This window comes from Microcaecilia unicolor, chromosome 9 (assembly GCF_901765095.1).
Source record: "Microcaecilia unicolor chromosome 9, aMicUni1.1, whole genome shotgun sequence".
In the NCBI taxonomy this organism is placed as follows: Eukaryota; Metazoa; Chordata; class Amphibia; order Gymnophiona; family Siphonopidae; genus Microcaecilia; species Microcaecilia unicolor.
Window position 1 is genome coordinate 179,982,481 of NC_044039.1, and position 72,089 is coordinate 180,054,569.

Below are 72,089 nucleotides of genomic sequence, written 5' to 3' on the forward strand. Positions count from 1 at the left end.
CACCAAAACCCTACTATACCCACATATAGGTGCCCCTTCACCCATAAGGGCTATTGTAGTGGTATACAGTGGGGGGACAGTATGTTTTGGATGGGTTTTGGAGGGCTCAGGGGACAAGATAAGGGAGCACAGGTGACATATACATATAGGTGCCCCTTCACCCATAAGGGCTATTGTAGTGGTATACAGTGGGGGACAGTATGTTTTGGATGGGTTTTGGAGGGCTCAGGGGACAAGATAAGGGAGCACAGGTGACGTGCACCTGGGAGCATTTTCATGAAGTGCACAGAAGTGCCCTCTAGAGTGCCCCATTGCTCTCCTGGGATGTCTGAGGGGCCAGTCGATGAAAATTCTGGCTCCTCCTACATCTCAATTGAACGAATCTCTATATTTTGCACTTATTTTGGGTTTTCCCCATGAAAATGGACCAAAAACCAAAATGTCAAAAGCACAAAACCTTGTTCGAAACAGTATTAAAAAAAAAAAAAAAGATAAGAATTTTCTTTTCTCAAAAATGACCTTCTTTCCTATTTGGGTTTTGGATGTTTTTTGCAAAACGTCCAAAGTTGGACTTAGACATCATTTTGAAAATGCTCCTCTACATATAACTGCTTATGTTAGCAAAGTAAAGCAAAGAGGCTTGTAAATTCTCAAATCAGAGAAACAGAAAGAAACAGGAAAGGGGACTGATGTACAAGTTGAGGGTAAGAATACGCTACTAAAGAAAATCATGCAGGGCCCCTTTTACCACTGCTTTGCCATGAGTCATTTCGGCATTACCGCCCCCACTGCGCACCATTTCTGGTGTGATGAAAATTTTTTAATGTGCCAGCACCGTGTGCTGCCCAGTTACCACTACGTTAGCGCAGGAGCCCTTACTGCCTCTTATATAGGTGATGGTAAGTGATTTCCCCGGAAATGGCCATGTGGCAAGTGTGCACTTACTGCTAAGCCATTTCCGCTTTTGTTTTTGCCTTTTACCCGCTGCACTAAAAGGGGTCTCGGTGCATGGCAAATCCACATACTGACACTACCGCAGGCCCCTTTATTTGCAGCTTGGTAAAAGGGCCCCATAATGAGCAGAGAGTGCATGCTGAAGAGTGGAAAGTAATTAAGATACTTTATTTATTTATTTATTTGTCATTTGTTATGCCATCATTCACTAACTGGCACCATAGTGGTTTACAATAATTAGAACAGAGCAATCAGATGAATAAAATAGAATAGCAAATTAAAAAAATTAGGGGATAGAAGAGGAGAGGGAATGCATGTGACAACAAAAAAATTTCAACAGACAGATTCAAGCAGAACATACAAGGGAGGAAGACAGGAAAGCTTCCCTGATGATCATGACCACTGTGTTGAAGGGCGGGTGAAATCAAGGACAAGAGTGTCTAGCTGCAGTTAGAATAGCACTTCAGTGAAACAAAGTGGGTGGAATGCACCTGATTTGTTCCTTTCTGAAGAACAATTCGGGAAAAATATAAGTATAAATATTTATATGCAAACTTATTTGTATATAAACTACTTTTTATAGGTCTAGTATTACACATAAATACAGGTGCATTCACACCCATCCCTCTTTGAAGGCTCTATTTCTCTCTCTTTTTAAAAAAATGCCTTACCATTAGTTTAGAACGCATTATATAGCTCAAAATAAGTGACTTATTGGCAAGCTAGGGATCCATATTTAAACCAATATAATAACTTGCCCATCACAACCATCTTACAGAAAATGGCAGTTTAAAAAAATACGTAAGGGGTAGCAAACTATCAAATATCCCAAAAAGAGTATGGAACATGTAGTTTGCTAATAAGGTGGCTAACCCAGACTGTGGGGAGCTATGGAAAGTCTCACAATTTAAACAAACAAGGCTTTTAAGCTCTGGTTCCACCTCCTGAAGTAGCAGGTTCGTAAAACAAGTGGCTGTTGTTGGGCAGCTGAAACTTGTTCATGTTCTGCAGCACGAAGAGAGTTCCTTTATGCACTGAAATAGTAGCAATTTGAGGAGCTGATATTGTAAAAAGGAAACCTCTTCAGACAAGGTAAGTACTTGTGGGATTTTATTTTGATATGTCATGAACTACCAGTGGTGTTAGAGTTTTGGGAATGTGATGTGGATATTTTTGTGTTTGGATGACTAAAACAGACTGTATCGGAATGTAACTCACCTTGAACTACTACTGAAAAAAGTGTGAGCAAAATCCAAAACAAAAAAAAACAAACAAAAAAACATACACACACATGTGGGTTTTGGCTATTTTTCTCTGTTTTTTTAGTTAGCAACTTTTTTCTCTGTTTTTGGATGTTTTTTGTTGCTCTCTTTTTTTTTCCGGAGATAGATAATTTAGTGGGGCCAATGATAATATCTGGGAACCCCTTTGAGGATAGACTGACACGTTTGGTCAGACCATTGTTCTTTGAGTTTTGAGGCCTCGTTTGTTTAAATTGTGAGATTTTTCGTAACTCCCCACAATCTGGGTTTGCTATCTTGTTATCAAACTGCATGTTTCATGCTGTTTTGGTGATAGTTTAACACCCCCCCCCCCCCAGACATATTTTCCCAGTAGTTGGTATGATGCAATGTATCTTGTTGGGCAGATTGGGTGGACTGTGCGGGTCTTTATCAGCAGTCATCTACTATGTTACCATGAAATAAATATTATTCTTAGAAACTATCAACAGACCATTGCAAAATGACAACCTATCAGAGTCTATGCAGAACGCCAGGTCAGATAAAAGTATCCTGTGTAGCCAAGAGTAAAAGCTGCAGCATTACTCCACCTCTGGCACATGGCAAAACAGCCACAGACAGAACTGCTGCTAAATTAAAAAAAAATAAACAAACCCTCATGTGGAAACAATGCAACATGCGCTATAAATAGATTCTTGTTTTGCTGCAAACATCAGCAGCTCTGCACCCTCACTGACAAGTCAAAACAAATGCTGGGGGTGTGCTGCTGCTGGGAAGTTACACAAGGAGCAAGAAGCTCTCCATATACAAGCATGAAAGCCAAGCAGGGGCTGAGAGGGATATTTTGTGGCTCAGACTTACAGGCTTCTGAGTCTGTGCCTTTCTGCTCTTTCTCTCTATCTGCTCACTAGCTCTGGGAGGGCAGGAGAGAGGCAGAGGAAAAAGAGAGGTGGTAGGGGAGTAGGGGGTGAGAGGACGAAGGAAAGAGCTATATAAGTAGAGACTGAAGGTCAGGATGAGATTTTACTCAGTATAAACTTGTGAAGCCTGAAGTTACCCCTTAATTGCATTGGATTAAAAGCTGTGATGCCCAACATTGCATTGTTCAGGTACCAACTTATTTTGTAAACCCTTTCTACAATGGGATCCTATTTATTAGCCCTAGATTGTAGCTCTCCTTGAGCGTGGGTGTTGTAAAGATAATTTAAGTTAAAATCTAATCCAATGTAATTAAGAAATAGATTCCCAGTGATCTGAAGAAAATCTTTATACAATATTAAGAAGATCTCCATACTAATCAGTGGCTGTCTTTCAAGCCTCCACATATACATGGAGGGGCATAATAGAAGGAAAACGTCTATCTCCATGGGCGTTTATCTCCGAGAACGGGTCCGTGAAGGGGCGGACCGAACCGTATTTTCGAAAAACATGGACGTTTATCTTGTTTTGAGCTGGGCGTTTTTGTTTTTCAGCGATAATGGAAACCAAAAGCGCCCAGCTCAAAAACGAATAAATCCAAGGCATTTGTTCGTGGGAGGGGCCAGGATTCGTAGTGCACTAGTCCCCCTCACATGCCAGGACACCAACCGGGCACCCTAGGGGGCACTTTTACAAAAAAAAAAAAACAAGGTAAAACAGCTCCCAGGTGCATAGCACCCTTCCCTTGGGTGTTGAGCCCCCCAAATCCCCCTCAAAACCCACTGCCCACAAGTCTACACCATTACTATAGCCAGTGGTGTGCTGGAGCAGGCTCTCACAGGCTCTCGAGAGCCGTTTGTTAAGTTTTTAAGAATTTTGGGAGCCGGTTCTCCATGGCTACTTTAACAAATGGATCCCAAAATGTGGGTTTGGGCCCCTCCTGAATTCTCTTTTACTTTGCTGGTGAGAGTGAGCCCCCTGTTAACAATTTACCAGCACACCCCTGACTATAGCCCTAAGGGGTGAAGGGGGGCACCTACATGTGGGTACAGTGGGTTTGGGGGGCGGTTTGGAGGGCTCCCATTTACCAGCACAAGTGTAACAGGTGGGGGGGGGGATGGGCCTGGGTCCACCTGCCTGAAGTCCACTGTACCCCCTAATAACTGCTCCAGTGACCTGCATACTGCTGCCAGGGAGGTGGGTATGACATTTGAGGGTGAAAATAAAAAGTTGTGAAACAGCATATTTTGTGGTGGGAGGGGGTTTGTGACCACTGGGGGAGTCAGGGGAGGTCATCCCCGATTCCCTCCAGTGGTCATCTGGTCATTTAGGGCACTTTTTGGGGCCTTATTCGTGGAAAAACAGGGTCCAGGAAAAGTGCCCTAAATTCTCGCTAAAAACGCATATTTTTTTTTCCATTATCGGCGAAAGTCGCCCATCTCTGATTGCCTGATAACCATGCCCCAGTTCCGCCTTCACCATGCCTTCGACACGCCCCGATCAACTTTGTCCGCATCCGCGACGGAGTGCAGTAGAAAACGTCCAAATTCAGCTTTCGATTAAACCGCTTTATTCATTTTTGTGAGCTAAACGTCTATCTCCCGATTTGGGTCACAATATAGGCGTTTTTCTATTTCGATTATAAGCAGGATAGTGAACTCATTGAGCTTTTTTCTTTTTATATAAAAAATAGGTGTCCAAGTGCAAATAGTGGCTCCATATCCCTTTTAGCCAAAAATAGCTAATAGCCCATTCAGCATTTGTGATATTTCAGTGAATGCCATTCTACAGATAAATTTTGCTCAAGGTACTACTCTTAAATGCTTATAAATGCCTAATTATGGGATATATGTTGTAACCAGGTACCTCTTAGTGCAGCCAAGGATAGAACAATCTCCTCCAGCCACAGGCTCCCGATACAATCAAGAAATAAATGTCTACCAGCAACTTCAATCTTAAGGACTTTATTCCATGCAGGTTTCTAGTAGACCTGATACACAGTTCCAACGGCAGCACTCACTTTCAATTTTAAGCACATATAAGCCACTTGAAAGTGTGTGGCCCTAAGTCCCCTTTAAGCAGTAGGCTATCAGCACAGGCTCACAGTCAACTCCAGTCTGGGCTCTTTATCCAGTGCACAATAAACAGTAGTTCAATTCTAAATAGAAGCAGTTCTTTCAGTTCATCATCACAGTTCAGTCACAAAGCACCAGTTTCTACCTTCTACTCTCTTTACCTTCAGGAGAGTTCAATACTTTATGGACTCCTCATACCCAAGGGATTTCACCCTGCATCAGCTTCACTGGTAAATTCAATACTTTAGGGACCTCTCTTACCCAAGGATTTTCAGCCTGCAAATACGTTTGGGACTTCCTCACACCCAAGGGATTTCAGCCTACTTCAGTACTTTAGGGACCTCTCTTACCCAAGGGCTTTCAGCCTGCAACTGCTTCTCTTCCCTGGCACTCCTTCCCACCTGCCTAATCAATCCCTGGCTTCTGCTCTCACAACCAATCATTCTCCTTCCATTAGCTTCTCCCACACCCATACCAGCTGAGTTAAGCATTAGACTAATGATGAGCTCCTGCACACAGGGTTTCCTATCTCTCTTTCTCCCTAGTGGCAGCCAATCTACAAGCCAACCCTTACGCCCATGTCTTCCCCTATTGCAGCAAGGAGTCCAGTCCGGGTTCTTTATCTCACCCCCTGGCTCCTTGCCTGCAATGCCTTCCGGGACTTGTATTTCAGACTGAAACTGCCTTAACCCAACTATCCTGGATGCGACTTTATCACAATGTATCAAATTTTATTATGCTTGTTACTAATTAGAAATACATCCGAATCAACATGATCTTATCTAAATCTGCACTACCCAAGCTGCAAAGGACTTAAATACAAAACAGCTTACGCATCTAGTTTTTCCTACATAAGCACACAACTGTGGAACGCATTACCAAAAGCCTTGAAAATGACGTACGACCACCTAAACATCCAGAAATCACTAAAAAACAACCTGTTTAAAAAGGCATACCCTACCGATCCAACTTAAATGCCTAATCTCTGCAACACAACCAAACTAAAGCACATAATGGACATAACACAACTCTTCCGTGTGCCACATGAACTTGATCTTACCATAACATCACACTGTATTTGTTCACACCGGAGCCTGCAAAGGCCTCTCTGGTACTATGTAAGCCACATTGAGCCTACAAATAGGTGGGAAAATGTGGGATACAAATGTAACAAATAAATAAATAAATAAATAAAATTAGTACATAAGCACGACTTCAAAAATTGGTAGGTGTGGTTAATAGTGCTTGACAGCACACAGTCTGATTTTGATCAATACACCTACCCCTGGATTCTATATATGGTACCCAAATCTGTATGCCCAAGTTGTGGCATGAATCTTTCTAATGAGAAACCTCTAATCATAAAATACAGCCAAGTATGTCCCATGCTTAAAATGTGAATGGATGGCGGTTTGACTCCTGAGAAAGCAAGTTGTGAAATGGAGGCGCTCTGTTGAGCAAACTGATTCGAATCATATCAAAACTAAGATAAGTGTCTTTGAATCTTAATGTTCCTGACATGGAAGATATCAGTAACATTACTTTGTAAAGAAAAGGAAGAAAGAGAAATATAAGAAAATATAATTAATAAATAAAATCTACTGAACGGAGGTTTTTATGACTGATGAGGAAGTTCGCACGGCAGTTATAGTGAAAATTCACAATAACAATAAGCCGAGCATCTGAAGTCTTTTCCTCCATTCAAAGTGAGAAGTGAGTTAAATGAGATTTGATATATACTTGCTGTATTTTACGATTAAACGCTATTCTATAAGGATTTGTGTGCAAATCTTTTAGCATGCAACTCAAAAGGGGGCGTGGCCATGGGAACGGCATAGGCAGGTCAGAGGTGTTCATTATAGATGTCGCAGTATTATAGAATTCAGGGGATCTGCGCCAGGATTTACACCAGGTTTCAGTTGGTGTAAATCCTTCTGCCCAGAGTTTAATGCGGAAATTAGCTCTAAGCGCTATCTATAAATGGCACGCAACTCAGAGTGCCATTTATAGAATAACGCTCCACATGTATTTTTATTGACAAATTTGGGAGCCATTTACTATCTAGTCCCTGATGTTTCACTTCTCATAATGGGATGGTAAATGGGAGAGAGATAAAACACTAACCCCCCTGTTTACTAAACATTAGCGCATGACAGCCACTAGGGCAGCTTAGTAAACAGAGGGGTTAGTGTTTACAGCCAAAAAAAAAATCTTAATGTACATTTTAAAATAAAATGTGAAGAAAATTTATACATAAGAACATTTTGATTACAAGTGATAGGGTTGGCTTCTATACTGAGTAACACAGATGACAGTGTAACCGGTTTCACTGTGCTGTCTTTCCTGGAAAAAGATTCACCCTTGCATGTGCAACAGGACCTTTCTTTACCTTTAAGCTTGCTCCTTTGGTTAATATACAGCCTGGATACCAATTCTGTTTGAAATGATTTTATTTAATGTCTTCTGAAATAAATACAGGGAATAACAACGTCCTACTGGCTAGATCTGTTTCTCTCAGCATGCAGCAGTCCCCAGAATGAAAGTCTGTGTAGATGGATTTAAGAACCAACTTAGATCATAAGTCTGTCTATGTGCAGAGCACCATAGCAACATTAGGTGTCCTTTTACTAAGCTGTGCTAGTAAATGAGCTTAGTGTGTCCTAATGCAGGACTTTTACATGCACTAAGCCCATTTCTAGCACAGTTTCAAAATTGACTACTCCCCAGAAAAATTCAATTTTTGGACAGCATGGTTTCAATCAGAAATGGCTATATACAAACATCCATATACAAGAAACCCACAGACAAATGCAGCTACCTCCACAACTTCAGCTTCCACCCTTCACATCCATTATTCACAGCCAAGCCACAAGATACCACCGTATCTGCTCTCTCCCAGTGGACAGAGATAGGCATCTCAAAATCCTGACTGCATCCTTCAAACAGAAAGACTATAACCCCAAAATAATCTCCAAGAATATTGCCTCCTCCCTCAAAACACCCAGGGAAAATCTGCTACAGTACAAGGAAAAGAAAGCCACCGACAGAATCTCCCTTGTAGTGACATACAGTACAACCCAGAGCTGGAAAAACTGAGGAAAATCATAAGAGAACTGCAGCCGGTACTGAATTACTGAAAGAGATATTCCCATCTCCACCAGTTCTGGCCTTCCAACAGCCACCAAATTTAAAACACAAGCTAGTAAGAAGCAAGCTCTCAACAGAGATCCAAAAAAGAAGAGAATGGCACACGTCCTTGCAAATATCCAGCTGCAAACTATGCCAAACCATTTCACAGGACCCCACAGGCATTCACAAAGGTAAAATATTCAACATAAAAGAATCCTTCACATACTCATCTTCCAGTGTAGGTTATGTCATCCAGTGTAAAAAATGTGGCGAAGGGTGCTATATTGGAGAAACAAGCCAGATGCTGAAGAAGAGATTTAATTTACATTGACATCATATGAAAAATGCCAGTGCCAACCAGGATGTTACCTCTGTGGGACAGCACTTTACAAAACCGTAACACTGTTCCAATGATTTTATGGTAAGAATACTAAAAGGAAACTTTAAAACAATACAGGAATATAAGACCTTTGAAGTCAAAATGATTAAATATTTTGAGACTCACCAGACAGGACTTAACAAAGACGTGTTTTTTTAAAGCCCATTAGAAACCATGAAATTCCACTGCTTTGTCACCCTCTGATCACCATGCATATCTCCCTGTCCCTCATCCACTCAGCCCTCTCTGTCTCTTACCTAACCCACTCCTCCCTCATCCTTTCAGACTGTCACTGAAATACTTTGATGTTTCACTTATATATGCTGTTACTTATCAAAATTTGCTTATTTCTGATCTGATGAAGAAGGGCTACCTTCGAAAGCTAGTCATAAAATGTATTAAATTAGTTCAATAAAAAAGTATCATCTTATTTTATTTTCTAAGTTTTATTTTATTCTATTTCTATTGATTACCTAGCACAGCTTTAAATTCAGCCTTTTTTTTAATTATCTTTTTCTGGCTGTGCGCTAATGTGGGCAGAGTGTAGACATGAAAAAAATTAAGTGGGAACATTTACTGCCTCCTGTTTAGGAGGTGCTAAGGACTCCCGTGTTAAGTCAGCATTATTCAGTTAGGACCAAATTATATGAATGGCGCCGAAAAATCAACACCATAAAACCCCTTGTTCTAAGTGCTATTCTGTAAACGGTGCTGAAAGTTAGGCGTTGCACATGTAAATCCGGTTGTAGTCTGGATTTGTGTGTGCAACTTAATTACTTAAGCCAATCAGTGCTAATAATTGCCAATTAAGCATTTATTTATTTATTTGTTAATGAAAATTTTTAATTACAATCAAGTATAATACTTGTACAGAAAAGTAAAAAAAAAAAACTGGCACGACATTCTTTTACAAAATCATAAAGAAACCAAACTTTCCGCCAGATTTACTCAAGTCCACAATTTTGGCATTCAAGATGTTAAACAGTGGAAATATAAATTTACAGATTACTTAAAGGAATTTACTAAGCCTGATTACCCAAATGGTACTTACAAAATTAACTTATCAAGAGAACAGATATTAAAGCCCCCCACTATTTCTTCTAGCTGTTAAGAAAGCTGTAAGTTGGAAAGGTTCGAAAAAGACATACTTTATCGACTGATATTTAAGAATGCCAATTAAGCAATTATTGACACTAATTGGCATTAATTAGAATTTACACAAACAACTAAGCGTATTCTATAATGTGATGCGTGTAAATTTTAAGTTGCATAGCTGAAAAGGGAGCATGGCCATGGGCTTAAAATTGATGGGTCGTAGGCGTTACATAAATCTGTGTGTGTTGTTATAGAATACACCTGGTCTGTGCCTACTTTAGGCATCTGCATTTACACCACACCAGGTTTTACTTGGCGTAACTGCCCATGACTAAATTTAGTTGCACATATGGGAGTTGCAGTGGGAATTGAAACCAGGTCACTAGGCTCAAAGCCTGCTGTACTAACCATTAGGCTACTTCTCCATTCCATGCATGAGAGCCTTCTCCCTTTCACCCCCCGTTTCCTCTTCCTCTCCACTGGTACCGGATCCTTACATAAGAGTGGATGTTGCACCTTGTCCTACTCCTCTCCAAGGCACACATCTTGTACCATATACCACCATTGCCCCAACCACTCCACCTTGGCATGCCTCACCTGCGCGCACTCCCACACATCCCACAACCACTGTGTCCTCAACGTACACATGCTTCTAACCCACATCTCAGATACACACTCCTCCTGTCTTAAGTACCTTCCTACACACTCCACATGTATCCCCCTGCCCAACACACCATGACCTCGGCTCCATACATAGTCTATCCAGATACCCATTAGTTTCCACACATACTACACCTCCCCCTTCCCCCTCAGGTCCCCACCACCTTGAAAGAAATGGTTTTATAGGGATCCGTCTTAAGTTTTCCACCCGGGGCCCATTTAATCCTAGCCTTGCCACTGGCTGTCTAAGTATTTGTAGCTAACTTATAGTCATGTGTTTTCACAGTTATGCAAATATTCTATGAAAGAAAGTAGACTCCAAATTTCTTGATGGAATAGGCTACCAGGTGCCCAGTTATAGAATTGCCCCTTATGTTTTAGTACTTTGCTTGCCCAATAAAATGTACATTACATGTATGACTAGGGCCATTATTCTTAGTAGACTGGCCACACATTCCAAAGCAATGGTGCCAAAACAGAGAAGGCTGAAACATAGAAAAATGAAGGTGAGAGGAAGTGACGTCATTCTCAGTAATGGCTGTTTGAGATCTTAGCTCCTTACTCCCCTTTTCTAGTCAGCTACTCCCCTTTTCTAGTCAGCTATGAATCTAAGCCATCAGCCGAGCAAATTAAATCTTTATTAACAGCCAAAGACTCCATTATCTTGCCAGTGTGGGAGTATGTCATTAGTCCTGACAGTAGTCCCGAAGAGGGGCAGACTCAGGACTAATGTCAGGAAGCATTTTTTCACTGAGAGGGTGGTGGATATGTGGAATGCCCTCCCGCGGGAGGTGGTGGAGATGATAACGGTAATGGAATTCAAACATGCATGAGATAAACACAAAGGAATCCTGTTTAGAAGGAATGGTTCCGTGGAATCTTAGCGGAGATTGGGTGGTGACGCCGGTAATTGGAAACAAAACGGGAGCTGGGCAGACTTCTACGGTTTATGCCCTAATCATGACTGAATAGATAGGGATGGGCTGGAGTATAAATTTTAAGGGGGCTTTGATGTTAGCTTCAGAACTTAGTACAAGAACAGTACTGGGCAGACTTCTACAGTCTGTGCCCTGAGAAAGGCAAGGACAAATCAAACTCAGGTATACATATAAAGTATCACATACCATGTAAAATGAGTTTATCTTATTGGGCAGACTGGATGGACCGTACAGGTATCTGCAGTCATTTACTATGTTATAAGGGGATACTAATACTTGGACTGGCATAATGTTTTTGAGTTGAATATAATTGGTTTTCCAGGAATGCTGTCTCTGAAAGATCTATAGAGGGGGTTTTTTTTTTCAAAGAATTTCTGAGGTTTTAATGGCCTAGCACTTATTCAAACTCATTACAAATATGTCTGCAGATGTAAAACACTTTTTCTTAGGCTGCTACTCCACCACTTCTGCTTGCATTTTTCAGGCAATCATTGCCAACTCTGGGTCTATTTATGAACTTGAGCAGACATGCCAATTGAGTCCAATCTTATGCATGTTGGGGCTTGGCTTTCCAATTCTGAATAGCAGTAAGTCAGCTGCTGATCAGCCTCAAGGAAAACTGGAAATAATTTGACTCCTGCTCAAAACTTTTGTTGTATAGCTTAAGGTGTTCATCTAATAACTTGCTAAAGTTCTGATGGCATATATCCTGTGGAAGGTCAGTTAATGAAATGAAGAGAGGTCTTTAGGTCTTGTTTCAGAGCTACCAGGAGGGAGATTTGAGCCCAGTCCTCGATTTCTGGCAACCTTATCCTGATACATCTGCAGCACTGATATCAATGGTAGAATCAGGGACTACAAATAACCACATTGCTTTGGATGTATGTTCAAAATTAGGACTGACCAAAATCCTGCCATCTGTAACAGGGTATCTTGGTAGCTATGTTTTTATCAGGATTTCTGTTGTTATCTGGTATAAAACAGCATGGGCTTTTGCATCCATAAGCACTTTAGTGGCAGCAATTGACCAAGATTGTGATTTTTCTGTTTTAAGTGTTATCAAGTACTAAATATGTAACTGTATTTCTAACTATAGTCATTATTAGTCCGAATCCAATTTTGGTAGTAGAGAAGTTTAAAATGTGTAATGCAGAATACTGGAATGATAAAGATTTTGAGTTACATATTCCAATTCTCTTATATGCTATGGCTTTTATTTTAGAAGCCTATTCATGGTATACTTGTTGAAATAGTGGCATTGGTACTGATTTCAGAAAGTTGGTATTTACATGTGTATAAATGCTCTACATGCAGATTGCAAGGGGGTGTGGTTTGGTTAGGGAAGAGCCAAAATCTATTACCTGCCTAGAACTGTGGATAGAGCAGGTAATATTTAAATAAAGATTTTAATAAATAAAGCAAACATGTACATGCCTTGTTTCAGAAAGGGAATGCACGTGTATGTCCTGTATTGGGATTTATAGCTGCTCATTCACACATCAGTGTTTAAAAAAAGGTGCTCATTTGGATCAGCTGTTTACTAGAGGGATTAAGGGAGTTCTCCCCTTTAATCCCCTGTTGCATATGTCCCTCCTCGAACAGCAGAGAGACATATTGCAGCCTCTGCTAATTTGTGGTATGTCTACCTATAGGTTTGTAAGAGGTACAGTATACGTTTTCGATGTTCCTTTACTTATTTAAAAAAAATTATATCACAAACCATCCAAAGTTCTGGGTGGTTTATGAAAGTACATTCATAATAAAAATAACAAATACATAAGAAAAATTTGACATACACACTCAATGGACATATCTTTCTTAAAGTGACCATAATCGTATAACTTCATGACATATGACAGAAAAGAAATGGGTAGATCTGATTTCCCTATGTCTTGTAACATATGACAAAGAAAAAAATGGGTATATCTAATTTCCATATATCTCATGAAACAGCCATGTTATAAGTTCCTTCTTAAATTGAGCAAAGGAAGTAATCTTGCAAAGGGTCATAGGAAGCTCATTCACAAGTTTTGGACCCATAATTCTAAACATAGATTTCCTATTACCTTCAGGTTTAATAAGATGAAAAGATGGAACTTCAAGTAAACCCTACTGGAACGAAGCATCTTAACCAGTTGATAAAGACACAAACTAGAAATAAATAGAGGAGAAATCATCTGATGAGCCTTGAAGACAAGACAGGCAATCTTAAATTTTATCCACTGTTCAATAGGCAACTAGTGAAATTTTTTTAAAAACTGGAGTAATCTGAGTCTACGTGGGTACACCTACTAGAACTCTAGCTGTAGCATTTTGTGCAGATTGCAGTGCTTTCAAAGAATTTCTCTAGAGACCAAGCAAGAGACCATTACAGTAATCAAATTAAAGTCTGCGCTACCATTCTGAAGTTGAATGGATTCAAGAGATCTCAGTCGTCTCACAAGTTGTAGTTTTGAAAAAAAAACAACCTAATAATCTTAGCTACCTGATGCGTCATTGGTAATTCAGTAAAAAGAATAACTCCCAAATTACGCATCTTGGAAATTATCTCAATATTCATATTGTCCATAGTAAAAAAAAAAAAGTAGGTATAACAGTACTAACATAACTTGGATTATGTTATTATCTAGCTTTCTGTATATTGAATTTTAGATGGTTTCCCTTTAACTATTGATTAATCATGGTTAAACAAAGATGCAGATATTCAAATGTCTTATTGACAGGATTCTCTATCCTCATTAGAAACTAAACATCATCTGCTTAAATTCTAAAGATGTCTAAGCTTCTTAGCGATTTACACAATGACCACAAAAAATGTTGAAAACACTGCTAAAAGTGTGGATCCTTGAGGAACTCCAGTATTACACTCAAAAAATTCAGATCTACATTGAGCTGCAATCACACAAAATTTTCGATCTGAAAGAAAATATGAAAACCATTACAAAGCAATTCCAATCGACTGCAAATGATTCAACAAAATTGTGTGACTTACAGTGTCAAATGCTGCAGAAATGTCCAGGCTCACCAGAAAAAAATGATTACCATGTCCAAACCCATCTCTAATCGTATCAACAAATGATAACAGCAAAGATATCATGAAATCTTTGAAAGCTGAATTGATTCATATCCAAAGTATCATTAGTCTCCAAAAGGTCCACTAATTAATCATAAATAACTCTCTCTAAAACTTTTGCCAAAAATGGCAATGAAGGAATTGGTCTATAATTTGCTACTTGGTCAACCTGCAATGACTGATTCTTTGGAAGAGGTCTGACAATGTTTTTCTTCAAAGAATCAGGAACAGTTCCCTCTGACAAAGATGTATTCATTATATTGGCAAACTTTTTCGCAACAACATCTTTCATAGCTATTAATAACCTTAAGAGTGGACTACACGGCTACCACACTCCTCTTCATAGCTTTTAAAACTGGAACAATGGCCTAATATAGACAAATAATTATATTAGTGAGCACACCAGAAATTTGCCCAATAGAAACAGGTTGAAAATTACACAAGACTAAGTGGATAAAACAGGGGTAACTTCAGATGGTAATGAACCCTGATCAAATTGTATCACTATATGAGCCCACTTTTTGAGAAAAACTGATGGCAAAATTACGGCTACTCAAAGAAGACATAGAAAGTGCATTAGATTTACCCATATTTACCAAATGAGAAACAACTTGATATAGTTCCTTTAATTGATTAGGGGCTGATTCAATGACTGTGTTAAAGTGGTTCTTTTTGGTATTCAAAATCGTTGTTTTAAAAAGCTGTAGTTTCAAATTTATACTCTTTTAAGGTCATTCTAGAAGGAAATTTCCTCCACTGACGTTCAGATTTTCTTAACTCACATTTTACTACTTTCAGTTCAGAGGAGAGCTAGGGAACTCCTCAAGATCTTCAGTATTTCAATATTTTCAGTATGTCACCTTATTTTATGTAACTTGCTGTTCATGCTGCCTGTACCAGCAAATACATGTAGGAGTGCTAATGTATTTTAGAAAAGGCTCTACGATGGCATATCTTTTTCTAAAATACTACCAGAATTGTGCATGTCCTAACCTGGACATATCAATTTAATTTTCTACATTCTGTCTAAAATGAGGTTGCCTATGTAACAAATCAGATAAAATCAGATTTTGTAGGATTGTTATTTTAATTTACTAAACTGAGTTTTAAATTTCAGCAGCATTATTGCATCACAGCATTTGCACTGCAGAAATATTAAAGTCTAAATTCTAATGGCAAAACTTTGAATGTATTGGAAGAATACAAAATATGAAAACGTGTCTTTATTTCTGAAGTTAGCTATTCAGGTTTAGTGATAAAGTATAGCAGTATATTTAATGGGGAATAATGGTGGTGTAGGAGGAATTGAGGAAAAAGAGGCATGATTTGGCAGCCTTATAATAGGAAATGCCTTTATATACTCAAAATTATTTTTGAACCCTGTCCAGTACTATAAATAAACTGAGGCCAGTCTGAGGCGGTTATGTACAGTTGCTGTTTTGTTAAATAAAATGATCGCTGTTTGTGCTCACTGGTGTAATTTTGGGTGGTAATTTTATAAAGCCTTTCATTAAGAAAAACAGCATTTTACTACAGAAATAAGTGCTTATAAGTTAGCTCTGGGGTATGCGTGTGTACAAAATGCATGTTACTGATGCACGGGCTGTGCTGTTACATGGAGTGTGCACAGACAATCCCAGAAGCAGAGGACGATCAGAGCTGGGGCAGATTTGTTAGAATTGGTCTCATGCTAGAAAATATGTGCATATCGATACAAGCTTAGGTGAACCATTTGTCCTTGCCTCAGAGCAGATGTATATGCACCTAGTTTCTGGGGGACTATTCTAAACAGCATATAGATGCATGTGTTGCCTTTAGGGGCAACCTATTTGCTTATGGGGGTCTTTTACAAAGTGGCAGTAAGCCTAACACGGGCTTACTGCACGCTAAAATGGAGCTACTACTGGCCCAACACAGCTGCTGGCAGTAGTTTCGGCTGGAGCATGCACCATGTTTTTCCCTAGCATGGTGCTAACCCAACAGTAATCAGGCATTGCTGCATGCTGTCCGGTTACTGCTGGGTTACCGCGGGAGCCCTTACCTCAATGGGTGGTGGTAAGGAGTTATCTTACCGTGTGGCCATTTTTTGGAGGGCATCTTACCAGCTGCGGTAAAAAGGGCCCTGGTGCATGGAAAAACATCCCCCGCTGCTTAGTAAATGGACCCCTATGTGCCTTCACAGTCTTTTTGCCTTATAGGGAGTGGGTTTATAAGGTGTGACTCTGTGGAGGGCAGTATTTTACATGCGGAAAGTGCTGTCTGTACTTCCCTTTTAGTGAGAGGTAATCCCATGGGTTTACCTCCGCTTTCTAAAAGGACCCCTTAATTACAAAGGCAACCCATTGATGATCAGAGTTCTCAAGGTGTAGACTCACAAACATCATTGGGACCCAGTAATTTCTTAAAGTTCTCTCACAAGCACTAACCCCAGGTATCGGTGATCAAATTGCCCCATTGGCTAACCTGAACAGATAACTTTTTAAAAGGTTAAACATTGTTTTTTTTTTTTTTAAAGAAGTAGTATCAGTCTTTATTTTGGCTTCCAAGGGTAACTGATTCCACTCCCTTGGCTCTGCACTTCTCCTAGGGTCCCATTTACTAAGCCGTGCTAGAGGCGCGTTAGTGCTTTTAGCGCGCGCTACTAACTGTGTAGGTGCCCACAATATTCCTATGGCGCCTACACAGTGCGCGCTAAAAACGCTAGTGCACTTTAGTAAACGGAGCTCCTAGTTTCTTCAAAATCAGTTTGCTGCAATGAAGGGACATTCAAGAGAAATTTAGAGGTCTAACAGGTTTATACATTTGCAGCACATCTATCAAATAATGGGCAATCAAATTTCTACTGCTTGTCTTCTTTTGGTTTTAACAGTTTTTACAGTTCCTTAATGCAGCCCAAGTAAACAGTTACAGTAATCAAAGTCACTATTAGGCTCATTTTCAAAAGAGAAAAACGTTCAAAAAGTGACATAAATCTGTATTTGGACGTTTTTCTCACAAAAACATCCAAATCAGTATTTTCAAAACCTCTTTATAGATGGTTTTCTCTGAAGTCCGTCAGAAGTGCATCTAAATTTCAAGGGGGTGTGCCAAGGGCGTGTTCAAGGCGAGACTTGGACGTTCCTAAGATTTAGACGTTTTTTTCAGCCATAATGGAACAAAACAAAAACGACCAGGACTAAAACTTAAACATTTTCAGCTAGACCTGTTTTTAGACCCCAGGACTAAAACTTAGATGTTTTGAGCTAGACCTGTTTTTATAATGAATAGCTGCAGTGGGAACTGAACCCACTACCCCAGGATCAAAGTCTGCTGCACTAACCACTAGGCTATTCCTCCAGACTACACAAAATGGTGCCATTACTCCCCCAGTGGTCACTAACCCCTCACCCCACAAATGTGATTAAAAATATTACTTGCCAGCCTCTGATGTTGTACTCAGGTCCATTAGAATAGTTAGTTGTTGGTACTAATTGGCTCATTATTCAGTTAAATTGCATGCACAAATCGGGACCACATCTACATTTGTGCATGCAATTTTTGGCAACTTTTATGCAATCAGAGAGATAAAGGTGTCAATTTTATAAAGGTCACATAATTTTTGGCACAAAGGGCAGATGCCAATTATTGGCATTAATTGACACTTATTTGGACTTATGGGCTATTCTCTAATGCTGTGCACCCAAAGTGTCTCGCATGGCCATGGGAGGAGTATCGGCGGGTAAGCAGCATTCCAAAACTTTGGGCACCATGTCATAGAGTACTGGGATTACATGCTCAACTTACATGCCAAGATTTATACCATTTTCAGCAGGCACAAGTCCTTGCACCCAAAGTTGGGAATTAGCATTAAGCATTATTCTATAGTGCTTGGCACGGGACACCCTTTATAGAAAAACAATTTTGTGTAGATCTTTCTGGCAGCTGAATTTGGGCAAAACAAGAAGCACAAGGGGACCTTCAGGAACAGGATAAAGGAAACTCTTTATTGGGTGGACCCGACACGATCCATATTTTGGCGACCAAGCACCTGCGTCAGGGGTCACAATACTGTTGAATATTGATGTGTATGAAAACATAGCATCATCGAAGTTAAAACAGAGCACAACTCTGAAAATGTCCTGCTCTTAGGTCATGTGGGTGATGAATCCTAAAGTCCTGCTGCAAGGAGTCCGTTACATCAAAATGCTACCAAAACAGATTCATCATACACAAGAGTGTTTTTATCTCCCGACTTAAGAAAGGTGCATTGTCAGAGTTACGCTCTGCTTTAACTTTGATGATGCTACGTTTTTATACACATCAATATTCAACAGTATTTAGACCCCCTGACGCAGGCGCTTGGTCGCCGAAACACTGACCATGTCTAAGTTAAATGGATAGCTTATCCATTTAGGTTTAAGATCACATATTCAGTGGTCTTTTTTTTTAACTGAGTTGGCGTGCTGAAAATCTGCTTAAAGTTAGTCAGATAACTTACAAGGTTTAACTTTAAAGTGGATTTTTTCCCGCTGAATATCAGCCTCTGTGTAAATAACTGATATTGATTAGTCTAATGCCTTGCAGTTTTGTTATGAATTTTGTAGTCATTAAACTTTAAAAGGTATGATGACACAATACATACTTATGTAACATGGACAACTTGATCATTCCTGCCTGTCCGTTCACCCATCCTCTTCACCGTGATTGTATGTAGTACTAAATAACCAGCCAGATACTAGGTGTGGGACTCAAAAGGCTACAGCCTTGTTAACATCAACAATCAAGAGGGTAGATACCAGAGCCATTCCAATGATGCAACTCCCTAAACATTCCCCCATGGATATCTGCCACACCCCTGTAAGATAGACATCTGACAGCTCAAGGCCACTTTGACGTGAAGCCCATGCCTCACTCTAGCAGGGAGCCAACACCAGGTGCAGGAGTGCCCTGATGGCCTGATCCTCTGGTTTCCCACCTGGCTGGCTGGATACATACCATGTAGCCCTTGCTTGAGTATTTTACACCATCATCAACTACTGCGACAACCTAGCACACCACAGAGTAACAGCCAATTATCAGAGGGTGAACTTGCAACAAATGACAAAAAGGCAAGAAAAACTAACTCTGCAGTCCTTTACAAATTTCCCAGGGACCACCTTGCTCCCCTGCAGTTCAAAACCAATAACCATTAAGGCAGCGACTCTGCATAGCTCAGACCATAGTTGAGCAGGGGTCCCCCCACCTGCCTATAGCCACCAAATGAAAGAAATGTGAGACAGAGTTGGACACTGTGTTATCCAGAGCAGCCCAGAACTTGTCATTGCCTACTCCATGCAATTTAGCAAAACTTCCTGGATATAATTTATATTTGCCAGCCACATAATTTGAATTGTTTTACTTTTCACCATATATTTAATAAAAATATATATATTTTAATACTCTGTGTATGTGTATATGTGTGTATATATATATGTATATATATATACACACACACACATACAATTAGGACACCGTGTAATTTAAATGATAATTAAGGCTGATGTAAAGAAAATAAAAATATCACTGTACAAACATCTCCAATGCCTTCAAAAAGGAACGATGGAATTCACATCTGGAATAGCAACACGCCTTTAATTGTTCCCTACCACTGGAGCCAGTATGAATATTGCCTTCTTTAATAACATAGTAACATAGTAGATGACGGCAGAAAAAGACCTGCACAGTCCACCCAGTCTGCCCAACAAGATAAACTCACATGTGCCATTTTTTGTGTATACCTTACCTTGATTTGTACCTGTCTTTTTCAGGGCACAGACCGTATAAGTCTGCCCAGCACTATCCCCGCCTCCCACCACCGGCTCTGGCACAGACCGTATAAGTCTGCCCAGCACTATCCCCACCTCCCAACCACCAGCCCTGCCTCCCACCACCAGCTAAGCTTTTGGGGATCCTTTCCTTCTGAGCAGGATTCCTTTATGTTTATCCCACGCATGTTTGAATTCTGTTACCATTTTCCTCTCCACCACCTCCCGCGGGAGGGCATTCCAAGCATCCACCACTCTCACCGTGAAAAAATACTTCATAACATTTTTCTTGAGTCTGCCCCCCTTCAATCTCATTTCATGTCCTCTAGTTCTGCCGCCTTCCCATCTCCGGAAAAGGTTCGTTTGCGGATTCATATCTTTCAAATATTTGAACGTTTGTATCATATCACCCCTGTTTCTCCTTTCCTCCAGGGTATACATGTTCAGGTCAACAAGTCTCTCCTCGTACATCTTGTAACGCAAATCCCATACCATTCTCGTAGCTTTTCTTTGCACTGCTTCCATTTTTTTAACATCCTTCACAAGATACGGCCTCCAAAACTGAACACAATACTCCAGGTGGGGCCTCACCAACGTCTTATACAGGGGTATTAAAACCTCTTTTCTTCTGCTGGTCACACCTCTCTCTATACAGCCTAACAATCTTCTAGCTATGGCCACCGCCTTGTCACACTGTTTCGTCGCCTTCAAATCCTCAGATACTATCACCCCAAGATCTCTCTCCCCGTCCGTACCTATCAGACTCTCACCGCCTAACACATACGTCTCCCGTGGATTTCTACTCCCTAAGTGCATCACTTTGCATTTCTTCGCGTTGAATTTTAATTGCCAAACGTTCGACCATTCTTCTAGCTTCCGCAGATCTTTTTTCATGCTTTCCACTCCCTCCGGAGTGTCCACTCTGTTGCAAATCTTGGTGTCATCCGCAAAAAGGCAAACTTCTGCAATATCACTCACAAATATATTGAATAGAATCGGCCCCAGCACCGATCCCTGAGGCACTCCACTACTCACCTTTCTCTCCTCCGAGCGAACTCCATTTACCACCACCCTCTGGCGTCTGCCCGTCAACCAGTTCCTAATCCAGTTCACCACTTCGGGTCCTATCTTCAGCCCATCTAGTTTATTCAAGAGCCTCCTGTGGGGAACCGTGTCAAAAGCTTTACTGAAATCTAAGTAGATTATGTCCATAGCATGTCCTTGATTTAATTCTCCGGTCACCCAGTCAAAGAATTCAATGAGATTCATTTGGTACGATTTCCCTTTGGTAAAATCATGTTGTCGTGGATCTTGCAACTTATTTGCTTCCAAGAAATTCACTATCCTTTCCTTCAGCATCGCTTCCATTACTTTTCCAATAATTGAAGTGAGGCTTACCGGCCTGTAGTTTCCAGCTTCTTCCCTATCACCACTTTTGTGAAGAGGGACCACCTCCGCCGTTCTCCAATCCCTCGGAACCTCTCCCGTCTGCAAGTATATATTAAACATATAATATGCAGTATCATATCTGAGCATTAAAGAAGGCAATATTCGTACTGGCTCCAGTGGTAGGGTGTTGCTATTCCAGATGTGAATTCCATTGTTCCTCTTTTAAGGCATTGGAGATGTTTGTACAGTGATAGATATTTTTATTTTTTTTTACATCAGCCTTAATTATCATTTAAATTACACAGTGCCCTCCTAATTGTATTATTGTAGTGCAGTTTACTCAATTTATATTTTGAATCTTGTGGACATAATTGAGCACGTCTGGTCTAACTTCTCAAGGGTGTGGGCTGATCATTCTAGTTCCAGGAAGCTGGAAAGCTTTGCCGTAATAAGATACAATTGTGATGAATCCTGTTACGACTGAATATTTCTGTCTGTAAAGAAGATTGCAATCAGTGTGGGGAAGTAATGGGTATGACTTGCTGCAGAAATATGGATATGGTCCTTAATATTTCTGCAGCAAGAAGGGATGGCATCTGTACAATGGAAATTTATTTTTCTTTCCAGTGCTTAGATTTGTAATTTTTCACAGAACAAGGTAAATGATATTTGGGATTATGATGGTAGAGGTAGCAAAGAAAGCATGACATCACCAATCTATGTGCATCTCAGAATAACTCCCAATAGAAAACATAGAAATATGCTGGCAGATAAGGGCCAAGTGGCCCCTCCAGTCTGCCCATACTCAGTAACCACTAACTCTTCCTTTCCTAAGGGATCCCACATACCTGTCCCACGCTTTCTTAAATTCTGACACAATCCTTGTCTTTAAAACCCCGCCGGCTGGGAGGCCATTTATTTATTTATTTTTAATTTTATTTATTCATTTATTTAAAAAAATTACAAGAAACCTCTTGCATAGAAAGTCTCTACAAACATAGTAAGATTTAACAAGGAAAATAATGCAATAAAAGTAAAATAATTCACTTTCAGAGAATAGAGACTCAAGTCCATAAATCTAGAAATCCAATATGTATGAAATCAACTGGAGAAATAAACAAAAGGAAATAAACATCAGATATCACACATTCACTAAGTGGAGATGCCTTATTCTTATCGCTTTTCCTTATTTGCCGAGGCTATAAGTGCAGACACATGAGCTGGTTCCATAAATGCATATTTCTTCCCCCCAAGTCTTATTATGCACTTGCAGGGGTATCTTAAAAAGAAGGTACCCCCAGGTGTAGAACTTCCGGCTTGAGGAGTAGGAATTGTTTCCTCCGCCGTCTAGTCTCCTTAGAGACATCAGGAAACAATATTTATTTATTTTATTTATTGCATTTGTATCCCACATTTTCCCACCTCTTTGCAGGCTCAATGTGGCTTACAATACATGATTAGTGGAAATATGTTAGAAAATCTTGTTCAACATGATAATGATGAAGCATGATAGTAGTGTTACAAGCAGATATAATAAAATAGTGCAGGATATATGTGGAGAAGTTGTGCATATTCATATTGGTTGATTCTTGTGGTATGCCTTGTCAAAGAGATGGGTCTTCAGGAGTTTGCGGAAGCTCATTAGTTCGTGGATCGCCTTTAGGTTGCACGGCAATGCGTTCCATAACTGTGTGCTCACGTATGTAAAGTTTGACGCGTGTATTAGTTTGTATTTTAGACCTTTGCAATTAGGGAAGTGCAGATTAAGGAATGTGCGGGAAGATCTTTTGGCATTCCTGGGTGGTAAGTCTATCAAATCTGACATGTAGGCTGGTGCATCTCCGTGAATGATTTTGTGAACCAGGGAGCATATTTTGAACGTGATGCGTTCTTTAAGTGGGAGCCAGTGTAATTTTTCTCATAGGGATTTAGCACTTTCATATTTTGTCTTACTGAATATGAGCCTGGCTGCAGTGTTCTGGGCTGTCTGAAGTTTCTTGATTATTTGCTCCACACATCCACCACCCTTTCCGTGATAAAATATTTTCTTAGATTCCTCCTTAGCCTATTTCCTCTTAACATCATCATATGCCCCCTCATTCCTGAGTTTTCCTTCATTTGAAAAAGGCTCACCTGTACATTAACGCTACTGAGGTATTTAAATGTCTCTATCATATCCCCTCTCGCCTTCCTCTCTTCCAGCGTATACATGTTGAGGTTCCTAAACCTGTCCCTATATGTTTTATGTTTGAGACCACTTATCAGTTTCATAGCCACCCTCTGGACCAACTCCATCCTGTTTACATCCTTCTGTAGGTGCAGTCTCCAGAATTACACACAGTACTGGGGCCTCACCAGGGCACTATCACCTATTTTTTCTTGCTGGTTATCCTTCTCCTTATGTAGCCAAGCATCCTTCTTGCTTGACCATTGCTTTTTTTACCTGTTTGGAGACCTTAAGGTCATCGGACACGTTGACTCCGAAATCCTGCTCTTCTTTCGTACACAGAAGCAGTTCACCCCTATATTGTACTATTCCCTCGGATTCTTGTAACCGAAGTTCATGACCCTGCATTTCTTAGCATTAAATCGTAGTTGCCAATCATCAGACTATTTTTCAAGCTTTGCAGATTCTTCCTTATGTCATCCACACCCTATTACAGAGCTTGGTATCATCAACAAAGAGACAAACCTTACCAGACAGCCCTTCTGCATCATTACTCACAAAGATGTTAAAAAGAGCCGGCCCGAGGACCGACCCCAGTGTTACACCACTGATAGCATCCTTTTCCTCAGAGCAAGCTCCATTTACCACTACCTTTTGTCTCCTTTCATTTAACCAATTTTTAACCCAGTTAGTCACTTTAGATCCTATACCGAGGGCGCTCAGTTTATTTATCAATCGCCTATGCGGAACCCTGTCAAAGGCTTTGCTAAAATCCAAGTATACCACATCTAGCGCACCTCCCAAGTCCAACTGTTTGGTCACCCAGTCAAAGAAATCAATCAGGTTTGTCTGACACGACTTGCCTCTAGTGAAGCTATACTGCCTCGGGTCCTGCAGTTCATTCGATTCAAGAAACCTTACAATCCTCCGCTTATGAAGTGTTTCCATTAGTTTGCTTACCACCGAGGTCAGACTGACAGGTCTGTAATTTCCAACCTCCTCCTTACTTCTGCTCTTGTGCAGAGGGGTTACATCTGCCCTTCTGCAGTCCTTTAGGTCCACTCCAGACTCTAAAGAAGTATTGAAGATGTCAGAGAGTGGAGCCGCCAGAACCTCTCTTGAGTCCCTTGAGCAACCTTGCATGCACTCATTGCTTGTCTGCTTTTAGTTTAGCTAGCTCCTCATGAACACAGTCTGAGAATCAGTCTCAGTCTACCATACATCCATCCCCATGAGCATTTGTTTTCTGCAGTCCTACCTCCAGCCTTTCATCTGTGAACACAGAACAGAAATAATTGTTGAGCAATTCAGCTTTATCCTTATCAGCTTCTACATATTCATCCCCCTCAGCTTTGAGCCCCACAATGGTATTATGACACTTCCTCCTGTCGTTTATATATCTGAAAAATGTCTTGTCTTACAATTTTACTGTATCAGCTATCTTTTCTTCCATTTGCCTCTTCGTATTCATGACACTTTTTCCAGCTTCTCTTAGCTTTTCCGGGTATTTTTGCCTGTCCTTCTCCTTTCTGAGTGTTCTTCTAACATATGAAGGCTAACTTTCTTTCCCTTACCTTTTCAGCTACTGCGTTCAAGAACCAGAGTGGCCTTCTTTTTCTCTTACTTTTATGTAATTTTTTAACAAAAAGTTTGTTGCCTTTAAAATAGCTCCTTTAAGTTTTGCCCACTGCTGTTCTACTTCCTTCAGCTGTTTCCATCCAACTAACTCTTTCCTGAGAAATTCCTCCATCTCAGCAAAGTTAGTTCTTTTGAAATCTAGGATTTTCAGTCTTGAATAAGCCCCCTCCTCCTTTGTCTTAACATTGAACCACACCATTTGGTGATCGCTAGATGCCAAATGTTCTCCTACCGTAACATCAGAAACATTCTCCATGTTTGTGAGCACCAGGTCTAGGATAGCTCCATCTCGCATTGGTTCCGTTACCCACTGCTGAAGCAATTCTTCCTGAAGAGAATCCAGTATCTCTTTGCTTCTAGATGACCGTGCAGCAGGGACACTCCAATTGACATCCGGTATATTAAAATCACCTATCAGTAGTACTTCCACCTTTTCTAGCTATTTTATGGATGTCTTCAATTAAGTCTCTGGCCATTTCTTCTGACTGTGAAGGTGACCTGTATATTACACCAACATAAATACATTTTCCTTTCCCTCTTACCAATTTAACCTAAAATGCTTCTTCCTTACCCCATTCGTCCTGCAGTTCTGTCACTTTAATTTTATTCTTAACACATAATGCCACTCCTCCACCTTTTTTCTTGTCCTTCCTGAATAGATTATAGCCATGTATAACTATATCCCAGTCATGGCTCTCTGTGAACCACATCGCCTTGACCACAACTAAATCAAAAAAATTCCCAAGAGGAGAGATCACAAATGCCACAACTACACTATCTTCTAAATTTCATTAGACTTATCTAGGCAAATGCATGCCACACTTGAGTGATGTAAAACCCTATTGAACAAGTGTCTGACAAATATTTAATGGGAGACTAACAGTAAAGACACGTGGAGGGGCATAATTGAACGAAAACGTCTATCTCCATGGGCGTTTATCTCCGAGAACGGGTCCGTGAAGGGGCGGACCGAACCGTATTTTCGTAAAAAATAGACGTCCATGTTTTATTCGACAATTTGTGAGCTGGGCGTTTTTGTTTTTCAGTGATAATGGAAAATGAAAGTGCCCAGCTCAAAAACGAATAAATCCAAGGCATTTGTTCGTGGGAGGGGCCAGGATTCGTAGTGCACTGGTCCCCCTCACATGCCAGGACACCAACCGGGCACCCTAGGGGGCACTTTTACAAAAACAAAAAAAAAGGTAAACGAGCTCCCAGGTGCATAGCACCCTTCCCTTGGGTGTTGAGCCTCCCAAATCCCCCTCAAAACCCACTGCCCACAAGTCTACACCATTACTATAGCCCTAAGGGGTGAAGGGGGGCACCTACATGTGGGTACAGTGGGTTTGGGGGTTTGGACGACTAAGCATTAAGCAGCACAAGTGTAACAGGTAGGGGGGGATGGGCCTGGGTCCACCTGCCTGAAGTCCACTGCACCCCCTAACAACTGCTCCAGGGACCTGCATACTGCTGCCAGGGAGGTGGGTATGACATTTGAGGGTGAAAATAAAAAGTTGTGAAACATCATTTTTTGTGGTGGGAGGGGGTTAGTGACCACTGGGGGAGTCAGGGGAGGTCATCCCCGATTCCCTCTGGTGGTAATCTGGTCATTTAGGGCACTTTTCGGGGCCTTATTCGTGAAAAAACAGGGTCCAGGAAAAGTGCCCTAAATTCTAGCTACAGACGCATACTTTTTTTCCATTATCGGCGAAAGGAGCCCATCTCTCCTCGGCCGATAACCACGCCCCAGTTCCACCTTCGCCACGCCTCCGACACGCCCCCGTCAACTTTGTACGCTTCCGCGATGGAGTGCAGTTGAAAATGTCCGAAATCGGCTTTCCATTATACCGATTTATTCGTTTTTGTGAGATAAACGTCTATCTCCCGATTTGGGTCGAAATCTAGGCGTTTTTCTCTTTCAATTATAAGGTGGTTAGGGACCCTTTTTATGAGCTGTGTTATGTGCCTAATGCAGGAAAAGTGGCTTAACACAGGATATTCTAAAGGGTTCTGTGTTTTGTCATCTACGTGCTAAGCACACAGTATGTTTGTATGTATAATTTTTGGGGGGAGAGGGCATGTTGGGCAGAGATGCACTAATCATCTAGCTCACTGACATTACCACCATGCTAACTGGTTAGCACATCTACAATGGTTTAGATTCTATATATCACGCCTAAAAATTCAGCGATAAAATGAAATTATTCTAAGTGCATTCCATAAAGTACACCTTAATTTAGGTGTACTTTATGGAATGAGCCTAAATTTCCATACAGTTTATAGGATATGCCGAGCAATGGTCTAATGTCTAAATTTAGTCGTGAACAGTTAAGCCAAGTAAAGCCTGGTATAAATGCCAGTGCCTAAATTAAGCGCAGACGGGTGTATTCTATAACGCGCATAGATTCTAGAAATGCCCATGGCCGCACCCCCTTTTCAACTATGTGACTGAGAATTTACACGCAGCACGTTATAGAATACACTTAGACAGTTCTGCACGTAGATTCTAATTAATACCAATTACTGTCAGTTGCTTGTTAATTGACAATTATCAGCACCGATTGTCTTGTAAATGAATTAGGTTATGTGCATTGTTATAGAATATGCTTCGATTTCCACACAGAGATTTTGGAGCGATATATAGAATCTGTGGGAATGTGGGAGCATTTGATGCCTCTTAAATAGGAAGTGGTAAGTGCTCCCATGTTAATTTTTTAAAATAGCTGCATGCTAATATTAACATTAGCACACGCCCAGAAATGCAATGAATAGAAAAAAGCCCTTTCTGATGGCTGCACTAGAAATGGACTTAGCACATGGGACAGTCCTGCATAAGAACGTGCTAAGCCATGTCATAACACAGCTTAGTAAAGGCCCCTTAATTAGCAGCAATCAATAAATACAACTGCTTCTAGATCAGCCATTATGGGCCAGATTCAGTAAATGGCACCCAAGGTTAGGTGGTGGTCTGTATTCTGTAATGGGTGCTCTGCGCAGACTTTACCCTCTGTTGTTTTTTGTTTTTCAATATTATGTATGGAAATTTTGGCACTACAATGTTGTACTTAATTAGTCTGCACTATTTAGTGGAGGAGTGGCCTAGTGGTTAGGGTGGTGGACTTTGGTCCTGGGGAGCTGAGGAACTGAGTTTGATTCCCACTTCAGGCACAGGCAGCTCCTTGTGACTCTGGGCAAGTCACTTAACCCTCCATTGCCCCAGGTACAAATAAGTACCTGTATATAATATGTAAGCCGCATTGAGCCTGCCATGAGTGGGAAAGCGCGGGGTACAAATGTAACAACAACATTTATATAATATGTATTTTTATTTTAATGTGATGCATATTATACGTGGTAGGACAGTTATCTGATATGAAAAATTTTATGATTTCAGTTTTTTGGTATGATATAAATATTATTTGGATGTTTTTTTACTATGTATATAAGGATTTGCTGTACAATCATATTCCTGCTTTTTGAATTGTGGGAAGCAGTGTGGTAATGTTCAAATTCATTTTCTATTGTTGGCATTTGTGTTTTTATATTTATTTGTTTTTCAAAAATGTTTTATATTTGTAGGCCTCTGACAAAAGTTTTCTGAAATTTAGCCAGGTTGGGTCCAGTTTTCATTAAAATTTTTTACTTGGATGAACTCTTGCCTTTTCATCCTTCCCTGGATCACTGCTGATGTTGGGTTGTCTGATTTGATTTGGCTGTGGCTTGGCTCCTGTTTTTCTGTCTCCACACCAGCACCAGAAAGTACTTGTAGAAGAACTTTCCTCCCTTTCATAGGCCTACATGGCTGAACCCATTCCACCAGGGAAAGAAGGGAAGGGATTTTATTCTAAGTATATCCTTGTGTGCAAGAAAATGGGGAAATTTTGTTCCATCCTAGTCCTAAGGAACCTGAATATATATATATGGACAAAAGAAAAAGTTCAGGATAATTTCTCTATGTATCTTTCTTCAGAAGAATGATTTGCTATGCTCTCTGGACTTAAAGGATTCAAATTTCATATACCCACATCCAGATACACCCAAGTCACAGGAAGTATCTCAGATTTTGAGTAGGGATACATGACAGCCAGTCTCGTGTTGTGCCATTTGGCCTTGCATCCGCCCTCAGAATGTTCACAAAATGTCTAGCAGAAGTTGCAGCATCACTACACAGACTGGGAGTTCATGTGTGTCCCTATTAGGTTGACTGGCTGGTCAAGCACACATTGAAGGAGGGTGATCAAGTATCCATGCAGAGGACTATTCGGGTGTTTCAACTACTAGAGTTCATTATCAGCTACCCCAAGTCCCATCTGCTCTCTCAGCAATTGTAGTACATTAGAGCCCTGCTAGATTCAACAGGCTTGAGCCTACCTCCCTCAGGTATGGGCAGATGCTGTCATTGTCTTCGCCACTCAGGTTCAGTGCAGGCAGTAGGTCACAGCTTCACAGATGTTGAGATTGATGGGCCACATGGCCTCCACAGTGCATGTCACTCCCATGGCTCGCCTCCATTTGCTTCCTAGTGGTGTCAAGCCACGGGGAATCTTGTGGACGTCGTCATGTTTATACTGGATCTGGCCCAGTTGCTCCTCTGGTGGATGATTTTACCCAGTTTGACCCTGGGACTCCCATACTACCGCAAAATCCATCCTGCCCGCCCTACAGCATCCACTCCCTCCCGCGCAGTGCTGGGTTTTTGTAGAACCAAACGTGTGAGGGAGGCCTGCCCCCTGCGCATGTGCGAAAACTGTTGTACAAAAACCCAGCATTGTGCAGGGGCTGTGGGAATGGACAGTGAGGTGCACGGGCAGGAGGGCTTCTGTTGGTAGGGCTTTGGGACCCCTGCCAGCCAAACACCTCAATTTTGGGGGGGCCTCAGGCACCTGACACACCACTGCCAAGGCAGAACCCAGGACATTGTGCCCTGCCCCTCCACACTACGCCTATGCCCGCTCCTTCCAGAGCTTCCTTGCAGTTGAAAGAGACTCGCTTCCTGTGCATTTATGCCACATAGGTATTGAAATGTCTCTATCATATCTTCCTTCTCCCACCTTTCTTCCAAAGTCTGTCCCCATACGCTTTATGACAAAGACCACTGAGCATTTTAGTAGCCACTCTCTGGACCCATTCCATCCTGTTTATATCTTTTTGAAGGTGTGATCTCAGGAATTGTAAACAGTATTCTACTGGAGGAAATGACTTCAAATTTATCTCATGTATATTCTTTGTAGATATCTTGAAAACCAGACTGGGTTGGTATATATCTTGGACTAGTTAAATACAGATTCCATAACCAATGACTTCATGAACATTTTGGAATTTAATTCAGCTATAATTTAGTTGGACGGCTCAAAAAAGGTGAAGATAAGCCACTTACATTGATAAATCAATGGAACAAAAAAAAAAGAAATCCTTTTTTAAATAACGTAAGATTCTTAATACTTCTCGTGATTGAAACTTTGAATGGAATAAGACTTCAGAAGAAATTATTTTCTTTTTTTGCAGTGCGGGCGTGGAACTGGCACATCTGTACAGCTTTGAAATATGGCATCCAATGAGCCACCAGAGGAGGAGCTACCTTCCATTGACATAGATGACAGACATTTAATGTTGCAAGGTAGGTCACACTGCTGTCTCCATAAGTACAAGCGCTTGCCAGTTATCTCTGCAGTGGTCCAGTGAAATTCTTGCCCAGTTTGAATGTTAATTAATATACGTAATGTATCTTTTATGATATTCTTACAAGTATATAGAAACCAATTCCATGTATAAAAAACAGTTTTCTGTTAGTCTGTGCCAGTGATGTTTGTCTGTTGTACAATTTGTGTTGAACGTGAGGCAAATAGTGTTCATTAAGGATGCACCTTAAACATAAGTTTTTGGTATAGAAAATGTAAAGAATGTGTACTGAATTGATTTTATCTCCAATTAATGCATGTTATATAGACATAGATACATAGTAGATGACAACAGATAAAGACCTGTATGGTCCAGCCAGTCTGCCCAACAAGATAAACTCATTGCTTAAGGTATGATGTGATACTTCATATGTATACGTGATCTTGATGTGTCCTTGCCATTTTCAGGGCATAGATCATAGAAGTCTGCCCAGCACTGTCCTTATTCTAAAACTTCTGAAGTTGTCATTGAGGCTCCTGAAAAGCTCCATTCCAGCCCATCCAAATCTATTCAGCCACGATCAGGGTACAGACCATAGAGGTCTGCCCAGCACTGGCCTTGCTTCTCAATTACTGGTGTTGCCATCTAACCTCAGCTAAGCTTCTTTTGATCCATTCCTTCTAAACAGGATTCCTTTGTGTTTATCCCACACACTTTGAATTCCTTTATCATTTTCACCCCTACCACCTCCAGCAGGAGGGCATTCCAGATATCTACCACCCTCTCAGTGAAAATATACTTCCTCAATTATTCCCGAGTTGGCCCCCCTTCAACCTCAATTCATGTCCCCTAGTTCTACCACCTTCTTATCTCTGGAAAAGGTTTGTTTGTGGATTAATACCTTTCAAATATTTGAACGTCTGTATCATATCATCCCCGTTTCTCCTTTTCTCTAGGGTATACATGTTCAGGTCATCAAGTCTCATACATTTTCTGGGCAAACCCCATACCATTTTCTCACTTTTCTTTGAACCGCTTCAAGTCTTTTTACATTCTTAGCAAGATACGGCCTCTAAAACAACCACAGTACTCCAAATGGGGCTTCACCAATGACTTGCATCAACACCTCCTTTCGCCTACTGGTTATACCCTTCTCTATACAGCCTAACATCCTTCTGGCCATGGTCACTGCCTTGTTGCATTGTTTCGTCACCCTGAGATCTTCAGACACCACCATCCCTAGGTCCTTCTCATAAGCCAAGCTTATCAATCTCTCCCCTCCTATCCGGTACATCTCTTTTGGATTTCTGCACCCCAAGTGTATCACTTTGCATTTCTTTGCATTAAATTTTAACTGCCAGATCTGTGACCATTCTTCTGACGTTTGGAGATCTCTTTCCATGGTTTGTACTTCCTCAGGGATATCCACTCTATTGGCTATCTTCATGTCATTCGCATGTCTCTCACAAATATATTAAACAGATTTGGCCCCAGCACCAACCGCTAAGGCACTCCACTACTCATCTTTCTTTCCTCCCAGAGGATTCCATTCACCACCATCCTCTGCCGCTTGGTCAACCAGTTTACAATCCAGTTGACCACTTTGGGTCCTGAGTTCAGCCCTCTTAGCTTATTCATGAGTCTTCTGTGAGGTACTGTATCAAAGGCTTTGCTGAAATCCAAGTAGATTATATCTAGTGCATGTTCTTTATCCAGTTGTTTGGTCACACAGTCAAAGAACTCAATTAGATTTGTTGGGCAGGATTTTTCTTTGGTAAAGCCATGTTGCCTTGGATCCTGTAACCTGTTGGCTTCTAGAAAGTTAAATGAGGAGACAGAGGATAGTGGTAAATGAAGTTTGCTCCGATGAAAAGGACGTTATCAGTGGTGCACCACAGGGATCTGTTCTTGGGCCGACTCTTTTTAACATCTTTGTGAGAGATATTGCAGAAGGACTGTCTGGCAAGGTTTGTCTCTTTGCAGATGATACCAAACTCTGTAATAAGGTAGACACCCCGAAGGGTGTGGATAGCATGAGGAAGGATCTAGCAAAGCTTGAAGAATGTTTCAGAAATTGGCTACTTAGATTTAATTATAAAAATGCAGGGTCATGCAGTTGGGTTGCAAAAATCCAAGGGAACGGTATAGTATAGGGGGTGAAGCACTTCAGTGTACGAAAGAAGAGCAAGACTTGTGGGTGATTGTATTTGATGATCTTAAGATGACCAAACAGGTAGAAAAGTTGACGATCAAAGCCAGAAGGATGCTCGGGTGTATAGGGAGAGGAATGGCCAGCAGTAGAAAAGAGGTGATAGTGCCCTTGTATAAGTCTCTAGTGAGGCCCCATTTAGAATACTGTGTGCAGTTCTGGAGACCATGTAGCTCATTTTCAAAGCACTTAGCCTCCCAAAGTTCCATAGAAACCTATGGAACTTAGCCTCCCAAAGTGCTTTGAAAATATGCCTCCATACCATCTAAAAGATATAAACAAGATGGAGTCAGTCCAGAGGGCAGCTACAAAATTGGTTAGTGGTCTTTGTCATAAACTGTATGAGGACAGATCTTAGACCCTAATATGTATACTCTGGAAGAAAGGCAGGAGAGAGGGGATATGATAGAGACATTTAAATACCTCTATGGCATTAATGTACAGGAGGTGAGCCTTTTTTAAATGAAGGAAAACTCTGGAATGGGAGGACATAGGATGAAGTTAAGAGGTTATAGGCTTAGGAGTAATCTAAGGAAATACTTTTTCACGGAAAGAGTGGTGGACACATGGAAACGCCTCCAAAGACTGTGTCTGAATTTAAGAAAGCATGGGACAGGCACGTGGGATCTCTCAGGGAAAGGCTGAGGATGGGCAGACGAATTACTGTCAGAGGACCTCATCTCTAAAACGCTCAAAAGATTCGCCAAATCCCAATGCAAACTAGATATCTGCCCAAATAACCTTATGAAATCAGCTCCTCAACAATTCATAATAGACATAACGAACCACGTGAACTTCATGCTACAAAACGGACTTTTCCCAAAGGAAAAAGGTAAAATTTTACTCACCCCAATACCCAAAGACACAAAGAAAAACGCAAGCGAAATAACTAACTACAGACCAGTAGCATCTATACCACTAATAACCAAAATAACCGAAGGGATGGTAACCAAACAACTCACAAACTATCTCAACAAGTTCTCCATACTGCATGATGCCCAATCAGGATTCCGGTCAAATCACAGCACAGAAACAGTATTAATTACCCTAATGACCAAATTTAAACAAATGATTGCAACCGGCACCAATATACTCCTCTTACAATTTGACATGACAAGTGCCTTTGATATGGTTGACCACGGAATCCTATTACACATTCTTGAATACTTTGGCATCGGAGGCAATGTCCTAAACTGGTTCAAGGGGTTCTTAACCCTACGCTCATATCAGGTCACTTCAAACTCAACTACGTCTGCTGCATGGACACCTGAGTGTGGAGTACCACAGGGATCCCCCCTCTCGCCAACTATCTTCAACCTAATGATGATCCCCTTGGCAAAACTTCTATCAAACCATAACCTTAACCCATACATATATGCCGATGATGTAACAATATATATTCCTTTCAAACAAAACATCAATGAAATCTCCAACGAAATCAACCAAAGTCTACACATCATGAACACCTGGGCAGATGCATTCCGATTGAAACTGAACGCAGAAAAAACTCAATGCCTCATACTTACCTCCCAATACAACACGAATAAATTCACCGCAATTAACACACCTAAACTAAATCTGCCAATCTCAGAAACTTTAAAAATCCTTGGAGTCACCATCGACCGCCACTTAACACTTGAGACTCACGCGAACAACACAACCAAAAAGATGTTCTACTCCATGTGGAAACTGAAAAGAATAATACCATTCTTTCCAAGATCTGTCTTCCGCGACCTAGTGCAATCTCTCGTACTCAGCCACTTGGACTACTGCAACTCACTATACGCAGGCTGCAAAGAACAAATACTGAGGAAACTTCAAACAGCCCAGAACACAGCAGCCAGACTCATCTTCGGAAAACCAAAATACGAAAGTGCAAACCCTTATGTGAGAAACTACACTGGCTCCCACTCAAGGAACGCATCACTTTAAAGTATGCACCTTAGTCCACAAAATCATTCACGGTGAAGCCCCTGCGTACATGTCTGATTTAATAGACCTACCACCCAGAAACGCTAAAAGATCATCCCAAACTTTCCTCAATCTCCACTTCCCTAAATGCAAAGGCATAAAATACAAAGTACTGCACGCATCAACCTTCTCTTAAATGAGCACGCAATTCTGGAATACACTTCCACGCAACCTGAAAACGACCTACGAACTAACCGACTTCCGCAAACTATTGAAGACTCATCTCTTTGAGAAAATCTATGGCAAGGATCAAAACACATGAAGTCCATACACACCAATAGAAACGCATCAATACACTTTCTTCTGAGTTCTCTTCCCCCGTATTTTCACCACACTTAAAACTCCACCCACAGATAAAATTGTTATACCCTAATGTTCTCTTGTTATTGTTTTATCGTCTTATCAACTCCCTATTGTTACATTCCATTGTTCTATTCCCCATATGATATTTGACTTTGTCTTCCCATAACTCCTCACAATGTAACCCATAATCGTACTGCAACAAATTGTATTTCCATCATTTACAATGTATTGTAAGCCACACTGAGCCCGCAAATAGGTGGGAAAATGTGGGATACAAATGCAACAAATAAATAAATAAATGGGCCATTTTGCCCTTCTGTGCCATCATGTTTCTATGGCTCCAATTTGACCCTTTGTCCACATATCTCTTTTGTTGTTAGCAAATGTTTTTTTTTAATTATTTCAGATTCATTCAATTCATCACCTCCTTGATAAGAAAGTCCTATGCATCATCATTCATTCGCTAGTGATAGTACACCTCAACTATTTGTAAAAGAGAGAAACTAGATGTCTTCAATTAGTCCAAAACACGGCAATCAAATTTATCTTCGATGTGAAAAGTTTGATCACTTGACTCCACTATTAATAGCTGAACATTGACTGCCTATGGAATACTGTACAGTTTACAAGATACTAGCCTTAGTCCATAAAATACACTTTACAGGACTCCCATTATTTTAATCTAAGTATCTGATTCCATAAGCTCCCTACTGTACACTTTGTTCTGCACAACAAAATCAGTTAACCGTTCCATCTTTCCGACAGGTCTTTCTAGACATCTTTCGGAATTCCATGTTTAATGTAGTGGGTCCCACAATATGAAATGACCTTCCATTTTTCTTATGATTAGAAAAATCTCACCGAAAAATTAAGACAAATCCTTAACAGTATGAACAGAATAACAGGACAGACTGGATGATATATTATGGCTTTTTCTGCTGTCATCTACAGTGTTGTTTTCAGCACCCTTGGTTGGGAGTTCTGCATTTGGTATCATGTACTTACTTGATTACAGAGCTCTATGTTGTAGTGGAAAATGATCTTCTTACATAAGACTATGTGGATTTTGCAGTGACTGGTTTCATTGTTCATCCTTTCATGAATATGTTCTACTGTATGTCTTGAAAAAGTGTGTGAATCAAGGTTTTATGTCACTGTTTTTGTTAAGAACTCATCTATTGTGTAATTTACCACATCCATATTTGAATTACCTGTATTATATCACATTTTTAAATTATATTTACCTGCTGAAAAAAAAAACATTTCAAAATGTTTTCCCTTCCATTCTGGATCTCCTGTCATTATTATTTACTAAATATATTTTGATGAATTTAAAATAGGAAACCCTTTCTTATAAAAAAGGAAGAAAAAAAATGTTAAGTATTTACAGTTCAGTTAGGAAACAAGGGAGGAACTTGCTACCAAGACAACGATTTGTGTTTTGGATGCTGAAAGATAAGTCTGTGAATTAGTCATTCAAGTGAAAGAGCATATGGAGCCTAAAATCTTACCTATGTTTCCCTTCCAGTGTAACGTTATCTCTAAATTGTAGAGTGCTTGTTGATAACAGAAAGTCTACTGTGAGTGCCCTATCCAAAGTTAAGTTCATTGAAATTCTAGGAAGAGGTGTAGCCTAGTGATTAGTGTATGGCAATCGCCATTACGGCAAATGTAAGCCACATTGAGCCTGCGAATTGGTGGGAAAATGTGGGATACAAATGCTAATAATAATAATACCTAACAAGTTTGAGTGATATCAATGTGGCTATGCTTTAAGATCAAATTAAAGAGTTTTGCTAAGGATTCCCTGTGTGAGATGCATCTACTGTTGTAGCATGTAGAAGGTCGACAGCTTTTTTACACTGCTGCACTGCTTCTGTAAAGCATTTTGACATTAGGTTGGAAATTAGTATCCCTACGTTTAAAGAAGAAACTGAAGGCCAGCTTTTTTTTTCCCCTTTGAAGTGAACTGAACTGAGAGGCTGGGAGGGAGGTGAAGTTTGATTTTCTGTGTTTATATTTTGGTTTTCCTTGCCCCTTTTATGTATTGGTTGGCTAATTGCTCTTCACCTGGGCATGCAACAGCATTTATTTTTTATAAATAGCTGGAAGAAAGAGAAAGGGTATGAAGAAGGGTGCCTCTTAGGGAAAGCAGTGAGATAGATGACTCAGCATTTCTTTGGACTTAGGAGGAGGGTTTTAGAAGGCTTGGGCACTTAGCTAATGTCTGGAGCCCAGTAGAGATCCAAGTTTCTTCATACTGCTTTTTAACTTTGCAAATTGAAGTGATGCAATAGTTAATTATTGTTTTGTTTGGTTTTGTGCTATGCGGGGTGTTTTATCACAGAATACTGTGCCTCATAAGTATATAAGTACATAAGTATTGCCATGCTGGGAAAGACCAAAGGTCCTTCAAACCCATTATCCTGTTTCCAACAGTGGCCAATCCAGTAAAACAGAGCTGCTTATCCTAGAAATATGCAGTGGATTTTCCCAAGTCCATCTTAATAATGGCTTATGGACTTTTAGGAAAGTATCCAAACCTTTTTTAATACCCTGTTAAGTTCTTTTACCACCCAGTGTGAAGCCAAATTATCTCAAATTGTTTACCAACCACCTTAAATATCCTCATGTCCTCTGAAAACCATGGGGTAATGCTGGTTTAAGTTAATTTACTGGACTTTCATAAGGGTCTCTATTTTTATGGCCTGAGGTAAAAGAATACCAAAGTGTTCCCGAGAAACTGAATTGGGAAATTCTCAGGGTCAATTTTCAGGCAAATAAAAACAGGATATCAATCTCTAAATCAAAATATATTCTATAGTAATCTCACCATGGCAGCAATGGCTGCCCCCATACAACCTAAGCATGGTCCCCTGACTGTTTCCCTAACATACAGCAAGTCTGACTCTATCCTGAGTCTTGCAGCTGTATACTGTTTAATACCTGTACCAAAATAATCATTGTATTTGAAAACAAAAACGTCGCCAAAATTAGTGTAAACAGAAAACAGTGTTATTTTACAATGATGTTATTATTTATTGAAATTAGGAGGAAAAGCCTCAGAATCTTTTTAGGTACAAAACTGTGCTCAGATTGTATTCTACCATTGACTGAAAAACCTCCTAAAAATATTTCATATAAATCATTATTCATTTGTCCAGTCAAACTTGATAATAAACAAGACTTAACTCGGTGTTCTAATAGCTTTCTTAGTTCGTGTTTCAGTGTAGAAATACCGCTGCCTTAGGGGTTTTAATGGACCTTGATAATGTGTCAGTTCATGTTTCTCTTATTTATTTATTTATTTATTGCATTTGTATCCCACATTTTCCCACCTATTTGCGGGCTCAGTGTGGCTTACAATACATTGTGAGTGATGGAAATACAATATGTTACAGTACAATTATGGTTACATTGTGAAGAGTTATGAGAGACAGAGTCAAGTCAGAACATCTTTGGGGCGCAGAACAATGGAATGATACAATGGGGAAAAGATGGGGCGATAGAACAATAGCGGATAACCTTAGGGTATAACAATTTTATTTGTGGGTGGAGTATTAATTGTGGTGGAAATGCGGGGTGAGAGAATTCAAGGAGAGTGTATTGATTCATTTCTGTTGGTGTGTATGGGCTTCATGTGTTTTGATCCTTGCAGTAGATTTTCTCGAAGAGATAAGTCTTCAATCGTTTGCGGAAGTCGGTTAATTCGTAGATCGTTTTCAGGTTACGTGGTAGTGTATTCCAGAGTTGCGTGCTCATATAGGAGAAGGTTGATGCATGCAGTACTTTGTATTTTATCCCTTTGTAGTTAGGGAAGTGGAGGTTGAGGAAAGTTCGGGATGCTCTTTTAGCGTTTCTGGGTGGCAAGTCTATTAAATCAGTCATGTATGCAGGGGCTTCACCGTGAATGATTTTGTGGACTAAGGTGCATACTTTAAAGGTGATACGTTCTTTGAGTGGGAGCCAGTGCAGTTTCTCACGTAAGGGTTTTGCACTTTCGTATTTTGGTTTTCCGAAGATGAGTCTGGCTGCTGTATTCTGAGCTGTTTGTAGTTTCCTCAGTATTTGTTCTTTGCAGGCTGCATATAGTGAGTTACAGTAGTCTAAATGACTAAGTACGAGTGATTCACCCTGTATCTGCCTAGCTTCTGTTCTAGAATAAGAATATCATAGCATGAGGCTAGAAGGTGGGGACTTGGACATAAACAGAGGTACTGTATTTATTTAGAATGGTGGGTGCCTAGAATAGCTTCCTTTTGGAGACAGTGGGGGGTCAAAATAATAGTACTGGAATTCAGAAAAAGTGTAGAATGGACACAGAGAATCTTTAGCAGTGGGCAAACCAAGCTGGAGCAAAACATTGCATGAACTGTACAATAATTCAGTAGTTAGAGAAAATGGATGAGGCATATGGTCCTGGTGGGCATTATTGGCCATTCTGTCTTTCTTTGAAAATGACAATATGTGAGTATTTCAAATACAGTAATGTAGGCTTTTGATTGTGGTATAAAATAGTAATTGCTTTAATGCTGAACTACATTTGTGCATGTTTTGTCATAATGCTGTCTATTAAGAAAATTGATTCAGAAAAAAATAATTATAAGTTAAACAAAGGATATCCATGAGTAGTGACTTATATGTTGATATTGGGAGAGGAAGGTTTAATATTTAACCTTAGAGAAACGCCAAGAAACAAACACATTAATCAGGGTGGGATACTTTTTTTTCTACTGTGGCCCTTGTTGCCCAGATGGAAATCTATAACATGGAAATAATGTAGGTATTGTGTCTGTGGCTTTGTGCCATTTGTTTCTATGTGTGTGAGCTTCTCTTAAAAACCTTTACTAATTTGAAATCCTGTTGTATTTACACACAGTTACATAGAGAAAAACATTGGAAACTTGGGTACTTTAAAAAGAATTTAAAAGACACTTTTGTATTGCTGGATTAAACTATTGACTAGGCCAAAAGGCTGCTTAAAGGTAGATAGATTTTAGGAGTGTGTCATTAGCTTAACTGGAATCTGCCTTTCTTTTATATTTTGGATTCTGAGATTTAGCAGCTTTTGGATGCTGAGATTTAGCAGTTTTTTGTACCCTGTGAATCAGAACCATAGTTTCTTCATGGTTCCTGTTGCAAGGGATTTTGAATAAGTGATGTTCTCCGAGGACAAAGCAACAAAAGTTTGCTAGAGCACATTGAGCGTGCAGGGCGCGCGCACTGCGCATGTGTGGCCATCTTCCCGCCCATCGTGCGAGAGGCCCCGATCAGTTCTTTCTTTCTGCGGTTAAAAAGTGACTGCTTGCGGCTACTCTCCGTTTGGCCTGAAAAGCGCCTTCGTTTTTGGCTATTTTTTCATATATTTCTTTTTTTTTCTTTTGGTTAAACTCTGTTGTTCCCTTTCGAAAAAACAAAAAACAAAAAAAACCCTTATTCCTAGTGTTTTGCCCTTTAAGTTCCTTTTTGCTTCCGTCGTGGCCCTCTTAGGCCGCGCGTACGCGTTTTTCCCTTTTTTGTGCCCTTACATTGGCACAATCGCGAATTTGACATCGCCGCTGCGGTTTTTTCCGTTCCATGACATCGAGGATGCTCAGCGGCTTCCAAGAAGTGTACTTGGTGCAACGGGCGATAGCAGGTGCGACCCCCACGCATGGTGTCTTCAGTGCCTTGGGCCGACCATCGCCCAGACGCATGTAAGTTGTGTCTTAGCCTTAAAAAGCGGACACAGGCGTCGAGAAAAGCTCTTTGGGATCATCTGTTTGGAGCATTCACTTGAGGAACACAGTGAAGCAACTGGCGGACTTGGTCGATAAGCTCCCTCCGGAGCAGGCCAGGCCTTTTCAGGAGGTGGTCAGGCAGCAGAAGGCGTGTTGTAAATTCCTGTCCAGGGGTGCTTACGATTCTTTTGATGTTGTATCCAAAACCGCTGCCCAGGGTATAGTGATGCGCAGACTCTCATGGCTGCGTGCCTCTGACCTGGACAATCGAGTCCAGCAGCGGATTGCGGATGTCCCTTGCCGGGGGATAACATTTTTGGTGAGAAAGTTGAGCAGGTGGTCGATCAGATCACGCAGTGGGAAACCGCTATGGACAATCTCTCCCGCTGGGCGCCTTCTGCCTCTACGTCAACTGGTAGACGTTTTTTCCCGGGGAAGGAGGAATGCTCCCTATGCATATAATAGGTGTAGGTACATCCTCCTTTTTTTGACAGCCTTCTCAGGCTCAGCCCCAACGCGCTCGTTCACGTCAACAGCGTTCACCAAAGCAGGCCCCTGTGGCTCCCCAGCAAAAGCAAGGGATGGGCTTTTGACTGGCTCCAGTTGAGCATAGCTGCCATAAAAGTGTCCATGCTGGATGATCTGCCGATCGGAGGGAAGCTAAAATTTTTTCACCAAAGGTGGCCTCTCATAACCTCCAATCGGTGGGTTATTCAAATAGTCCGGCTAGGATACTACCTCAATTTGATCTCCACACCTCCAGATTGCTCAGTCCTTCTGCTTCCAGCACAGGCAGGTACTTGCAGAGGAACTCTCCGCCCTTCTCAGCGCCAATGTAGTCGAGCCCGTTCCACCAGGGCAAGAAGGGCAGGGATTCTATTCCAGGTACTTTCTTGTACAAAAGAAAATAGGGGGGATGCATCCCATCCTAGACCTAAGGGCTCTGAACAAATTTCTGGTCCGAAAGAAGTTCAGGATGTTTTCCCTGGGTACCCTTCTCCCCATGATTCAGGAGAATGATTGGCTATGCTCTCTTGACTTAAAGGATGCTTATACTCACATCCCGATACGTCCAGCTCACAGGAAGTATCTTCGATTCTGTCTGGGAACGCAGTACTTCCAGTATTGTGTGCTGCCCTTTGGTCTGGTGTCTGTGCCCAGGGTTCTTACAAAATGCCCTGTCGGTAATTGCAGCGTCGCTAAGCAGACTGGGAATGCATGTTTTCCCTTATCTCGACGATTGGCTGGTGAAGAACACCTCAGAGGCACGGGCTCTACAGTTCATGCAGATTGACTGTACAACTGCTGGAGCTACTCGGGTTGTTATAAATACCAAAGTCCCATCATTCTTTCCAGTTCAAAAAGAATTTATAGGGGCTCTGCTGGACTGACAGACGGCTCTGCCTATCTTCCCGAGGCGGAGAGCAGACAATCTTCTGTTTCTGGTTTCTCTGGCCAGAGCGTCTCAGCAGATCACAGGCTCGGCAGATGTTGAGACTTCTAGGCCATATGGCCTCCACAGTTCATGTACCCCCATGGCCTGTCTGCACATGAGATCAGCTCAATGGACCCTAGCTTCCCAGTGGTATAAGCTGCAGGGGATCTAGAGGATGCAATCCAGCTCTCCACCGATTTTCACAATTCCCTGCAATGGTGGACAATTCGATCCCATTTGACCGTGGACGTCCTTCCAAATTCCTCAGCCACAAAAAGTGCTGACAACGGATGCATCCCTCCTGGGGTGGGGAGCCCATGTCGATAGGCTTCACGCTCAAGGACTTTGGTCCCTCCAGGAAAAGGTCTTCAGATCAATCTTCTGGGAGTTGCAAGCGGTCTGAACGCTCTAAGGGCTTTCAGAGATCGGCAGTCCTATCTAATCATCCAAATTCAGACAGACAATCAGGTTGTGATATATTACATCAACAAGCAGGGGGGCACCAGATCTCGCCCCTGTGTCAGGAAGCCGTCAGATGTGGCTTTGGGCTCGTCGTCACGGCATGCTACTTTAACCCATGTATCTGGCAGGCGTAAACAAGAGTCTGGCTGACAGATTGAGCAGGATAATACAGCCTCACGATGTGGTCGCTCAACATGGGCATTGTGCGCAAGATCTTCCAAGAGTGGGGCACCCCCTCAGTGGATCTTTTTGCCACTCAGATCAATCACAAGATCCCTCAGTTCTGTTCCAGGCTTCAGGCCCATGACAGACTAGCGTCAGATGCCGTTCTCCTACATTGGGGAACAGGCCTTCTGTATGCGTATCCTCCCATACCTATAGTAGGGAAGACTTTGGTGAAACTCAAGCAAGACCATGATTCTGATTGCTCCTTTCTGGCCGCGTCAGATCTGGTTCCCTCTTCTTCTGGAGTTGTCCTCCGAAGAACCGTGGATATTGGAGTGTTTTCAACCCTCATAACTCAGAACGAGGGGGCGCTTCTGCATCCCAACCTCCAGTCTCTGGCTCTCACGGCCTGGATGTTGAGAGCGTAGAATTTGCTTCCTTTGGTCTCTCTGAGGGTGTCTCCCGAGTTTTGCTTGCTTCCAGGAAAGATTCCACGAAGAAGTGTTACTTTTTCAAATGGAGGAGGTTTGCCGTCTGGTGTGAGAGCCAGGCCCTAGATCCTCGCTCTTGTCCTACACAGACCCTGCTTGAATACCTTCTACACTTGTCGGAGTCTGGTCTCAAGACCAACTAAGTAAGAGTTCACCTTAGCACAATTAGTGCTTTTCATTGTCGTGTGGAAGGTAAGCCGATCTCCTCACAGCCTTTAGTTGTTCGCTTCATGAGAGGTTTGCTTTTGTCAAAGCCCCCCATCAAACCTCCACCAGTGTCATGGGATCTCAATGTCGTTCTCACCCAGCTGATGAAACCTCCTTTTGAGCCACTGAATTCCTGCCATCTGAAGTATTTGACCTGGAAGGTCATTTTCTTGGTGGCTGTTACTTCAGCTCGTAGGGTCAGTGAGCTTCAAGCCCTGGTAGTGCATGTTCCTTATCTCAAGTTTCATCATAACAGAGTAGTCCTCCGCACTCACCCTAAGTTCTTGCCGAAGGTGGTGGAGTTCCATCTGAACCAGTCAATTGTCTTGCCAACATTCTTTCCCCGTCGTCGTACCCGCCCTGCTGAACGTCAGTTGCACACCTTGGACTGCAAGAGAGCATTGGCCTTTTACATGGAGCGGACAAGCCCCTTCAGACAGTCCGCCCAAATGTTTGTTTCTTTTGATCCCAACAGAAGGGGAGTTTCAGTCGGGAAACGCACCATTTCCAATTGGCTAGCAGATTGCATTTCCTTCACTTATGCTCAAGCTGGGCTGACTCTTGAGGGTCATGTGACGGCTCATAGTGTTAGAGCCATGGCAGCGTCAGTGGCCCACTTGAAGTCAGCCACTATAGAAAAGATTTGCAAGGCTGCGATGTGGACTTCAACCACACATTCACATCCTCACTACTGCCTTTAGCAGGATACCCGACGCGACAGTCGTTTGGGCAGTCGGTGCTGCAGAATCTGTTTGGGATTTAGAATCCAACTCCACCCCCCTGGGCCCATTTTTATTCTGTTCCAGGCTGCATTCTCAGATGTTCTAGTTCGTAGGTCAATCCTTGTTTCTGTCCTCACCATGCGAGGCCCAATTGACCTTTCTTTGTGTTTTGAATGAGACTGGGGGGCTAGGGATACCCCAGTCGTGAGAACAAGCAGCCTGCTTGTCCTCGAAGAAAATGAAGATGCATACCCGCAGCAGGTATTCTCCGAGGACAGCAAGCTGATTGTTCTCACATACCCGCCCACCACTCCTTTGGAGTTAGTCTTTCTCCTTCTGTTGCTTTGTTATCGAACTGATTGGGGCTCTCGTGCGATGGGGTGGAAGATGTGCCGCGCCATGTGCGCTCGAAGGCTCTAGCAAAGCCTTTGTTGCTAGGAAGATTTCCGTTCCTCAGTCCGCCGTGGATGCTGACCCAGTCATGAGAACAATCAGCCTGCTGTCCTCGGAGAATACCTGCTACACGTATGTATCTTCATTTTACAGTGCTGTGGAAAGTTTATACACAGTTTTGGCTCTTTTGAAAAAGCCTCCATCAGGAAATGTGAAGCAGTGTCAGTGGAAGGCAGCTAGAGCTAATTCCATGGACTGGAGTATACTAGAGGCAGGTAGCAGGGGTTAGCTTGAACTGATTTCAGGGACTGAAGTTGGTGGGAACTGGGCGCCAGGCAGTTGAAACTGGCTTGGAAGAAGGTTCGCTAGTTATAGTAGCTAAAGAGAACTTGAGAATTGTTTGGAGGCAGGCAATAGGGAGAACCTAAACAATGACAGATGTGGAGGGGCATTTTCGATCTGACGTCTAAGTTCAGTAGTGAATGTGGCCATTTTCAAACCAGAAAAATGTCCAACCTTTTGTTTTGAAAATGGCCATTTGCTAGACCAGCATTTTGGCAACCAGTGTGATGATGTGCCGTGGCTGGTCTGCAGGTGTGCCGTGGGAGTTGAGGGTCACTTATTAGTAGAGCCAGCTTAATTTATGCTAGAACGAAGTGTACATTTGAAAAGTTTCCTTCTCTCTAGAGGTCAGTGCCAGTGAGCAGGGACTCATACAGTTTGCTTTTTCCAACTCCGGAGCCTTCCCTCTGATGTAACTGCCTGCTTCTATGTAAGTAGGAAGTTACATCAGAGAGAAGGCTCTGGGGTTGGCATGAACAGTCTGTATGACTCGCTACTTCCGACCGCTGGAGACAAGAAATCTTTTAAAAGGTAGATGGGGTGTGTGTGTGTTGGGGGGGGGGGAAGAATGACTGCTTACTGGAAGGAGAGGAAATAGGCGGGAGAGATACTGGATTATTTGTGAGGATGGGAGGGGATGGAAATGCTGGACTATTTAATGGGGGGAGAAGATAAAATGCTGGACCATGTGTGGGGGTGCAGGTGATGGGGGGAAGAAGGGAAAATGCTGGACCATTTGTGGCTGGGAGTGGGGTGGGGTAGAAGGTAAAACGCTGGACCATTTGTGGAGCGCAATGTAAGGGTGCCGTGAGATGAAAAAGGTTGAAAATCTGTGTGCTAGATGTTTTTGTGCTTAGTGCATCTGTTAGGACCTTTTAAAAAAAATGTCCAAGGAAAAAATGCACAGAAACATTAGGATGTATTGGGTGGGGGGGGGGGGGGGCAGCATTCTTAGTATACTGGCCACACATAAAGGAATTTTTATTTCATGCCTACTGGTGGCTGCAACTGAGGAAGGATGTGTGTGACTTCATGACCTCTTGTCCCATCTGTGCCCACCAGAGACCATCCCATTTGCATCCATGGGGTCTTCTTCAACTTTTGCCATTACTGGAGACTCCATGGACCCACCTAGCCATGGATTTCGTGACGGATCTCCCTCTATCTGAGGGATTCACCATGATACAGGTGATCGTGGATCAGTTTTCGAAAATGGCTCACTTCATTCCTTTACCCGGGTTACCTTCCGCACCTACCTTGGCCTGAAATTTCTTCAAAGAGGTTTTTTGTCTACATGAACTACCTGAGACCATTGTCTGAGATCGGGGAATTCAGTTCACGTCAAGGTTCTGACAAAGTTTATGCAAGACCCTACAAATTAACCTGGCTTTCTCGTCTGGTTATTGCCTTCAAACCAACAAGTAGTCAGAGGGAGTCAACTAGATTCTAAAAGCCTTTTTGCACAGCTATGTATCCTCCCAACAGAATGATTGGTCTCAACTATTACATTGGGCTGAATTCAGCTACAACAACTATGTGAGTGAATCCTCCGACTCATCCCTCTTCCAAATTTTCTTTGGACAGCAGTTCAGAGTGCCATTGTCCATACCTAAAACTTCCACAGTACCTGCTGCTAAGGATACAGTTGTATCCCTCGCTAGCCAACGGTGAAAACCCAGGAATTCTTGCTCCAGGCCATGGGAAAATATAAGAGACAGGCAGATAAGAAGAGGTGTCCTGCTCCCCAATTCCAGCCTAGGGATCTGGTCTGGTTATCCACCCAGAACCTTCAACTTAAGCTCCCGTCTTCCAAGTTTGCTCCTTGGTTTATTGGGCCATATCCCATTATACGCCAAGTTGGACCTGTCTCCTGCCAGCTGAAACTACCCCCCATGCTGCAGATCCATAATGCATTCCACATATCTCTCCTGAAACCTCTTGTACTGAAGTGGAAAGGAAACAAATCTCCTGCACCATCTACAGATCCGGACATTGACTATGAAGTTCAAGACTTCCTGGACTCTAGGAGGGTGCAAGGCAGACTCCAGTACCTCATCTCATGGAAGTGTTACAGCCCTGAATAAAACTCCTGGGAGCCAGCGACTCATGTCCATGCTCCAGTACTCCTCAAGAGGTTTCACTGTATATTTCTCGTAGACCCAAACCTGGACTGAGAGGAGGGAGGCCATTGGGGAAGAGGGACTGTCACAGCCTTGGCTGTGCCCTGACTCACCTCCTATCCTCGAGGGCATTGGGGGGGTCAATCTCCATGACTCTTCTGAGGATCCCAGACTGTGCTGCAGTTCATGATGTGCTGGGCACCCCACCAATGGTACAGGCCACTCCTGCATAGAAGACACTGGTTGCCAGCTCCTCTAGGTGTGCTCATGTGCTGAAGATCTACATTTAAAGGGCCAACAGCAGAAAGCACCAGGATACCTGTGGATGACATCACTTCCTGTCTAGGGATATATAAGGGAGTTCCTGACTCTTAACCAGTGCCTATGCAACAGGTCGTCTGGCTTTGCTTGGAATGAAGTGCTTTGCTAGTTCCTGAGTTCCTGTCTTGTCCCGTTCCTGCCTTGTCTCTTCCCTAAGTTCCTGCCTATTACCTGCCTAGCCTTGATCCAGGGTTCCTGCCTTGTGCAGCCCCCATAGGTTCTTCTAAGAACCATTCTCCCTGCCTTTTTTTTCTTGTTTGTCTCTCCAGTCTCCATGCCTTGGTTCCTGTCTGTCCCTTCAGCCTGCCCTTGTTCCTGCTGTCTTCCTTGGACCGACTTATCAGCTTTGACCTTGGCAGGTCTCCTCTACTCATAAGTACGTAAGTACATAAGTGTTGCCATACTGGGACAGACTGAAGGTCTATCAAGCCCAGCATCCTGTTACCTAAAGTGGCCAATCCAAGTTACAAGTACCTGATAAGATCCCAAAACAGTACAATGCATTTTCTGCTAGAAATAAGCAGTAGATTTAACCCAAGTCCATCTTAATAAATGCTTATCCTAGAAATAAGAAGTAGATTTAACCCAAGTCTACTCAACAGGGAATTCGTTGCCAGAGAGTGTAGTAAAAGCAGTTAGCTTAGCAGGGTTTAAAAAAAGGTTTGGATAGCTTCCTAAAAGAAAAGTCCATAAGCCATTATTAAGAAGGACTAAAAGCTAACTGCTTTTACTACATTCTCTGGCAACAAATTCCACTTTGAGTGAAGAAATATTTTCTCCGATTTGTTTTAAATTTACTACTTTGTAACTTTATTGCATGCCCCTAGTCCTAGTATTTTTGGAAAGAGTAAACAAGCAATTCACGTCTACCCGTTCCACTTCACTCATTATTTTATAGATCACATCTCCCCTCAACTGTCTTTACTCCAAGCTGAAGAGCCTTAAGCACTTTATCCATTCCTTATAGGGAAGCCAACCCATCCCCTTTATCATTTTCATTGCCCTTCTCTGTCCTTTTTTAATTCCACTGTAGCTTTTTTGAGATGCAGTGACCAGAATTGCACACAGTATTCAAGCTGCAGTCGCACCATGGAGCAAGGCAAAGGCATTATAACGTCTTCATTTTTCTTTTCCATTGCTTTCCTAATAATACCTAACATTCTATTTGCTTTCTTAGCCACCACCTAGATCCCTTTCCTGGTCGGTGACTCCTAATGTGGAACCTTGCATCAAGAAAACTGTAGTTCGAGTTCCTCTTTCCCACATGCATCACTTTGCAGTTGCTCACATTAAATGTCATCTGCCATTTGGATGCCCAGTCTCCCAGTCTCGTAAGGTCCTTTTGGAATTTTTCATAATCCTTTTGCGATTTAACAATTTTGAATAACTTTGTGTCATCAGCAAATTTAATTACTCCTCTGATTGCTGCCTGCCCTGATCTTCTGGATTGCTTGGACTTTCTCATTGCTCTCCTATGCCATTGTTGGTATTTAAACTAGCTTGCCTACTGAGGCCTCTACTACTGTATGCCCAACCTTCTTGGTGTACCTCTATATTTGGCCGTCCTAGTCCTAGCTTGGGTGTGACCTACCTAGCTTCCAGGCTAGTTGCGCAGTTTCAACTCGGCTGTGGCCCAAGGTCTCACCTTTCCTGGCCTGTGACATTATCCTTTGATACATCTGGGAAAAGTCAGACTTTAGAATTCAAGAAAGAAGTGTCTTTAGCACGAAAAAAACATCTTAAGGAGTCAGTGTTTTTTGGGCTCCAGTACACATGTTATCAAAGAGTAGAGACCACAGGATCAAAATCAGACCTTTGAAGGAAATCTGTTAAGTCCAAACTATCCATTTCTAAAGAAGGTGCTAACACTGCACCTTCTCTCTTCTTCACCTGTGGGAGATAGTGTGCTCTAGTTACTGGTGTAACTGATTCAGTAGACACCTTTAAAACTGATGTAACAAATGTCTAATCTAACCTAATACGGACACAAATATTCTGCTTAATCAAAAGTGGCTCAATGCAGATCACAAAAAATAAGAAATCGGGCTATATTCCCAAGAACATACTGATCAAACAGAATAAAACCTTAAAAACTCAAAATTTAATTGCGTTAACAAATATTGCTCAAACACATAAATTTTCAGAAGTCATTGGCACGTGTAATAACAACCGACTACAGGTTAACTACTTGGTAACTTATTCCAAAGGTCAGGTCCTGTCCCTACAATCAATCTTTGCCTTGTTTCTGACACAAAGATTTTGATGGAATTTGTTAATCAAATTTCCTGTGATGAGCACAGGGACTTAGATTATGAATAAAGGAAGATAGTTGTACAGGGATAGTCAGAAGCCAGACCATATAACATTTTATAAACAAATAAAAGAAATTTAAAGTGAATTCTAGCTTTCACAAGATGAGGAAGCCAATGTAATGTTAACAGGAATGGAGTGGCGTGGTCGATGGACTTATCCTTGAGTACCAATTTATACTTTATATGGTGCTGATATAGCTGGCATTCAGGGGACATTGATAAATCTTAGATTTTTCCGTCTATTAGCATAATCTAAGGCCTCTAATTTCTGATGTACAGCAGTCATATCTGTAATCATTGCAGTCTCCCTTTGTTGAAGATCTTTAATATTTTTCTCTATATCTGAGACATACTTCTTCAGATCCCCTATATCAGCTTGAAAAGAACTTTGTTGTTGCACTATTATCCAGTAGCATAGCCAGACCTCAATTTTTTGGTTGGGCCTGGGGTGGACTGGGTGGGCATGACCCATGCATTTCCTCTCTGTCTACCCCCTCCCCCCAATAAAGATAAATACCTTGGCTGGCGGGGATCTCCGGGCCCCGACAGCCAAAGAATCTTCTGGAGTCTCCTGAGGCCCTACATACATGTACTTGATCTTGATATGTCCTTGTCATTTTCAGGGCACAGATTGTAGATGTCTGCCCGGCACTGGCCTTGTTCCCAGTTACTAAAGCTGAATCTGTCCAGCCATGATGAGGGCACAGACTAGAAGTCTGCCCAGTTCCCAATTACTGGTGTTGTCATCTAGTCACCGCTAAGCTTTTTAGGTTCCATGCCTTCTATACAGGATTCCTTTTTGTGTATCCCACGCATTTTTGAATTCCGTCACTGTTTTCATGTCAACCACCTCCCGCAGGACGGCATTCCAGGTATCTACCATCCTCTCTGAGAAAAAATACTTCCTGATATTATTCCTGAGTTGACCCCCCCCCCCCCCACACACACCTCAATTCATGACCTCTAGTTCTACCACCTTCCCATCTGTGGAAAAGGTTTGTTTGTAAATAAACACCTTTCAAATATTTGAATTTCTGTATCTCTCCTTTCCTCCAGGGTATACATGTTCAGGTCCTCAAGTTTCTCCTCATACGTCTTGTAATGCAAACCCAATACCATTTTGGTCATTGTTCCCTGAACTGCTTCAAGTCTTTTTATGTCCTTAGCAAGTTAAGGCCTCCAAAACTGAACAACACTGCAACTAGTCATTGGGCTGGTAACTACTGGCGTTGAGGGCTCCATAAACTGCCGCTGAGCTCCCTTTCACTTCATACCCATCAGGCAAGCTAATCAGGAAAATAAATTTAAGAGGCAAAGAACAGTGTGAATAAGTCCAACTCTAGATGTCAGCCATATTGGATCTCTTCAAGCTGAAGCATGTTAATTTTACTTTCAGTTTGTTATTGGAATGTATGAATTTAACAACAGCACAAAAATATGTGGAAATATGAAGAAAACGGAAATGAGATACATCAGATTGGTTCAGTGTCATTCCTAACATCAAGATCAGTGAGATTTCAGGGAGATTTTCTGTCATTACTCTTGTTTTGTCTGGCACTGAGCCACTCTTCTTAATTCCTTGGGCTATAAATTTACTCTCGACACTACTGATTCACAGATAACTATTTTGTAGATGACATAAAGCTCACAGATCTTGAGTGTCACCACGTGTAACAATTTTGAGTAGTGAAGAGCTTCTCAGATGACATTTGGTCTGAAAAAACACGCGAAGGTAATCGTCCTTAAAGAAAAAGTAAGTAAAATTAAAGCTATCACTCTGATATAAGATTATAATGTAAAAGAACTTGAGACGGCAATTGTATACTGGACATTACAGTCTCTAAGTATATCGAACAGCATCAAGAGACCTAACTACTCAAAAAGTGCTGAAGTATGAAACAGAATGTCCAAACCTGATTTCTATCCTTAAACTTGGACAGGTATTCTGATGAACTGAAGGAAAAGGGAAAGGAAATAGAATTTGTAAAACAAGAAAAAAAAAAACTTGCTAAAAAGCCACTTCAGCAAACAAGGAAAAACAAATGGCTAAAGTACAAATACTGCAGGAAATAGTTCCTATGGCAATCATAAATCAAAGTATGACACAAGAATGGGTAGGAAGAGGTGGACTTAAATCTAAACAAGATAATTACTGCAGCACAGGACAATGGACTATGGACAAGATGGGTCACAGTCAGCATAGAAGAAAACAGACACATGCAGATTCCGTAGTAACAGAACTGGATATTTATTTTATTTATTAATTTTTTTATTTACTAGACCGTCACTTATTACAAAAAGTAAATCAGAACGGTTTACAATATAATATAACAATAAAATCAATGTTGGAATACTATAAAAACACACTTTGAAATCCATTTCTGATAGAAAAGCAACAGCAAAACCAGAGAGCCAATTAGTAACAGTCATACAAATTACTCAGATTATAATCACCATCATATGATTGCACATCTTTTTTTCCTGGATGTGACAAGCTGATTTATTTATTTATTTGTTACATTTGTATCCCACATTGATGTCAGAAGGCTTGTAAACAGAATGGCATAATCAAATAGCTTGTGGAAATTGAGAAACACTACGACATTATTCTACTGAAATATCTCTGGGATTATCAACAAGTGTGTTGTTTCCACAGTGAATTAGCAGTTAGCATGCACTAATTTGCATGTTAAAGGGGAGATTCTATATATGGCGCCTAAAAAATTGGCACAGAAATCACTGCTGACTAAGCATATTCTATAAGCAGCGCCTAGATTTAGGCACGATACATAGAATATGCTTAGTTGATATCTCAGCGCCTAAAACTACATGCATCCATTTACACCAACAAAAACATGATAGATATAAGCACACTGGACCTTATTCTACAAATACGCGTGCAAATTTTGGAATGCCCATGAAATGCCCATTTCTCCGCCTATAACCATGTCCCTTTTTGCTTGCATGCATTAGAAGTTCGGTGCACTTCGTTACAGAATACACTTAGTGAGATGTGTGCGTAAATTCTAATTATTGCCAATTAGTGCTCATTATTACTTGTTAAGTGCTGTTATCAGCACTCATTATCTTGTTAAACTTGTTAAGTTACGCGCATTGTTATAGAATCCACTTGGATTTTGGAGCGGATCTCTAGGTGCGCTGTATAGAATATGGGGGTAAGTGCATTTTCTGTTTTGGGGTAGGAACTAGGTGGGGCATGAATAGAGAAAAGACGTGAATAGGATACTGCAGTTAGGTCAAGGTACATAGGTTAGCGTAGGTTTACTTAGCGCCTCCTCAATAGGAGACGCTAGGTCTGTCCGCCTTAATTGCGACCAAAGTTAATGTGTAGCAATGAACATTTCTGCATGGGAACTGTAGAGGATTCTGGGCAAGCCCCCAACAATTGCCACACTGCTGTTGCACATGTGTGTTAAATTTTGCTGTTAAGGGGCAGTAAGTGCAAAACTTAATTCAGTTAAGTAAAAGAGATTCTAGGTGTTTCTCTATCCTCATAGGACTTGAAATTTAAGTTTGTGGCTGAGATAATACAGGGTTAAGAGACGTAATTCTTTTAGTCACCTTTCTTCTGCTGGGTTCTCACTGGGTTTGGTCCCTCACAACTGGAATTCCACTGGATACTTGGGTCTTCTCTTCCCCCTAATGAGTACCTCAGGCCGAGCACAGTCTTCAGCTACCTCTTCTCTCCACATTTCCTTGGTGATTCACTTCTGGTGCTTTGGGGACCCTCCTTTTATGCCCTCTTGCCTTGCTCTTCCCCTTGATAGGCTTTTATTCCTCAGGCTTTCTCCTCTTAGCGCATGGGTTCCATGGACTTTTTGTTATCTTGAGTTTGGTTCGCAAAGAAGAGAGGAGGAAGTGTTCTGTCCTTCTGCAGGGCTGAAGGAAGGGGGAATTTTCTATTGTTGAACAGGTTTCTCCTTGGGGCCCTTTCTCTCACTTTTGCTCTGGTCCTGGCATACCCTATGATCCATGAGATCTTTCATGGCCTCTTCTCCTGCATCTGCTTGGCACCATGTCTCCATTCTCATCGCTGCTCCTACAGCTTTCTTCAGTGCCGCTGATAGCCCTGGCTCCCACTGCATACAGGGGTTCTCTTCACTGTGGCTGCAGCCGTGGGAGCAATTATGGCTTTTTTTTTCTGTTGTCAGTGCTTCTGCTGCTGCTGCCCTACCGGTGGCTGCTGATGTGGCACTTGTGGCTTATTTCTGTCCACTGCTGTCTTCTCTGGTTGTGTTCTTCACCATGGAGCTTCCCAACGGAGTAAGCACAGTGAATCTCAAGCTACAAAAGCACAATATTCTAGCACTGAACTCTGTGGACCACAGGAACTGCACAGCCAGAGACGGAAGTGGAGAACTGAGGAGAAGACACAAATGGGACCCCCATTAATGGTCTTGGTGTCAATTCAAACAAGTCAGAGTATTGAGAGCTTCTCTACTTAAAGCTCCTTATGGTTTGGGTCACAGTTTATAAAGTTTGACATATTATACAACTTACAGCATATTTATTCTCAGGGGATTCCTTGGCTAAAAATTCTGAGTCGTTTTTGAAAAATGTATGTACAAAGAATTTGTGAACCTTGTGAACAGTCCTTTTCAAATGTCAGGGAACTGGTTCAGACTGCCAAGATAAAAGCAGTGCCTTTTTATATATTTTGTCGAAGCAATGTTGAAGCTATCTAAAATGTAACATCATGTAACTAAATTTCATTTGTGTATAAAGGAGCAGTGCTGCCTCAAAGCAAGATGACATATATCTTTTTTTCCCCGAGGATAAGCTTTTTATTGGTCTACTTAAGCTAAACTGCTCACGTATTTTTAAACAAGGCAGAGTTCACTGTGAAGTAGTCAGAATTCTTGGATTTCACTTCACTTTCTTTCTGTCAAGCCCCTGAGCCAATTCCACCCAGTGGGCTCATTAGTACTGAATTACAGCTTGGTAAATGGAGCCAGAAAAAACTTTCTGACTGTTAAAAATCACCAATAGGAAATCAGAGCTTGTAATTCACAGCCCGATGACCAGAAGCCCTGTGCTGTTCCAAACAGCGCTCTAAAAATAGGGCTGGAACAGCACGGGGCTGTAACGCCCCTATGATCAGAGCTAATAGCATGCAACTTTAGGCATGCTATTAGTTCTGATCATAGGGTAAAAGTGCAGGAAGATTGTGCCTGAGCATGTTCTCAGGACAATCCTCTCACACTTGTTTGACAGGTCCAGACCCCCCTCCAACTGCAATGCCATAGTGGCCTAGTGCCCCCCTGAGCCCCCCCTAGGTACAGTGACACAGGGGCATCTCCGACCCCCCTGACCCAAGGGCACAGGGGGCTGGTGAACTGGTGGATCTCCAACCTCTTAACCCCCCTCGCACCCCAAAAAAAGCCCTGGTAGACCAGTGAGCCACAAGCCCAACCTCCCCCCACCTGGTGGTCTAGTGGCCCCTTTCCCCCCAGTACATTCTCGGTGGAGGAGGGAGTAGCACACTCCCTCATCTTCCAATGCCATCTTCAAAATGGCAGTGCCCATCCCTGCTCAGTGCATCCTTGGATGTGCCGAGCGGGGCTTCCCTACCATATAAGGAAGTTTCTCCTTATGTGGTAGGGAAGCCCCACTCAGCACATCACAGACCCAACACACAAACACCAGGATTCTTTATCAGTCCAGACAGCAGAGTCAACAAGCAAAATTGTTTATTGTCTAAAAAATTGAACAGTGGAACAAAATAGTGCAAATATCAAACAATAACATATAACTGAAATATGGATCAATTATAACACTAACTAAACATCTGTATACTGTCTAAACGATACCTGGGAGGGTCAGGACATATAATTCACTGAGCCTCAGCAAAGCGATCTGTCTCTCTTTCTCCCGGGCTAAGGCTGAACTCAAAACCAGTAAAGTCCAAATGAGATGAGCTCCTGAACCAATCAGAGCCCAGTCAACAAGATTTCAATATATACTGTTTCTTGCTTCCTGTTTATGTCAAACTAAAGAAAAAACACTCAATTCTCTGTAACAGCTTTGCAGTAAAGAAACACCACTTGCTGACCAAATAGGAGAAATATACTTCAGAACATAATCAATGCAGGAAAATAGCCAATACATTTTACAGGCTTAAAACACACTATTTTTTCACACCTCCCCCACTCCCCTTAAGAGAGAGACCCCAGACTGCAGCCTCTACAGACCACTGATCAGGTCTCAATAGTCCAGTGTCAGGGTGGTTCTGGCTCTTCCTTCCTGGAGAGGTCATCAACATTACCATGTTCACTGCCTTTCCGCTGTTGTATGTTGAAGTTGTACATTTGCAGGGACAGGCTCCACCGGAGTAGCTTCATTCTCTCCTGAGACCCTTTTCAGCCAGACCAATGGATTGTGATCTGCAATGACGGTAAATTCTAACCCATACAGGTATGGTTGTATCTTCTTGAGGGCCCATACTAATGCCAGACACTCTTTTTCAATAGTGGCATAGGCTACCTCTCTGTCAAGGAGCTTGTGACTTAGATAGACGGAAGGAGCAACCCATTGTGTACTATTCACTTGACTGAGTACAGCCCCAATGCCATATGCAGTCTGTATCACAAATCTTTGCTGGCAGCAGTGGCGTACCAAGGGGGTGGGGGTGGGGGCGGTACGCCCCGGGTGCACGCCGCTGGGGGGGTGCTGTGCGCCTGTTGGCCGAGTCCGCTCTTTCCCTCCCTGCTGCTCCCTCTGCGCGGAACAGGTTATTTCCTGTTCCGGGGTAGAGGGCGCAGCAGGGAATGAGCGGACTCGGAGCCGACAGGCGTGCGGCACCCCCCCCCCCCCAGCAGGTAAAAATGCGCCCGGGGGGGTCGCGCTGCACCCGGGGGCCTGCAATTTCGCCGGGGGGGGGGGGGGCGTGCTGCACCCGGGGGGGGGGGGCACATCGGGCTGGCAGTCAGATACAGCTAGTACTGGATCGGTAGCTAATGCTGTCTTTAATGACTGGAAGGCCGCTTCACACTCTAACGACCAGGTAACTATTCAGGGTAGTCTCTTTTTAGTTAGGTTAGAGGTTTGGCAATGGTGCTGTAGTGAGAGACAAACTTCCTGTAATACCCCACTGTTTCAAGGAAGGCCAACACTTGCTTTTTAGTTTGGGGAGTGGGCCAAGTTTGTATAGCTTTCACCTTAGCTGGTTCAGGCTTCAGCTGTCCACCTCCCACTCTGTATCCTAAATATTGCACTTCTGCCATCCCCATCTGGCATTTGCTGGGTTTTATAGTCAGGCAGGCCTCCTTGATCCGGTCCAGTACTCCACTCAAATGGATCAGATGGTCATCCCAAGTCTGAATGTACATAGCAGTATCATCAAGATAAGCCCTAGCATGCTCCTGGAGTCCATCTAACAGATGATTCACTAAGGACTGAAATGTTCCAGGGGCATTTTTCAATCCAAAAGGCATTACAGTAAACCCACACAGACCAAATGGGGTATAAATGCTGATCGCTCCTGAGCAACAGCTGTTAGGAGGATCTGCCAGTACCCTCAGCTAAGGTCCATTGTACTCAGGTACTGGGCCCCAGCTAAGTGATCTAGTAACTCGTCCATCCAGGGCATCGGATAGGCATCAGATACAGTACAATTATTAAGTCTCCTATAATCCATGCAGAAGCGGGTTGTGCCATCTTTTTTGGGAACGAGAACTACAGGAGAAGCCTAGGGACTATGAGACTTCTTTATAACACCTAGGGCTAGCAAACTGTATGCCAGCTCTTAGGGGGTGGGGAAGGAGACAGAACCTGCAGGGATGGGGTGAGGACAGAGACAGAACACATGGGGGCGGGGATGGGGACAAACTTCGTCCCTGTGTCATTTATTTATTTATTTATTGCATTTGTATCCCACATTTTCCCACCTTTTTGCGGGTTCAGTGTGGCTTACAATATGATATAAATGATGGAAATACAATTTGTTACAACTTGGTTATGGATTACATTGTGTAGATTTAAGGGAGACAGTCAAGTAATGTTAAGGAATATAACAATGGAACACAGACATTGAAACATTGGAAGGGGACAATGGGAGGCTTAAAGGGCAATATTAAGGCATGAAGACATATGGTATACATATTTCTCTGAGTGGAGGTATGAGTGATGTGAGATTACGGGGAGAGGATTGTAGAATTGGATGTGTGATGCATTAGTGAATAGTGAGTTTGGACTTTATGTGTTTTGGCTCTTTCCGTATGTTTTTTCAAAAAGATGGGTCTTCAATACTTTGTGGAAGGAAGTTTGTTTGTGGATTGTTCTTAAGTTGTGCGGCAGTGTATTCCAAAACTGCGTGCTTATGTGAGAGAAGGTTGACGCGTGTAGCGTCTTGTATTTCAGGCCCTTGCATTTGGGGAAGTGAAGGTCGAGGAAAGTTCGAGATGATCTTTTGGCGTTCCTGGGTGGTAAGTCTATTAACTCAGACATGTAGGCTGGGGCTTCGCCGTGAATGATTTTGTGGACTAACGTGCATACTTTGAAAGTGACGCGTTCCTTGAGTGGTAGCCAGTGTAGTTTCTCTCTTAATGGCTTTGCACTTTCATATTTTGGTTTTCCGAAGATGAGTCTGGCTGCTGTATTCTGGGCCGTTTGACGTTTCCTCAGTATTTGCTCTTTGCAACCTGCGTATAGTGAGTTGCAGTAATCCAGATGGCTGATTACGAGGGATTGCACTAGGCTGCGAAAGACGGATCTTGGGAAGAATGGTCTTATCCTTTTCAATTTCCACATGCAGTAGAACATCTTTTTAGTTATGTTGTTTGCATGAATTTCGAGTGTTAGGTGGCGGTCGATAGTGACTCCTAGGATTTTTAGCGTTTCTGAGATTGGAAGGTTTAGATTTGGTGTGTTTATAGCAATAAATTCCTTTGTGTTGTATTGGGAGGTGAGTATCAGGCATTGAGTTTTTTCTGCATTTAATTTCAGACAAAATGCATCTGCCCATGTGCTCATGATGTGTAGGCCTTGATTGATTTCATTGAGGATTTCGTTGATGTCTTGTTTGAAAGGGATGTATATTGTAACATCATCAGCATATATGTATGGGTTGAGGTTATGGATTGATAAGAGTTTAGCCAGCGGGATCATCATTAGGTTGAAAATGGTTGGTGAGAGGGGTGATCCTTGTGGTACTCCGCATTCAGGTGTCCATGCCTTAGACGTGGTTGAATTTGATGTGACTTGATACGAACGTAGGGTTAGGAACCCCTTGAACCAGTTCAGGACATTTCCTCCAATTCCAAAGTATTCAAGTATGTGTAGCAGGATTCCGTGGTCAACCATATCGAAGGCACTTGACATGTCAAATTGTAGAAGGAGTATATTGTTGCCAGTTGCAATTATTTGTTTAAATTTAGTCATAAGGGTGACTAATATTGTTTCTGTGCTATGATTCGACCGGAATCCTGATTGGGCATCATGCAATATTGAGTGTTTGTTCAGATAGTTTGTGAGTTGTTTAGTTACCATTCCTTCGGTTATTTTGGTTATTAGTGGTATGGATGCTACTGGCCTGTAGTTGGTTATTTCGCTCGTGCTTTTCTTTGTATCTTTAGGAATAGGGGTGAGTAAGATTTTTCCTTTTTCTTTTGGGAAGAGTCCGTTTTGTAGCATGAAGTTTACATGGTTCGTTAGATCTATTATGAATTGTTGAGGAGCAGATTTCATGAGGTTATTTGGGCATATGTCTAGTTTGGAATGGGATTTGGCATATCTTTTGAGAGTTTCAGAGATGAGGTCTTCTGGTAGTATTTCGAATTCGGTCCAGGTTCTGTCTGCTGGGTATGTTCCTTCTTCTGGATCCAGACAATCTAAAAGTGTGGCGTACTCAGTAGGGCTGGCGGGTATTTTGAGTCGTAGTTGTATTATTTTCTCTTTGAAGTATTTCACAAGGTTGGCAACGTCTGGTATATCTTTGTCGTTGTTTGTAACTGGTGTGGTGTCTAGCAGTTTGTTCATAAGGTTGAAGAGTTTATGTGTGTCTTTGTAGTTTGGTCCTATTATTGTTTTGTAATGTAGTCTTTTGGTCTGTTTTATGGTGTATTTGTATTTTCTCCGAAGTAATTTCCAGGCGTTTAGTGTTTGTTCGTCTCTCTTTTTGTTCCATTCTCGTTCTAGTTTCCTGACTTGTGTTTTAAGTTTTTTCAGCTCTTCGGTGAACCATGGATTTGCTTTTTTCCTGTGTGATGTTCTGGTTTGGATTGGGGTGATTTTGTCTAATGTTGTTGTACATATATCGTCCCATTCTTGGAAGAATTGGGTGGTGTCAGCGCTTGTTGACCATTCGTTCTGGTAGATCTGTTGCCAGAATATTGTGGGGTCTATTTTTCCTCTTGTTGTGTATGTTGTTCGCTCATGTTTATTGATTGTATTTATGTGTGTTTTTCGCCAGCAGAGAGAGACATTTGCTTTATAGTGGTCTGACCATAATGTAGGTGTCCATCTTGTGTCAGTGAGTGTGATAGTTGAGTCCGATTCGAATTTGTTTGTTATGATATCTAGTGTGTGTCCTTTTTTGTGTGTTGGTTGCTTGTTGGGTGCTTGCAGGTCCCAGAGTTTTAGGAATTCTTTGCATTCCCGTGTGCTTGGTGAGGTGTCATCTTCTAGGTGTAGGTTGATGTCTCCTAGTATAAGGATGTTTGAGGCAGATACGCAGGAGTTCGAGATGAAGTCCATGAGTTGTGCTTGGGAGTCTTGCCATTTTCCTGGTGGCCTGTAGAATAGGATTGTGTTAAGGTGTCCTATTAGGTCTGGATGATTAATTCTTGTCGATGCAATTTCAAGTTGTGGTGAGGTAGATTCACCCGTGATTGTAATGGTGAATTCGGGTTTGTGAATAATAGCTATTCCGCCTCCTCTCTTTTTTCCTTTCCTTTCTGCGGGGATGGAGTGAGGACAGAGACAGAACTCATGGGGACGGGGCGGGGATGGGGACAAACTTCGTCGCTGTGTCATTCTCTATTCGGCACTACTGAGATAATGCTGAAGTGGTTGGACTGAATTTTCAGTGGCACTATCTGGGTAGGTGCCACTGAAAATCTGGTTATGACCCAGGAAGCTGGAGTTATCCATTAGGAGACTCTCCTCCCTGCATAAATCCCATTGAATAAAAGTCTGTAGTTGCCTAGCTTGCCTGGATACCTGTCTGGCTGTCTGAATGTCGGCAGTAGTCAAATACCCAGATAATCAGTGTTAATATTTGGTACAACTGAACCTTGAATCTCCAGGTATAGAAAACCCGTGGCAGCTAACATTTAAAAAAAAACAAGCTACCTCCTGCAGGGTTTTAAAAATTTCTACACTAGTTGGAATTGTAATGGCACTTTGACTCTGCTTCTCTCTTTGGATCTAATGATTTATGCTTTTTAGAAGTATTCATTTTGGTCTAGCCTGAACAAGAATGACTTCTGGGGCAACTGTAATTAAATTTAAACATGTAACAGAGCTATAATAAATGAATGTGAATTCATTCAGTTTCCTTTGAAAGCTGCAGTATTAGGATGTTTAAAGATAACATGGTTTTCAGTGTAAACAAACTTAAGGCCCCTTGTTTTGCATTCTGATTTTAATTTAGTGTTTGATGAAAACTTTAGAGTTTAAAGTTTAGGAAAGCTCTGCCACTCCCACCATTGTAACTGTAGTAACTTGAGGTATTGCTGTGTGTATCCTTATGAGAAACCTCCCCCCACCCACCATTTGAGCATCAAGCTGGTGAATGATGTGTGTAAATAGCTAGAAAATCTGAAGAGTGCTCTCTGAGAAGGGGACTTTTAAGCTGTGATGAAAAACTTTGTTGTTTTTTTTAAACAAAAGCTAACAGGTATGAATCTATAAGTAGCAAAATATATCTGAATAGTGAATTGAAATGGTACAGGGTTGGATTGTGTAATGAAAATGCATTTCTTAAGGCATGGCGTCCACTCTTCTGGCATTTCTCTCAGGGGTGTCAGAAGTGTTGCAAGGGGTGGGCTACCTAGCTAGGGAGGTACTTTATCACCTTTGGAGTCAGTCTGTGACCATGTGAGCCTGAAAGGGAAGGAAAACATTGAAAGCAACCTTTGCCCAGGGCATCCATTTGTTCTGCAGTCACTCTGTGAACAGATTAAATGGATCTGGAGCCAAATCCACCCTCTGGGAGGACCCTTATACATTTGTCTATGCACAGAGAGACAGGCTGATGGCAGCAGGTGCTTACAGCTGCCTACAAATAGAGGATGCTGGGGCAAAAAGGAGCGAGCAAGTTCTGGTATTTTCAGCTGCTTCTGCTGCCTTATGGTGCCATAGAAAAGAAAGCATTCATCCTGCTAGATGTGAAAATCTTTTTTTTTATTAATCACAAAAGAAACAGAAGAATTTCAGAAGAAGTCTGTGAAAACTTGGAGCCGCAGAAGTGGTTTTCTTTTTATTTAGTTTTGGTAAGGAGCTTCAGGAAGGTTTAGATCTCCAGGTGGGGAAAAGAACCCAGAATGGAACCCAGTCAAGTGGAAGAGAGGTGTCTTACCCAGTAGCTATACATGGGAGCTAGAGGCTGCTGGGAGGGTTTAGGCAGGGGTGGAGCATAGACTCTGTAGTAGAAAACCTGGAGTCTACCTGAGAGGAAGGAATTTCCAGGCTCCCACAGTTCCCAGCTGTCCATCAAAGAAAGGGATGGCCTGGAAGGGAGGAGTTGGAGGACGCCAGAGCAGTGGCGTACCAAGGGCGGGGCGGTCCACCCCGGGTGCAAATAAAAAGGGGAGGTGCTCTGGTCCAGCCCCTCTATTCAGGCTGTTGCTGTTGCCTCCTCTTCGCAGGCCCCAGTCTCCACCTGCCCATCTCCAGCTCCCTCAACAACCCCTTTCTCATTTCTGCTGCCTGGCGCCCTGTATTTTTAAAATCTAATCTTTGAATCGGCAGCACAGCACCAGCATGCAGCATAGGTGAATTGATGTTCTAGTGCTCACTGCAATGTTTAAGATGCTTCCTTTTCCTAGGTGTATACCGTTGTGTGACTCATAGAAATTACTGCTTAAGATATGGTAGAGTTGCTCTGTAGGGGCCTGAGTGTTTTGTATTCTTAGTTTGTCTGGTACTGGATTTTGGAGGGGGTGTTAAAAAATGATTGGCCTCGGGTGTCAAATACCCAAGGTACGCCACTGCGCCAGTGAGAGGTAAAGAAAGGGCAGGGAAAAGGGGAGAGCCCTGTCCCAGAGAGGGGGAGAGCCTCAAGAGAGGAGGAGGTAGAGAGAGTCCCCCCTCACAGAGAGCAAGACCAGCTAGGAGTAAAATGGGCTACCCAATCTGAGACAAGAAAGGACCCCAAAGTAAAAGGCTGAGCCAAAAAGCTCTAGAATGGCTAAGGAGGTAGAGTCCCCCCTCACAGAGAGCAAGGCCAGCTAGAAGTAAAATGGACTTCCCAACCCGGGCAAGAAAGGTCCCCAAAGTAAAAGGCTGAGTCCGGAAGCTCTGGAATGGCTAAGAAGTATGAAGATAACAGATTTAAGGGAGTCTGAGGAGCCAAGAGCCACCCCTGTAGTTACTAGTGTTATAAGCTTGGTATAACCTACGGACTGTGTTTTGGGAAGCTGAATTCTTTATTGGTCTTGGTAAACCCGGGGCAGCGCAGGAGGGACTGTGAGTAGAATACAGAGTGGGTGGAGACTGCCTTAGCCTTGGAGTAGGAATTATATAAGCCCCAGTGCTAGGGGGTTGTTCTTTTCTATGTGGAAACCCGGTGTTCAAAGATTGAGAAGCTCATTAAGAAACAGGATTCCAGTAAAAAGGATTTTTCCTTTTATGTTTTGATGGTACTTTTATAAACTGTGGGGGTTACCCAGGACACTACACTTCTTTCCTAGCATAAGGAGGCTGGAGGCATCCACTAGGGGCGGGGAGTGCTTGTTCTGGTCCTAAAGATAAAGTGGCGACTAGAGTACTGCATTGGGAATGCATCTGGGGAAGTTGAGGCTGTGTTGTATAGTGGAATGAAGCAATAAATTTTCTGTTCAAGCCTGAAAGGACCCCTGTTGTGAGTGTGTGTCTGGGAACAAGGCTAGAGATAGCACCAATACTGGCATTGCCCCCCCCCCCCAATATAAAAACCTTCTTCCTGTATGGCAGGAGTCAGATCAGCTCAGCGTTTCTCCTCCCTCTCTGGGTGTTGCACTATGCAGTAGAGTTATAAAGCTGAGGTGCTACTTGTCTGCTAGTGCCTTTTTTGTTTTTATCTGGGAGGCTTAAGTGCAGCCCTCTCAGCTAAAGAGATCAGATTTCACAACTTTCCCTGGCCCCAGACAGTTTGGCGGTTAGAGCAGACCTCTGAGACCTTCCGAATGTGTTCAGAACATATTTCAAGCTTCTAAAAGGAATGTGCTTTAACAGCTGGCCTTTTTTTTTTTTTAAGACTAATACTATTTTGCATAAAGTGGGTACCTCATGTGCAAAACTCTTCTTGCTTAACATAGCCTGAGATATGTAACACATGTAATATGCAGTCTTTTATATTCTTGATACTGGAGGCTGGAGTGGGCTTCGATGGCAGCTTCAGTAGTTGGAGAATAAGGCTACTGCCAGGCAGACTTCTATGGTCTGTGCCTTGAAAATGGCAAGGACAAATCAAGATCAAGTATACATATGTAGTATCACATCATACCTTATGCTATGAGTTTATCTTGTTGGGCAAACTGGATGGACCACACAGATCTTTATCTACATAAGTATTACCATACTGGGAAAGACCAAAGGTCCATCAAGCCCAGCATCCTGTTTCCAACAGTGGCCAATCCAGATCACAAATACCTGGCAAGATCCCCAAAAGTACAAAATGTTTTATACTGCTTATCCCAGAAATAGTGGATTGTCCCCAAGTCCATTTAATAACGGTCTATGGACTTTTCCTTTAGGAAGCCGTCCCAACCTTTTTTAAACTTCGCTAAGCTAACTGCCTTTACCACATTCTCTGGCAACGAATTCTGTCATCTAGTATGCTACTATGAAACACCTTCTTCATATTCACGTTGTGTGGCTATGGTGCATGGAAGATCATGTTGAGAAGCTAGCATGGAAAGGAGGAGAGGTGAAAAATCTAAAACATACATTATATATACATTTTCCATGTTTTTTCCAGTGCATTTTTTCTAGCAAAAAAGGTGCCGGTACTCAAATGCTAGGTCACTCTTCAGCGGTGGGGTGATCACTGAGGTACCCACCCCACAATAGCCAGGCCCCCTGCAACCAGTCACAGAATCTATGACAAGGCAGCATTGGTGTGTAGAACCTGAGTTATTTCATTAAAACTTGGGGTCTATGGGTCAATTTTAGCAGACAGTGGAAAAGGTGCCAGTACTCAGTACCCCCAAGTACTCCCTTGAAAAAAAAGCCCTGATTTTTCCCAATGTATTAGTTTTCAGTGTGTCATTCTAGATGACAGAACCAGATATTAATAAAAAATCAGTCAACTCTTACCGAACAATGTTTTCAGCTGAATCGGTCTGGAGCTTTAATGGTATGCTTCAGCTTAATAATAATTATAATTTTTATAGAGGTGTTCAGCAGTGTCTAGTAGTATGTTCATACTATATATGTTCATATATAGTATGTTCCTGCCTCAGAGAGTATATGGTGTAAGAAGGTGCCTGAGGCCATGGGAGATAATGTTATAAATGTCCTATGCCTCAATGTGATTTACACAAGGTCATAAAGAGTAGAGGAGTAGTCCAGTGGTTAGAGCAGCAGGCTGTGAACCAGAGAGACCAGGGTTCAATCCCACTGATGCTCCTTCTGGCCTTAGGCAAGTCACTTAACCCTTCATTGTGTACCTGAATGTAACTCAGCTTGTGGTACTACTGAAAAAGGTGTGAGGTAATCCAAATAAAAGTGTGTTTGGCTCTGTGTTCTAACCACTAGGCCACAAAGTTAAGAAAGAATTATTGGAAGGTTTGTACTGACTGGGAACAGTCAGGTCTCTTACATGGGAGGCAAGAACGCCTACCAGTGAACCACCAATGCCCTAGCTTTGATGGTTCAAAAGTTGGCAGATCAGATTAAAATGCTGACAAAGGGTGGATAATGGATCCCTTGAAGGATAATTATAACTTTTTTTTGTGTCGATTAATACACACAGGCTTCCCAAATTGCAGAGAGAACACATTAAAAAGTATCTGCACATCAGTCCAGTGTCAATACCATGCATTGACATGTGGAGTGACCTGATCTCAAATCCTGGCTCCTCAGGCCTTCTGTTCCCTTAGTCAGCTGGGGTTGTTGCAGAGGAAGCGCTAAAGGCCCTGGAGGGAAGGTGTCCCATTCATCTTTCAGTGGTAATACCCAGTGCCATCTAGAGACTATGATTACAAGGTTCTGGAAGAATCTCTGGCGTGTTTTTCCTGACTGAGGACTGTTAATGCAATGATTGCACCTAGTAAGTTTGGAGGGGATATGAAACAGGGAAAAATCTCTGGATAACAGTGAATAGTGACTCATGGTGCCAGATTCAACCCCTGGTTCTGTTTAAGTTGGAAGTCCAAACAGGAGGGATCAACCAGGTCCCCCCACCACAAAATTATTTTTCTTTGATTGTAATACTGTGCTTCCCTAGGACAGCATTCAGCCTTTCTAAATATATCTTAGCCAAATTAAGGTCCTGGGTTCAGTCTTAAGAATATTCATGATAACTTCTCTTCAGGGTGCATCTAAGAGTTAGTAATCTGTTTAAAAAAAATGTAAGATTCAAATAAAATAAACTCATCTCTAAGCTTTACACTCTCATGTTTGGCCTGAAAATTGGTGTTAGCTAGAAGACGATGAAATGGAACTACAAAAGCAGCAGAGAATAGGACAATGGTGCCTGCTCTATAATTACTACTACTATTAAACATTTCTATAGCGCTACTAGACTTACGCAGCGCTGTACAAATCAACATGAAAAAGACAGTCCCTGCTCAACAGAGCTTACAATCTAAATTGGACAGACGAAAAGACAGCTAGGGGTGGGGAAATTGCAGTGGTAGGGCTTTAAGCCTAGTCTTGAAGACAGCCAGAGACTGAGCCTGACGTACTGGCTCAGGGAGTCCATTCCAGGCATAGGGAGCAGCGAGATAGAAGGAACGGAGCCGGGAGTTAGCAGTGGGGGAGAAGGGGGGCGACAGGAGACATTTACCCAGCAAACGGAGTTCACGGGGAGGAGTGTAGGGAGAGATTGACATATAACATAGTTAAAGGGGTTTTGGAGAGAAGTCTGTATTTCACTTTTAAGCAAATGTATTATTAGTGCTTACTGCTCTGTTCTAGAGATACTGGCCTTGCCTGTTTTTCAATGCCAGGGGCAAATTCCTACTGAAAGAAATAGTGTGCACCTGGCATGAAAATTCAGAGTTTGATAGGGAGGGAGAGGTACAGTACAAAGGTGTGGCTTTATTCATGTGATAACTTGAAAATGTGTTGGCTTCATCATCTTTCTATTTGGAAGAGTGCACTATGAGTAATATATATGGGCCTTTCTCATAGATTTGTTTTCATAGAATGGGTAAAGTCCTTTTTGTAATGGTTCATTGTATTACTAAAATCTATCTGTAGATTCTCTTGTTTCTAAGATTGTTTGGATAGAGGTGATATGCTGCCCCTATTACTGTAAAATTTCAAATATATATTTGTAGAGTAACTAAGAAAAGAACTGCAGAGCAATTTATGTGAATGCTTCTAGGTTTATTGGTAAAACCTTTCTATAAATTTTGGATTAGATCCATAATTTTTCTGGGAAAACTTTGTTTTGCTTTCTAGATTTTATATAGAGACTAGTAAAGAAGGCCCGTTTCTGAGACCAATGAAACGGGCGCTAGCAAGGTTGTCATCGTAGTGTGTATGTTTGAGAGAGTGTGTGTGACAGTGACTGTGTGAGAGAGAGAGACAGAGTGAATGTGCGAGTGTGTGTGTGTGTGTGACATAGAATGAGGCTGTCTGTGTGAGTGTGTGTGGCAGGGGCCCCCCCTCTGTCTCCTGCCCTCCTTCCACCTCCCCCCTGTCTTCCTCCCCTCCTTTTTTCCCGTCCCCCTCTCCTCTTTCCTCCCCTCCTCCCCCCTCTCCCAGCTTCAGGGTCGTGGGCCCCCCTCCCTCAGCCTTTCTGGCTCGTGGCCCGCCCTCCCTTCATCTTTTGTCACGTTCAAGCTGGCTCCTTCCCTCCCTCTGCCACGTTCAAGCCGGCTCCCTGCCTCCCTCTGCCATGTTCAAGCTGCCTGCCTCCCTCCCTCCGTCGTGCACGCTGCCTGCCTCCGTCTCTACCTCTCACGTTCGCACTTGCTTGCAGCCTCCCTCATTCTCACGTTCAGGCTGGCTTGCTTCTTTGCTTTCTCCATAGTGTTAGTGCTCCGTTGTGACGCGGGGGTGGGCTGATGTTAGTCCTCCCTGTGCTGCAGGTCTTTTGCGGTTGCTCCCTCCCTCCCTCTGCCACGTTCAAGCCGGCTCCCTGCCTCCCTCTGCCACGTTTCAGCTGCCTGCCTCCCTTCCTCCATCGTTCACACTGCCTGCCTCCGTCCCTACCTCTCACGTTCAGGTTTGCTTGATGCCTCCCTCATTCTCACATTCAGGCTGGCTTCTTCACTTTCTCCCTAGTGTCAGTGCTCCGTTGTGACTCGGGGGCGGGCCGATGTTAGTCCTCCCTGTTCTGCAGGTCTTTCGCGTTCGCGTTGTGTTTGACGTGACGTTTTTGTGGGCAATGCGAATTGTTGTGTGTATTTGCTCCGCCCTCTACGTCATCACGTTTGACGCGAGGGCGGGGCAACCATTCATGGGCAAATTGTGGTTTCACCACCATGCAGTTAGAACGTTGGGACTTGTGGAGGCTTCAGTAGAATGTTGAAGGTGCGTTTTATATAGAGAGATCAGGGGCATAGCTTGCAGGGATTCTGAGGTTTTGCCAGCCGAAGAACATAAAAACATAAGTATAGCCATACTGGGTCAGACCAATGGTACATATACCCCAATATCCTGTTTCCAAGAGTGACCAATCCAGGTCACAATAACCTGGCAGAAACCCAAATAGTAGCAACATTTTATGCTACCAATCCCAGGGCAAGCAGTGGCTTCCCTATGTCTATCTCAGTAACAGACTATGGACTTTTCCTCCAAGAATTTGTCCAAATCTTTTTTTAAACCCAGGTATGCTAACCACTGTTACCATATCTTCTAGCAACGAGTTCCAGAGCTTAACAATTCATTGAGTGAAAACATATTTCCTCTTACTTGTTTTAAAAGTATTTCCATGTAACTTTGAGTGTTCCCTAGTCTTTGTGCTTTTTGAACAGGTAAAAGTGAATTGATTTTTTCACTCTATCTACGCCACTCAGGATTTTGTAGACCTCAATCATATCTCCCCTCATCCGTCTTTTTTCCAAGCTGAAGAGTCCTAATCTCTTTACCCTTTCCTCATATGAGAGGAGTTCCATCCCCTTTATCATTTTGATCGCTCTTCTTTGAACCTATTCTAATTCCTATATATCTTTTTTGAGATCTGGTGACCAGAATTGAATGCAGTAGTCAAGGTGAGGTCACACCATGGAGCAATACAGAGGCATTATAGTATTCTTGGTCTTATTTGCCATCCCTTTCCTAATAATTCCTAGCATTCTGTTTGTGTTTTTGGCTGCTGCCACACACTGGGCAGAACATTTCAGTGTATTGTCTACAATGACACCGAGATGTTTTTCTTGGGTGGTGACTCCCAAAGTGGATCTTAGTATCAGGTAACTATGATTTGGATTGTTCTTCCCAATGTGCATCACTTTGCATTTGTCCACATTAAATTTCCTCTGCCATTTGGATGCCCAGTCTTCAAGTTTTCTAAGGTCTTCTTGCAATTTTTCACAGTTCCACGTGCTTTGACAACTTTTGAATAGTTTTGTGTCATTTGCAAATTTAATCACTTGTCATTTCGATTTCCAGATCATTTATAAATATGTTAAATAGCACCAGTCCCAGTACAGATCGCTGTGGCACTCCTCTATTTACTCTCCTCCATTGAATAAAAATTGCCATTTAACCCTACCCTCTGTTTCCTGTCCTGTAACCAATTCCTAATTGCCTCCTATCCCATGACTCTTTAATTTTCTCAGGAGTTGTCAAAAGCTTTCTGAAAATCTAGATACACTACGTCAACTGGCTCACCTTTATCGACATGTTTATTCACGCCTTCAAGGAAATGAAGCCACTTCTTCCGAAGCTGATCCTTCTGCTTCCCTCCATTCCTTCTTTGCTATTACTGGACTGGCTTCATGAGCATATTCAGTATTTGTGGGTGACACTTCCTTATACTGATCTTGCAAGATCAGCATTGGGAGATGTTGTCCGTGGATATCAAATGTGCTCTCGGTGCTAGTCCTGTGAGAATAGACAGAGCAGAGAGATCAACCCCCCAGGTTAGTTAAAATGAGGAAGGGTGGAAAGGCAGAAAGAAAGGGGCAGATGTTGGTTAAGGAGTGTGAGATGCAGGGACAGATGCTGGGGGTGGGGGGACAACATGGTGAGAAGAGAAGGAAAAAGGGGCAGATATTGTGGAGGGAGGGTGGAGAGGCATGGGCTTTACTGGAAAAGAGGGAGAGGGAGACACAGAGGGAGAGGAAGGCAGAGGAGAATCTAGGAGAGAAAGGCATGAGTGTCAGGTACTGGGGGACACAGATAGGGAAGAGGGGAAGAGTAGGGACTTGAGGGATTGGAGGGTAGAGCAGGAGAGCAGAGGCTCAAGATTGGTTAGGGTTTCGGAGAAGTATTTTATCTCGGATGATGAATGGGTAGGAAAGTGGAGATTCAAGAATTAGGGAGAAGGAAAATGGGGGCCAAAAACTTGAATGGAGGCTAAGGGATTACAAAGAAAATGAGAACAAAGTGACTGGGTTGAGGATATTATAAATAGGATATGTTAGATGTGCTCTGAAGTATGAGACAGGTTGAAGAAAGATGGGGAGGATGTGAAGGACCCAGAGGGCCTGGGAGACACTAGAAAAGGACAGGGGGCTGGTGTCCTTCTTTGGGATGGTGAGTGTGTAGGCTGCCATTTATGGGGGTTATATAGCTAGAGCCATGTGGCGTTGGGTTACAACAGCTGCTGAAGTCCCCTGAGGTCTCTCAGCTGGAATTGGGTGCGGCCTTCTTAACGTCCTATATGATCTGGTTTGTCTTTTCTCACACTTGTAGCCTCCTCAGTCTTGGGGCACTGCTGACTGTGGCTGTCCTATTGGGCCACAGATGCTGTTTCTAAGAAGCTCCTCAGTCAATTGCTGTTTCGAGGACAGTTGCTCTTCAGGGAGGATTTAGAAAAATTGATGAAAGACATGGGTGAGGCTCAGCCTCTTTGCTTCCCTGAATTGAAGTAGCGGGGCTTTCTGAGTACTCCATCAACTCAAGGTCACTCTAGGGGAATGAGACAGTTCCAGTTGGACCATCACTTTACTTTCCAGTTGCAGGTGCAGGCATGCCTTTTAAGCAGAGTCCCTTTCATGGCTCCAAATGTCTGGAGATATCTCTCCGGTGGGGCAGAAGGTTCTAGGCCCTCCCAGTGAAGGTACACTGGGCCCCTTGGTGGTTCCGGTGAGAAGCAGGCTGTCTCTCTTCCATCACGAGTGGGCCTGCATCACATGAGATCAGTGGGTTCTGGAGGTGGTCAAGCAGGGTTATGCCTTGGAGCTGGCTTGTCCTGTCCCTGACACCTTCATGGTGTCTCTCTGTGGCTTGTAGCTAAAGCATCGGGTATCACCCTTACTCAGCAGCACCTCCTCAAGCTGAGAGCAGTGGAACCTGTCCTTACAGAATGGGGCTTGTGGTCCAAAGAAGGGAGGCTTCTGTCATCCCATCCTGGGT